The 52,755-nt window shown below is 41.3% G+C and overlaps 4 protein-coding genes across 4 annotated transcripts; 3 read left to right on the forward strand and 1 right to left on the reverse strand.

Moving 5' to 3' along the window:
- Positions 1–13,799: 13,799 nt before the first annotated feature.
- On the forward strand, positions 13,800–20,965 carry LOC121838752 (piggyBac transposable element-derived protein 4-like). Its single transcript, XM_042312937.1, has 5 exons — positions 13,800–14,269; positions 14,983–15,080; positions 15,326–15,482; positions 17,884–17,992; positions 19,206–20,965. The coding sequence occupies exons 1-5, from the start codon at positions 14,074–14,076 to the stop codon at positions 20,944–20,946; spliced, it is 2,301 nt and encodes a 766-aa protein (XP_042168871.1). The 5' UTR covers positions 13,800–14,073; the 3' UTR covers positions 20,947–20,965.
- Positions 20,966–23,446: 2,481 nt separating this feature from the next.
- LOC121843325 (zinc finger protein 180-like) lies at positions 23,447–24,421 on the forward strand (the record flags this gene model as incomplete). Its single annotated transcript, XM_042312934.1, has 1 exon — positions 23,447–24,421. A coding segment is annotated over one exon (945 nt), but the record flags the coding sequence as incomplete, so codon positions are not given.
- Positions 24,422–29,882: 5,461 nt separating this feature from the next.
- On the forward strand, positions 29,883–32,662 carry LOC121843326 (zinc finger protein 3-like). Its single transcript, XM_042312938.1, has 2 exons — positions 29,883–30,539; positions 31,917–32,662. The coding sequence occupies exons 1-2, from the start codon at positions 30,089–30,091 to the stop codon at positions 32,516–32,518; spliced, it is 1,053 nt and encodes a 350-aa protein (XP_042168872.1). The 5' UTR covers positions 29,883–30,088; the 3' UTR covers positions 32,519–32,662.
- Positions 32,663–40,417: 7,755 nt separating this feature from the next.
- On the reverse strand, positions 40,418–44,727 carry LOC112239914 (zinc finger protein 239-like). Its single transcript, XM_042312935.1, has 2 exons — positions 44,713–44,727; positions 40,418–41,534 (listed from the first exon to the last, which is right to left on the reverse strand). Exons 1-2 carry the CDS (start codon positions 44,725–44,727, stop codon positions 40,542–40,544), a joined length of 1,008 nt encoding a protein of 335 aa, XP_042168869.1. The 3' UTR covers positions 40,418–40,541.
- Positions 44,728–52,755: the final 8,028 nt, after the last annotated feature.

Below are 52,755 nucleotides of genomic sequence, written 5' to 3' on the forward strand. Positions count from 1 at the left end.
CACACACTTTCTAGTAGGCTTAAATTAAAGACAAGGAAAATAGGAATGGCAATATCGTCCGCTATTATCCTCAATTTTCCATCCACGTTGTCAGACACCAGTGACTTGTCATTGTTGATTTTATTTGCGCAAAATTTCATTGAAGATGCTCCACAGCTTTTTACAATCATTCTTCATGTCATTTATCTTTGTTTCATTGTGTACTTTATTCTTTTTATTCAGTTTAGTCACATGATTTCTCAATTTGCAATAGGTTTGCCAATCAGTTATACAGCCAGACCTATATGCCATCTCTTTTGCCTCCCTCTTCATCATACCATTTTTTAAATTCCTCATCAATTCACGTGGATTTAACAGTTTTTACAGTCATTTTCTTAATGGGTGCATGCTTATTAGTAACTGGGATAAGCAGTTTCAAATGTGTCACGGGCAATTTCTGGTTGCTCATCATTACACACCATGGACCAACAAATATTATTTACATCAATAACATAGGAATCACTACAAAAAAATGTATGACCTCTTATACACAATATTAGTCCCAGCCTTTGGAACGGTGGTTTTCCTAGACATGGCTACTATATTGTGATCACTACATCTGATGGATCTGGATACTGCTTTAAAACCCATTTCTGCAGCATTAGTAAAGATATGATCAAACCATGTTGATGATTTCATTCCTCTACTGTTTGTCACTACCCTGGTAGGTTGATTGATAACCTGAACAAGTTTGCCAGCACTGGTTACAGTTTGAAGCTTTCGTTTGAGTGGGCAGCCTGATCACAGCTTTTCTTCAGTACCAGTTAATTAATTACCAAAGTCTTGAGTTTAGTTTGCCTGTTCTACAGTCTTTTAAAGATAGGGGCGTTAACTGGGACAAGCAATGTGACATCCATAATGTTTTAAGGAAAAGTTTTTGTAAAAAAAGCACCTTACAATGGATCATCTTGAAACTTTTCTTTCATCAAGGTTTTATATGGTCTATTGGTTTCTCTCTTTTCATTGGCAGAATCCTTTTTTCAGTGTTATGATATTCATAACAAATCCATATCCACCAGTCTATATTCCTGTCAATTTTAACAGAATCCACTGGTTGTCCTGGTAACAGATACCAGTTCCAAATATTATTTGTTCAAACTAAACTACTTACTTTGATGTGTCAAATCTGATCCTTTCTTCTCTTCTCCTCCTTCACATGATTTCCACTCAGCCCTTTGTTTTCCTGCAGTCCACCAGCAGCACAGACAACCTCTTCATACCCAGCAGTATGGTGCTACCGGAGAGGCACGCCACGGGGACTCCGGGAGGGAGGAAGGGCTAGCGTTGTCCTGGTAGTTTTTACAGTCATAGATGGGACACAGACACATATCATTATGGGATGCAGTGTCAATGTGTCAAAAGTGCAGTGTCAGAAATCCAGCCCCTGATAGAGCAAGCTGTATGCTAGACCAACAAGCTGGTTATCGACATCACCGCACGAAGAGGCATAAAACACTACAAAAACAGACTGACCCCTTATACACTACCAAGGCTAACTTTCTAGCCCCTGCTATTTTGCTAGACATGGCTGCTAACTGTGAAACTGCATCGGGCCCTGGATCTGCTAACTGCTGCAGCCATTGTAACCGATATGCTTCAAACCAGGTCTGCTAATTTCAGCCCTTCTAACTGTTTGCTTGCTAACCAGGTCTGCTAACTGCTAGCTTGTCTGCCCGGTTGCTAACTGCTAGCCCATTTGACAGGTTTGCCAATCAGTTTACAGCCAGACCTATTTTCCATCTCTTTTGCCTGAAACTGAATTGGTCCACTCACACAGACAGCACTTTCCTCCGTAGTTAATTAATTAACAGTCTTGAGTTTAGTTTGCCTGTTCTACAGTCTTGTAAACCTCAGGAGGCTGAAGGGACAGGCAATGTCACCATAATGTTTTAAGGAAAACTTTTTGTAAAACAAGCACCTTACATCAGATCATCTTGCAACTTCTCTCTAAAGCTAAGGCTTTTCCAGAGGTTTTATGAGGTCTGCATTGGTTTCTCTCTAAACTACCTTTCATCCAGGTTTTACCACCCGATGTTATTGGAAGGCTCTAAAGATTTTCAATGGACATCAACCACCTGAGCCAGTGCCTGTTCACCCCGCTATCATCCAGTCTATATTCATGTCAACTAACAGAACTCTGCTGGTTGTCCTGGTAGACTGATACCAGTGGGCTATCTCAAGGCCATCATTTGTTAAACAGCCACCACTAACATTGAGTGGCTGCTGCCAACACACTGACACTGACACTGACTCAACTCCAGCCACTTTAATAATGGGAATTGATGTAAATATATCACTAGCCACTTTGATCCTTTCTCTTCTACCTCTCACAGTTCCACTCAGCCCCGTTGTTTTCCTGCAGTCCACCAGCAGCACAGACAACCTCTTCATACCCAGCAGTATGGTGCTACCGGGAGAGGCACGCCACGTGGACTCCGGGAGGGAGGAAGGGCTAGCGTTGTTTAACCATAAAGAGGATAACTTACACATATCATTATGGATGCTGATGTCACTGTTGTCATAAAGTGCCTTACAGAAATCCCCACACTGTGATAGAGCAAGTTTTGTATTGTTGGACCAGACCAAGCTGGTCTATTACTCATTGTCACGAACTAGAAGCACAAGCTAACTTTCTAGCCCCTGCTATCTGCTTGCTAACATCTGCTAAACCAGGACCTGCTCTGCTAAAATTTGATTTGATTTCTAACTGCTTGCTTGCTAACCCGGTCTGCTAACTGCTAGCCCTTTCTAACTGCTTGCTTGCTAACCCGGTCTGCTAACTGCTAGCTTGCCTGCCCAGCCTGCTAACTGCTAGCCCTTGCTAACTGCTAGATTGCCCTGGTCTACTAGCTGCTAGCTTGTTTAGCACTGGCCTACTAACTGTTAGCTTGTTAGCCTGCTAACTGTCTGAATCGCCGTGTCCCCAGCCAGCCCAACCACTTAATGGACCCATATGTTCACTAGGCTACACATGCCTCTCTCTAATATCAATATGCCTTGTCCATTACTGTCCTGGTTAGTGATTACTGTCTTATTTCACTGTAGAGCCTCTAGCCCTGCTCAATATGCCTTAACCAACCATGTTGTTCCAACCTCCTACATATGCGATGACATCACCTGGTTTAAACATCTCTAGAGACTATATCTCTCATCATTACTCAATGCCTAGGTTTACCTCCAATGTACTCACATTCTACCTTACCTTTGTCTGTACACTATGCCTTGAATCTATGCTATCGTGCCCAGAAACCTGCTCCTTTTAGTCTCTGTTCTGTACATGCTAGACGGCCAGTTCCTATAGTCTTTAGCCTTATCCTACTTCTCCTCTGTTCCTCTGGTGATGAAGAGGTTAATCCAGGCCCTGCAGTGCCTAGCTCCACTCCCACCCCCAGGTGCTCTCATTTGTTGACTTCTGTAAACGTAAAAGCCTTGGTTTCATGCATGTTAACATTAGAAGCAGACTCCTAAGTTTGTTTTACTCACTGCTTTAGCACACTCTGCCAACCCAGATGTCTTAGCCGTGTCTGAATCCTGGCTTAGGAAAACCACCCAAAACCCTGAAATCTCCATTGCTAACTATAACATTTTCCGCCAAGATAGAACTGCCAAAGGGGGCGGTGTTGCAATCTACTGCAAAGATAGAAAGTAATACAGAACTCTGCAGGCTAAGTCTGTACCCAAACGATTTGAGCTTCTACTTCTAGAAATGCATCCAGAAACAAGTCTCACTTTTGCCGCTTGCTATAGACCTTCCTCTGCCCCCACAGGAGACCATCCGCCACCTCACCAGGAGCATGCCCAGGCGTTGTAGGGAGGTCATACAGGCACGTGGAGGCCACACACACTACTGAGCCTCATTTTGACTTGTTTTAAGGACATTACATCAAAGTTGGATCAGCCTGTAGTGTGGTTTTCCACTTTAATTTTGAGTGTGACTCCAAATCCAGACCTCCATGGGTTGATACATTTGATTTCCATTGATAAATTGTGTGTGATTTTGTTGTCAGCACATTCAACTATGTAAAGAAAAAAGTATTTAATAAGAATATTTAATTCATTCAGGTCTAGGATGTGTTATTTTAGTGTTCCCTTTATTGTTTGAGCACTTTATTGTTTATTGTTTGAGCAGTGTTTGCTCCCCATCTATCTTCAGATAGATGCCGCCTGCTATAGACCTCCCTCTGCCCCCAGCTGTGCACTGATTGCCCCCCATCCATCTTCTGAGCTCGTGCTACTAGGTGACCTAAACTGGGACATGCTTATCCATCCTCAGCCATCCTAGGTGACCTAAACTGGGACATGCTTAACACCTCAGCCATCCTAATCTCACACAAATCATCAATGAACCTACCAGGTACAACCCCAAATCAGTAAACACAGGCACCCTCATAGATGTCATCCTAACTAATTCGACCTCCAAATACAACTCTGCTGTTTTCAATCAAGATCTCAGCGATCACTGCCTCATTGCCTGCATCCGTCATGGGTCTGCGACCAAACGACCACCGCTCATCACTGTCAAATGCTACCTGAAACACTTCTGCGAGCAGGCCTTTCTAATAGACCTGGCCGGGTATCCTGGAAGGATATTGACCTCATCTCATCAGTAGATAATGCCTGGCTATTCTTTAAAAGTGCCTTCCTCACCATCTTAGCATGCCCCTCTCAAAAAATGTTGAACTAGGAATAGATATAGTCCTTGGTTCACACCAGACCTGTCTGCCCTTGACCAGCACAAAAACATCCTGTGGCGTTCTGCATTAGCATCGAATAGCCCCCGTGAATGCCCCCATCGATGCTCAACAAACTGGATGCAGTCGATCACAGTGCCATCCGTTTTGTCACCAAAGCCCCATACACCCCACCATTGCGACCTGTACACTCTCGTCGCCAAATCCACTGGCTACAGGTTATCTACAAGTCTCTGCTAGGTAAAGCCCCGTCTTATCTCAGCTCACTGGTTACCATAGCAGCACCCACTCGTAGCACGCGCTCCAGTATATCTCACTGGTCACCCCCAAAGCCAATTCCTCATTTGGCCGCCTTTCCTTCCAGTTCTCTGCTGCCCTTGACTGGAACAAATTGCAAAAATTTCTGAAGCTGGAGACTAACATCTCCCCCACTAGCTTTAAGCACCAGCTGTCAGAGCAGTTTACAGATCACTGCACCTGTACTTAGCCTATCTGTAAACAGCCCATCTATCTACCTACCTCAGCCCCATACTGGTATTTATTTATTTACCTTGCTCCTTTGCACCCCAGTATCTCTACCTGCACATTCATCTTCTGCCGATCTACCATTCCAGTGTTTAATTGCTATATTGTAATTACTTCGCCACCATGGCCTATTTATTTCCTTAACTTACCTCATTTGCACTCACTGTATATAGACTTTTTGTTCTACTGAATTATTGACTGTATGTTTTGTTTATTCCATGTGTAACTCTGTGTTACATTGCTTTGCTTTATCTTGGCCAGGTTGCAGTTGCAAATGAGAACTTGTTCTCAACTGGCCTACCTGGTTAAATAAAGGTGTTCTCAACTAGCCTACCTGGTTAAATAAAGGTGTTCTCAACTAGCCTACCTGGTTAAATAAAGGTGTTCTCAACTAGCCTACCTGGTTAAATAAAAGGTGAAATAAAAATAAATACATTTTAAAAAGCTGTACCAAAGGGCTAGCGTTGTCCTGGTAACCATAAAGAGGGGACACAGACACATATCATTATGGATGCTGATGTCACTGTTGTCAAGAAGTGCTTTACAGAAACCCAGCCCAGACCACAATAGAGCAAGCTGTATGCTAGACCAGACCAAGCTGTATGCTAGACCAGACCAAGCTGTATGCTAGACCAGACCAAGCTGTATGCTAGACCAGACCAAGCTGTATGCTAGACCAGACCAAGCTGTATGCTAGACCAGACCAAGCTGTATGCTAGATCAGACCAAGCTGTACCATCTGGTGATCTGATCTGGAGAGACTCTTCTCTGCCTCGTCAGCATCAGGATGTTGTTGAGGCTCCCCAGAGGATCCACAATAGTCATGTCTCTCTCCTGTGTGAACGAGAACATCAAACAGATGGTGAACTTATGACCATCTACTGCAATCACAGAATCTTACAATGAGGCATGAATATGTATAAAAAAAAGTGCCTGTAAGTGATTTTGTTGTCAGCACATTCAACTATGTAAAGAAAAAAGTATTTAATAAGAATATTTCATTCATTCAGATCTAGGATATTTGTTATTTTAGTGTTCCCTTAATTTTTTTGAGCACTGTCTAAGAAAAGGGCCTATAATGGCAACTTTCATCGTGATTTCCTAAAATATTGTTTGTGTTGCAAATGTAAAAAGGGTCTTTCCACAAAAAGGGTGCCTTTTGCATCCCGTTGACAATTTAAGTAGAAATTATGCACCAATGTTGAATTTGAAAAGCCTGTTAGATGAAGTGCACTTTAATGTGGACTACATGGATATTTCAATAAATCTAATAGAAAAGTCACAAAAATATATGTACCAATGACGGATAGCATCGGTAACAATGTATTGAGTACTGAACAACATATTAAATTGTATAACTTCAGTAGAATGCCCCTTTCAAACCCCACATTAGTTCAAGAAATGCATATTTCATGCCCGTTTTTAAGTCAGTGTTCACTGGCCTTACTCGAATCTTCAGCCTCGTCCTTTTTCACTCCCAAAACGTCTTCCTCCTCCACTTTAATTGAGATAGCCTCCTCTTCCTCTTTTACTCCAAAAGGTTCTTCCTCTTCTTTCAAAATTACGGCATCTTCCTCCTTTTTGATTCTGAAAGCTTCTACCTCCTCCTCTTCCACAACCTCGTTCCCATATCCCTCTTTCACTGTAATATCATCCTCTTCTTCTTTCAATGCGATAGCCTCCTCTTCCTCCCTTTTCATCCTGAAAGCTTCTTCCTCTCCTTTCACCAGAGCTTCTTTCTCCGTCGAGTTTAGTGAGCTCATGTTCCGGGCGATTAGCCTAGTGCAGTATAAATGTACCACATTAGCTCATTTAACAAGCAATCTACGTTTCAATGAACTAGTAGATATGTACACAGAATTGTGTTTAAAACACTAAGAGTAATATACACAAGATTTGTCTTAAACGCTTCAATATTTCGGTTTAAAGTTCGCTAGCAAACCACCACGTTGGTTGAATCAGAAGCCTTTGTCGCTGTTGAAGAAGCCTCCAGTTCCGTCCACTAGATTGTACGTCACGCAAGAAGCATCACCTGAAATACTCATATCGCCATCTGCTGACTGGAGTGGGAAACGCAGTTTGGAATAAATAAATAAAAAACACATAATAACACCTCACATAATGGTGCCCAAAATCAAGGAAAACTTCTCACCCAGTTGCATACATAACATGGACAGATACGGCTCTACCTGTGTAGAGCACATGCCCCTTTGCCCTTCCAGTCTCTAAAGTGCCCTGGTATAATTTGTATTCATTTTTTGTCATAGTTATTCTGAACCATCTGCCTGAAATTGTCGTTAAATTTGCCCATGTGATTTGTATTTTCCTTTTTTGAAGATTAAACAGCCAGGAAATGCCCCTGTCTGAGTGCAGTCTACCACTATGTGTAGCTGTTAGCGATGATGCTAATGACAACCATCTTCTGGTTGATGGAAAAGCCAGATTAAACAGCCAGGAAATGCCCCTGTCTGAGTGCAGTCTACCACTATGTGTAGCTTTTAGCGATGATGCTAATGACAACCATCTTCTGGTTGATGGAAAAGCTTTCCCACAAACCGTGTCAATTAAATGTTAGCTACAAAGTAGTCTATGCCTACCTGGCAGAATGATATCATGATTATTAGCATCAATCCAGTTGTGATTTGTTCAGCAGACTCTGCAATCACATGTGTGCTACAGAGACACCACTTACCAAGCAAGGCTCTTGCTGTTGCCACTTGAATTAAAGGGCATCTACACACAAAAATGAACATGTCTTAGACTTTTCTCAGACTTCAAAAGTGTTCTCCTGATGTGGTTTAAGTGTTGTTGTGGACTTAGAACATCCAATGTTGTTGTTATTGTATTAACAGTGTGATTTAGAGAGCGAAAACCAGACAAACAGGGACAAGTCAGAAACCTAAATGGAGAAAATGGAATTAGGTTAAAAAAAATAGATAGAGATGTTATAGAGCCCTAAATATTCTATACATTTTCTCTCATTACTGGATTGTCTAGGGATAGTGTAGAGTAACAGCTGTATCCTGAAGTGGCCTTTAACCTTTTTGAAATCGGACACGATTAACAAGAAGTTAAGCTTTAATTTGGTGTATTGCAATTGTGAATGTATGAAAGTTAAATAATCCCAAAAATATATTTGAATTTCATGCTCTGCCATTTCAGCGGATGTTGTCTTGGGCTTCCTAGCCTTAAGAAGTTTTAAGGAGAATTTTATCTTTAAACGCTTCAACGTTTCAGTTTAATGTTCGCTAGCAAACCACCGCGTTGGTTGAATCAGAAGCGTTTTGTCGCTGTTGAAGAAGCCTCCTGTCCCGTCCACGAGATTATACGTCACGCAAGAAGCATCACCTGAAAGACTCACATCGCCATCTGCTGACTGGAGTGGGTAACGCAGACTGGAGAAAAATCTCCATTACAATGTTTATTCTGGCAAGGAATGTCATAACTAGTCATTTATAAACAACCAGATGTTATTTTTTCTCTTACTTCTTACAGCCAATACTTTCCTCCAGGTTTGGCCTGCTCATGAGGTAGGATTAGGTGACAGATTGACAATGGTGTCATATTCCGAGCTAAATTGACCAAGGCTCATCAGTAAGAACACATAATAACACCTCACATAATGCTGCCCAAAAATAATGAAAACGTCTCTCACCCAGTGGCATATGGGCTATTTAGGTGAGTGTTGCTGTTGCCACATGAAGCAGTGCCGCTTTGTTTAAGGACAGATAGGAGGTGGACAGACAGGGCTCTACCTTTGTAGAGCACATGCCCCTTTGCTCTTACAGTCTCTGAAGTGCCCTTTTGGGTGGTGGTATAATCTGTATTCATTTTTGGTCATAGTTATTCTACACCCACTGCCTGCAAGTCATTGTTAAATTCACCTCCCTGAATATCTTACAGGTCGACCCTCTCTCACTCTCTCATCATGTCACAAGCTGTCAGGCTCCCAGAGGCAGGGCAATAAAAGGCCCCAGCTCACTCAACTGCCCCTCCACTCTCCAACAGCCATCAACCTAGAACATCCTGAAGACAGAACATCTAAAAGATAATCTGGGAATCCTGTCTTCCTCATGGAGCTTTTCAAAAGTGAGGTGAATATTCAATGTGATGTTTGTACAGTGCATTCGGAAAGTATTCAGACCCCTTGACTTTTTCCACATTTTGTTAAGTTACAGCCTTATTTTAAAATGGATTTTTTTTTAAATGACATATTCCGAACTGGTTCTCTATCAGCAATCTACACAATACCCCAATATGAGAAAGCAAAAACAGGTTTTTAGAAAATGTAGCTAATTTATTAAAAGATAAAAAACAGAAATACCTTATTACATAACAGTAATTATTCAGACCCCTTGCTATGAGACTGTCAGAGCAAAAACCAAGCCATGAGGTCGAAGGAATTGTCCGTAGAACTTCGAGACAGGATTACGTTGAGGCACAAATCTTGGGAAGGGTACCAAAACACTTCTGCAGCATTAAAGGACCCCAAGAACACACTGTGGTGAAGAAGGTGCAACAGAGCCTCTTCAACACCAGGAGGCACAAGAAATTTGGCTTGCTGTCACGAATTCCGCCGAAGATGGTGCCTCTTCCTGTTCGGGCGGCGCTCGGCGGTCGTCGTCGTCTACTAGCTGCCATCGATTCCCTTTTTTTTGTTTCTGTTAGTTTGGTCTGATTGGTTACACCTGTTTTGAGTTTAGTTTTGTTTGTGGGCTATTTAAGGGCACTAGGCCCGCCGGCTATTGTGCGGGCTTGTTTCTCTGTTCGTTTTGTGGTTATTTTCTGTATTTCTCCAGACTGTTTGTGTCCTGATTTTTGGGCCGGTCATTGTATGCGCCTGGTGTTTTGACCTACATTTCTCCGGAATAAACAGTGTTCTTCTGGCACAGCCAGAAGAGGACTGGCCACCCCACATATGCTCTCTCTAATTCTCTCTTTCTTTCTCTCTCACGGAGGACCTGAGCCCTAGGACCATAACCCAGGACTACCTGACATGATGACTCCTTACTGTCCCCAGTCCACCTGACCGTGCTGCTGCTCCAGTTTCAACTGTTCTGCCTTATTATTATTTCGACCATGCTGGTCACTTATGAACATTTGAACATCTTGGCCATGTTCTGTTATAATCTCCACCCGGCACAGCCAGAAGAGGCCACCCCACATAGCCTGGTTCCTCTCTAGGTTTCTTCCTAGGTTTTGGCCTTTTTAGGGAGTTTTTCCTAGCCACCGTGCCTCTACATCTGCATTGCTTGCTGTTTGGGGTTTTAGGCTGGGTTTCTGTACAGCACTTTGAGATATCAGCTGATGTACGAAGGGCTATATAAATAAATTTGATTTGATTTTGATTTGTTCCTTTACCCTTTGCTCTCTGCGCCTGACTCCGCACCCACTACTCCTAGAAGTCGTAACACTTGTCACCTAAAACCCTCACACAGTTTTACAATACAAGCCATAGAAAGTTGGTTGTTTCAGTTTAATCCACCAGAAAGGACAGAACAAATAATACTAACAAAATTCTGGTTAAACTCAAATATACTAATTGGTTAAAAAAATAAAACAATAATTGAATACATAAAAAAGGTTTCATCTTTGTAAATTACATCATAAATAGGACTGGTGGAGTTGTCACACATGCAGCTAACAAAAATATATGGAAATGTCTGCACTACCCAAAATTACAACCAACTAACTGCAGCATTACCACAAAAAAAATTGAATTTGAATTATTATACAAAATTATTGCAACCAATACAATGTTATATATATGGGGGATACGATGAACCTCTCTGCAGATTTAGCTGCGAAGAGACAGAATCATTAGATCATTTGTTTTAGTTCTGTCCACATGTAGCTTGTTTTTGGTCGCATGTCAAGGAATGGCAACATTTACCTGGAGCTAACTCTGCAGACAGCACTACTGGGGGATTTGAAAAGTCATAGTCAAATGATCAATAATATAATAATACTTTTAGCAAACATGTTTATTTTTTATTTACTATCTGCAGCAACTATGAGAATATAAAGGTCAAGAACCTTTGTGAAACATCACAGTTAAAAATATATGGACTGGGTTTATAAGGACTGGATAGAGAGGTTTAGGGTAACTGAAGGATAGGACTGGATGGTCTTCAGAGATAGATGGGAGAGGTTTAGGGTAACTGAAGGATAGGACTGGATGGTCTTCAGAGATAGATGGGAGAGGTTTAGGGTAACTGAAGGATAGGACTGGATGGTCTTCAGAGATAGATGGGAGAGGTTTAGGGTAACTGAAGGATAGGACTGGATGGTCTTCAGAGATAGATGGGAGAGGTTTAGGGTAACTGAAGGATAGGACTGGATGGTCTTCAGAGATAGATGGGAGAGAGGTTTAGGGTAACTGAAGGATAGGACTGGATGGTCTTCAGAGATAGATGGGAGAGGTTTAGGGTAACTGAAGGATAGGACTGGATGGTCTTCAGAGATAGATGGGAGAGGTTTAGGGGGAGGACTGGATGGTCTTTAGATGGGAGAGGTTTAGGGTAACTGAAGGATAGGACTGGATGGTCTTCAGAGATAGATGGGAGAGGTTTAGGGTAACTGAAGGATAGGACTGGATGGTCTTCAGAGATAGATGGGAGAGGTTTAGGGTAACTGAAGGATAGGACTGGATGGTCTTCAGAGAGATGGGAGAGGTTTAGGGTAACTGAAGGATAGGACTGGATGGTCTTCAGAGATAGATGGGAGAGGTTTAGGGTAACTGAAGGATAGGACTGGATGGTCTTCAGAGATAGATGGGAGAGGTTTAGGGTAACTGAAGGATAGGACTGGATGGTCTTCAGAGATAGATGGGAGAGGTTTAGGGTAACTGAAGGATAGGACTGGATGGTCTTCAGAGATAGATGGGAGAGGTTTAGGGTAACTGAAGGATAGGACTGGATGGTCTTCAGAGATAGATGGGAGAGGTTTAGGGTATCTGAAGGATAGGACTGGATGGTCTTCAGAGATAGATGGGAGAGGTTTAGGGTAACTGAAGGATAGGACTGGATGGTCTTCAGAGATAGATGGGAGAGGTTTAGGGTAACTGAAGGATAGGACTGGATGGTCTTCAGAGATAGATGGGAGAGGTTTAGGGTAACTGAAGGATAGGACTGGATGGTCTTCAGAGATAGATGGGAGAGGTTTAGGGTAACTGAAGGATAGGACTGGATGGTCTTCAGAGATAGATGGGAGAGGTTTAGGGTAACTGAAGGATAGGACTGGATGGTCTTCAGAGATAGATGGGAGAGGTTTAGGGTAACTGAAGGATAGGATTAAAAACAAACTAAATATAACTATTGTATAATACATTGTGTCTGTAAAATGTACATAGTATGTATGAGCTGGACGTAGAAGCCTAATAGTTGCTGTGCATTAGTTTCCTCCAATCAGGGAAGGGGTGGTAGGGTTAGTGGAAAACAAAGGAAAATATATGTTTATACATACAGTGCCTTTGGAAAGTATTCAGGTTTTTAGAAATTATTACAAATGTATATATTTAAACAGAAATAACTTATTTACATAAGTATTCAGACCCTTTGCTATGAGAATCGAAATTGAGCTCAGGTGCATCTTGTTTCCATGAATCATCCTTGAGATGAGGTGGAAGGAATTGTCCGTAGAGGTCCGACACAGATATGGGGAAGGGAGACAAAAAAATAATAATTCTGCCGCATTGAAGTTCCCAAAGAACACAGTGGCCTCCATCGTTCTTAAAAGGAGAGGTTTGGAACCACCAAGGCTCTTCCTAGAGCGGGCCGCCTGGCCAATCTGAGCAATCAGGGGAGAAGGGCCTTGGTCTGGGAGGTTACCTCTCTGAAGTTCCCAAAGAACACAGTGGCTACCATCGTTCTTAAAAGGAAAAGTTTGGAACCACCAAGGCTCTTCCTAGAGCGGGCCGCCTGGCCAAACTGAGCAATCAGGGGAGAAGGGCCTTGGTCTGGGAGGTTACCTCTCTGAAGTTCCCAAAGAACACAGTGGCCTCCATCGTTCTTAAAAGGAGAGGTTTGGAACCACCAAGGCTCTTCCTAGAGCGGGCCGCCTGGCCAATCTGAGCAATCAGGGGAGAAGGGCCTTGGTCTGGGAGGTTACCGAGAACCCGATGGTCACTCTGACAGAGATCTAGTGTTCCTCTGTGGAGATGGGAGACACCAACGCTCACCTAAATAGCCCATATGCCACTGGGTGAGAGAAGTTTTCATTGTATTTGGGCAGAATTATATTAAGTTTTATGTGTTGTTCGTGATGAGCCTTGGTCAATTTAGCTCGGAGTATGACACCCTATTCTATCTGTCACCTGATCCTGCCTAATAGGCAGACCAATCCTGGAGGAAAGTATTGGCTGTAAGAAGTAAGAACATAACATCTGGTTATTTTTAAATGACTTCTTATGACATTGCTTGCCAGACTGAACATTGTAATTCATATTTTCCAGTCTGCGTTACCCACTCCAGTCAGCAGATGGCGATATGAATTTTTCAGGTGATGCTTCTTGCGTGACGTATTATCTAGTGGACGGGCGGGAGACTTCTTCAACAGCGACAAAAGGTTCCTGGTTTACCCACGCGGTGCTTTGCTAGCAAACCTAAAAATTGAAGCTCTTTAGACCAATCTTGTGTATATTACTCTTAGTGTTTTGAACGTAATTCTGTTTACCTATCTACTGGTTCATTTAAACGTAAATTGCTTAAATGAGCAAATGTGTTACATTGATACTGCACTAGGCTAATCTCCCGGAGCATAAACTCACTAATCTCGACGGAGAAAGAAACTGGTGAAAGGAGGCAAAGAAGCTTGAAGAATGAAAGAAGAGGATGATATTACAGTGAAACAAGAGGATGATATTACAGTGAAAGAGGAATATGGGAACGAGGTTGTCAAAGTGGAAAAAGGGGTTGGAGCTTTCAGAATCAAAAAGGAGGAAGAACCTTTTGGAGTAAAAGAGGAGGATATCTCAATAAAAGAGGAAGACGAGACCGAACATCCGATTACCACCAGTGAGTATTGTCTTATAAACAGGGGCACTATGCAGTTGTTGAAATAATGTATTTAAAAAAACAAATTGGCATTATACTGAAGTTCTGCACTTTAGTATGTTGTTCAGTACTGTAGGAACTGTTTAAGGGGCAATCTGCCATTGGTACATATATTTTTGGAACTTCAAAATGTGATTTTATTGAATTTTCCATGTGGTCTATATTAAAGTGCACTTAATCTATTATAACAGGCTTTTAAAATATAATATACAGTGCATAATGTATACTTAAAATGTCGAAGGGACGCAAAAGGCATCCATTTTGTGGAACGGCCCTTTAACATTTGCATCACAGTGGTGGGGGGAAAAGTACGCAATTGTCATACTTGAGTAAAAGTAAAGATACCTCAATAGAAAATTACTCAAGTAAAAGTGAATCACCCAGTAAAATACTACTTGAGTAAAAGTCTAAAATGTACTTAAATATAAATCATTTCAAATTCCTTATATTAAGCAAAGCAGATGGTGCCATTTTCTTGTTTTTATTTTTTAATTTTATTTACGGATAGCCAGGGACACACTCCAACCCTCTGACAATCTACAATTGAAACGTGTGTTTGTTGAGTCCGACAGATCGGAGGGAGTAATGAGTTACCAGGGATGTTCTCTTGATTTAGTGTGTGAATTGGACCATTTTCCTGTCCTGCTAAGCATTTGATGTTCTTGTTCACACAGGAGAGAGACATGACAATCGTGGATCCTCTGGGGAGCCTCAACAACCTCATGAAGCTGAAGAGGCAGAGAAGAGTCTCTCCACATCAGAACACCAGATGGTACAGCTTGTTCTGGTCTAGCATACAGCTTGGTCTGGTCTAGCATACAGCTTGGTCTGGTCTAGCATACAGCTTGGTCTGGTCTAGCATACAGCTTGGTCTGGTCTAGCATACAGCTTGGTCTGGTCTAGCATACGGCTTGGTCTATTGTGGTCTGGGCTGGGTTTCTGTAAAGCACTTTATGTCAACAGTGACATCAGCATCCATAATGATATGTGTCTGTGTCCCCTCTTTATGGTTACCAGGACAACGGTAGCCCATCCTCCCTCCCGGAGTCCCAGTGTCGTGCCTCTCCCGGGATGAAGAGGTTGTCTCTGCTGCTGGTGGACTGCAAGAAAACAACGGGGCTGAGTGGAACTGTGAGAGGAGGAGAGAAGAACGGATCAGATTTGACACATAAAAGTAAGTAGTTTAGTTTGAACAAATACAATAGATCTGCCCACTGGTATCTGTTACCAGGACAACCAGCAGAGTTCTGTTAGTTGACAGGAAGGTGGACTGGTATCTGTTACCAGGACAACCAGCAGAGTTCTGTTAGTTGACAGGAAGGTGGACTGGTATCTGTTACCAGGACAACCAGCAGAGTTCTGTTAGTTGACAGGAAGGTGGACTGGTATCTGTTACCAGGACAACCAGCAGAGTTCTGTTAGTTGACAGGAAGGTGGACTGGTATCTGTTACCAGGACAACCAGCAGAGTTCTGTTAGTTGATATGAAGATGGACTGGTATCTTTTACCAGTAGGGCTGTCCCCGACTAATAAAAATCTTGTTTGACTTAGTCACCTGTTCTTTTGACCAATCGATTGGTACATATTTTAAACGTGTATTTCTATATATACAGTACTGTTGAAAAGTTTGGGGTCACTTAGAAATGTCCTTGTTTGTGAAAGAAAAGCACATTTGTTGTCCATTAAAATAACATCAAATTGATCAGCAATACAGTGTAGACATTGTTAATGTTGTAAATGACTATTGTAGCTGGAAACTCCAGTTTTTTTAATGGAATATCTAAATATGTGTACAGAAACCCATTTTCAGCAACCAGTGGGAGGCCCCGGTGCACAACTGAGCAAGAGTACAAGTACATTAGTGTCTCGTTTGAGAAAGACGCCTCACAACTGGCAGCTTCATTAAATAGTACCCACAAAACACCAGCCTCAACGTCAACAGTGAAAAGGCGACTCCGGGATGCCGGCCTTCTAGGCAGAGTTGCAAAGAAAAAGCCATATCTCAGACTGGCCAATAAAAATAAAATATTAAAATAGGCAAAAGAACACAGACACTGGACAGAGGAACTCTGTCTAGAAGGCCAGCACCCCGGAGTCGCCTCTTCACTGTTGATGTTGAGACTGGTGTGTTGCGGGTACAGTTGAGGACTTGTGAAGCGTCTGTTTCTCAAACTAAACACTCTAATGTACTTGTCCTCTTGCTCAGTTGTGCACCGGGGCCTCCCACTCCTCTTTCTATTCTGGTTAGAGTCAGTTTGTGCCGTTCTGTGAAAGGAGTAGTACGCAGCTATGTACGAGAACTTCAGTTTCTTGGCAATTTCTCACATGGAATAGCTTTCATTTCTCAGAACCAGAATAGACTGACAAGTTTCAGAATAAATGTATTTGTTTCTGGCCATTTTGAGCCTGTAATCAAACCCACAAATGCTGATGCTCCAGATACTCAACTAGTCTAAAGAAGGCCAGTTTTATTGCTTCTTTAATCAAAACAGTTGTCAGCTGTGCTAACATAATTGCAGAATAGTTTTATAATGATCAATTAGCCTTTTAAAATGATACACTTGGATTAACTAACACAACGTGCCATTGGAACACAGGAGTGATGGTTACTGATAATGGGCCTCTGTAGATAATAATGGGCCTCTGTAGATAATAATGGGCCTCTGTAGATAATAATGGGCCTCTGTAGATAATAATGGGCCTCTGTAGATAATAATGGACCTATATGTAGATAATAATGGGCCTATATGTAGATAATAATGGGCCTATATGTAGATAATAATGGGCCTATATGTAGATAATAATGGGCCTCTATGCAGATAATCCACAAATAATCAGCCGTTTCCAGCTACAATAGTCATTTACAACATGATCAATGTCTACACTGTATTTATGATCAATTTGATGTTATTTTAATTGACAAAAGGACATTTCTAAGTGACCCTGAACTTTAGACGGGTAGTGTACATCCCAACACGGTCCATGTTGGAAACAGCATTCTGCATGAATTCCCGACTCTTTCAACTTTGCAGCAAAAACAATTTTATGAAATCTAATTGGCTAAACAGCATACTCGGACACTCGTTTCATCATTCTACATTATGTATTGGCTATACAACACCTGGTGGTGTCCAATGACCACCTATCGTTTTGAAACCTAGCTAGACAGCCAATGAGCTGGGCTTTCCAGCAGTGTGTGAACACCGTTTGTAGGACAAACAGCCATCATGCTAGAGCTGTGGACAACAGAGTTCATTCTCTGGTGAAAGGAAACCAGATGCACGGTAGTTTACGTTTCACAGCCATCATGCTAGAGCTGTGGACAACAGAGTTCATTCTCTGGTGAAAGGAAACCAGATGCACAGTAGTTTACGTTTCACAGCCATCATGCTAGAGCTGTGGACAACAGAGTTCATTCTCTGGTGAAAGGAAACCAGATGCACAGTAGTTTACGTTTCACAGCTGTTCGTTCTCTTCTACAAACTTCTCAAATCTGAAATAGTTAAACATGGCTACTAAGAGTGGAAAAGCTAAATCAAAGTCCAAGTATAAACATGTTGATGATATTATTGCAGAAATTGAGAATGACACAGAAGGAATGGATGAGGACTCTGTGAGTGATCTGAGTTTTGATTCCAGCGAGGATGAAATGTTTTTGGAAGAAGAAGATCCACTTTCCGATCAGTAAGTAAAACATGTTTTTGCTTCTCATGCTAATGCAGTTGTTTAAATGGTTGCATATTCATTTGAGATTTTTTTTATTGATTTATATACAGTGGGGAGAACAAGTATTTGATACACTGCCGATTTTGCAGGTTTTCCTACTTACAAAGCATGTAGAGGTCTGTAATTTTTATCATAGGTACACTTCAACTGTGAGAGACGGAATCTAAAACAAAAATCCAGAAAATCACGTATGATTTTTAAGTAATTAATTTGCATTTTATTGCATGATATTAGTATTTGATCACCAACCAAAAAAAGATGAGAGGCCTGTAATTTTCATCATAGGTACACTACAACTATGACAGACAAAATGAGAAAATAAATCCAGAAAATCACATTGTAGGATTTTTTAATGATTTAATTTGCAAATGATGGTGGAAAATAAGTTTTTGCCTCATCTTTTTAAGCGGGAGAACTTGCACAATTAGTGGCCGACTAAATACTTTTTTGCCCCACTGTATATACACTGCTCAAAAAAATAAAGGGAACGCTTAAACAACACAATGTAACTCCAAGTCAATCACACTTCTGTGAAATCCAACTGTCCACTTAGGAAGCAACACTGACAAATTTCACATGCTGTTGTGCAAATGGAATAGACAACAGGTGGAAATTATAGGCATTTAGCAAGACACCCCCAATAAAGGAGTGGTTCTGCAGGTGGCGACCACAGACCACTTCTCAGTTCCTATGCTTCCTGGCTGATGTTTTGGTCACTTTTGAATGCTGGCGGTGTTGGCTAGTCATTGTGAGTGAGGGTCTGTTTGTATGTATGAGAACGACCCATAGCCTATGTTTGTGTATATGTGTATGTATATATAATATAAGTGTATGTATATGTATAAGTGTGTGTGTGTATATAAATTAATTGTATATATAAATAAATTAATTAATTAATATTAATTAATTATATGGTGTAGAATGTAGGCAAACACAGCCAGCATGCTTCCTCCAATCAGTCTACATTAGAGGGAGCATGGTCTACCAGCTGCTGCTCCACCCCACCCCCACATGAAATAGCCTATTTGAGGCCCACAACAATGTGAAATGGAACAGCACTTTATGTTCCCTGTACTCATATATATATATATATATAATGTGTGTGTTTATTATACCTGTTGATGCAGGGCTCATATGTGAAACTATTCTAACTGAACATTTTCTTTCACAGTGGCACTGACCCCGACTGGGAGCCCCCAGTGCCAACTTGTCCATCCCCCTCTGAAGCTGGTTCATCCAGCTGTACCCCTGCTGTCTCTGGCTCCACACCTCCCGGGCCGTCTAGAGGACCGACAAAGAAGAGGAAGAGGGGAAGTGTGCCATCCACTAACAGAGGGACAGAATGGCGTTGGCACACCGTCCTAGAAGACGATGTGGAGCCACCCCAACCAACTTTTAGGCCGAAAAGGAAGCCAGGACCTCAGCTAAACATGACTGCTACGTACAGCCCCCTTCAGCTTTTTCAGCTGTTCTTCACCCAATCTGTTGTGGAGTCGCTCGTGTCTAACACAAATAAGAATGGGAAGAAGAGGAAGCAAGCAGGCAAAACGGCAGCATGGAAGCCCATATCCACGGCAGAATTTTTCTGCTACCTTTCTCTGGTCATCTACATGGGGCTGGTGAGGCTGAAAAGCCTGAAGGACTACTGGAAAACGTCATCTCTCTACCAACTGCCTTTCCCCTCGACTGTTATGTCCTGCAAAAGGTTTCTGGATCTCTCCCAGGCGCTTCACATCAGTGACCCAAAGGTTGATGAAAAGAATGAGAAGAAGAGAGGCACAGCGAGGTTTGATAAACTGTGCAAAATCAAACCTCTCTACCACAGCATTGTTTGGGCCTGCAAGACGTACTTTCAGCCAGCCCAGAACGTGTCAATCAATGAGAGGATGGTGGCCTCAAAGGACAGCATTGGCCTCCAACAGTACATGAGAAACAAACCAACCAAGTGTGGTCTCAAGCTGTTTGTGTTGGCTGACTCTGCGTGTGCCTACACGTGCAATTTCTTTGTCTACGAGGGGAAGAACAGTTTTGCGACCGGTAAGGAACTCAGCTATGCCTCTGTAATGGTGTTGTTGGATTTTCAACTGCTGGGGAAGGGCTACAAACTGTTTGTGGATAACTTCTACACAAGCCCTGCCCTGTTTGCAGACCTTAGGAAGTGGGGAGTGTGGGCTTGTGGCACCATTCGTACCACCAGGGTGGGCTTCCCGAAGACGAAGGTGGACGACATGCCTAAGCGGGCTGAGCGGGGGACCATGCGATGGATCCGTGAAGATGGCCTGCTGTTTGTGAAGTGGATGGACGCCAGAGAGGTGGTGATGTGCTCCACTATCCACAAGTCCTTCAGTGAGGATTATGTTGTCAGGCGTGTGAAGGACGCTACTGGGGCATGGGCCACCAAAAGTGTCCCCATTCCTGCAGCCATCAAGGACTACAACCAGAGCAGAGGAGGTGTGGACCTGTCAGACGCTCTTATAGGATACTACAATGTTCTCCATAAGACAAAGAAATGGTACAAGACATTGTTTTACCATTTCATTGACATTGCTGTGGTGAATTCCTTCATCCTCCAGAAGGAAATGGCCAAGAGCTGTGGACAGCCCCCCATCTCACAGCAAGTCTTCAGGGAGCTGCTCATCAAGGAGCTTGCTGGCTACAGCAAGTCCACTGCATCACATTCTGCCACCTCTGCCGCCTCTACTCCTGCCTCCAGTGGTGTTCATATACCACAGTTCATTACTGCAGGCGTGACTGTACCTCAGAGGCAAAGGGACGGAGCGTGGAGGCGTCGTTGTGTTCTTTGTCACATGAAGTCCCCCATCATCTGCACCAGTTGTTCAGTTTGCCTCTGCATTGTAGCAGAAAGAGACTGCTATGGGACATGGCACAGGCAGCAAAATATTCTGTTCTAATATTTAAAAAATATGTTAGAATAGATTTTTGATAAGTTGTATATAGTTATTTGCACTGTTGTATATAGTTATAGGTCATTTCACCAATTCGGCCACTTGGGTACATTTGGACAACTTGTGTGGGACACCTGGGTGACTTCATGCTAAATGTCATGTAGCTCACCCATTCCTGAAGTTATCAGTCTGAAACTTTGCACACCCACAGTTGCCCTCTTGTGTTATCCATCTAAATTATCTCCAGCATCCTATCTGACTGTGTGGCTCTTCTAGTACATGTGAAAGATGATGCTACAACAATAAAAACAGAAAGCGTAGGCTCTTTCTCTTTTCTTCCACCAGATCTACTGTGTTATATTCTCCTACATTCAATTAACATTTCCACGAACTTCAGAATGTTTCCATTCAAATGATACCAAGAATATGCATATCCTTGCCTCTGGGGCTGAGCTACAGGCAGTTAGATTTGGGTATGTCTTCTGCCTCTGGGGCTGAGCTACAGGCAGTTAGATTTGGGTATGTCTTCTGCCTCTGGGGCTCAGCTACAGGCAGTTAGATTAGGGTATGTCTTCTGCCTCTGGGGCTGAGCTACAGGCAGTTAGATGAGGGTATGTCTTCTGCCTCTGGGGCTCAGCTACAGGCAGTTAGATGAGGGTATGTCTTCTGCCTCTGGGGCTGAGCTACAGGCAGTTAGAAGGGTATGATACCAAGAATATGCATATCCTTGCCTCTGGGGCTGAGCTACAGGCAGTTAGATTTGGGTATGTCTTCTGCCTCTGGGGCTGAGCTACAGGCAGTTAGATTTGGGTATGTCTTCTGCCTCTGGGGCTGAGCTACATTCAAATATAATTTTTGTGGTTGTCATAGGCAACTGTTTTTGTTTTGATGATTACTTGAAACAGTCGCTACGGTAATATCTTGTATATTTGGTTGTGATATTTGCAAAATACTTTATTCTTGATGCTGATTAACACCAGTAAGTACTTTCTGAAAACATAAACTCAGTTGTTGAACTGATGTGTGGTTGTTAAAAGGGAACTCTACAGTTGTTGAACTGATGTGTGGTTGTTAAAGGGGAACTCTGCAGTTGTTGAACTGATGTGTGGTTGTTAAAAGGGAACTCTGCAGTTGTTGAACTGATGTGTGGTTGTTAAAAGGGAACTCTGCAGTTGTTGAACTGATGTGTGGTTGTTAAAGGGAACTCTGCAGTTGTTGAACTGATGTGTGGTTGTTAAAAGGGAACTCTGCAGTTGTTGAACTGATGTGTGGTTGTTAAAGGGGAACTCTGCAGTTATTTTTCAAATGATTTTTATTAGCTTGAATGCTAACACTCATTGATAGGCTGGTTGCAAAGCCAAAGAGCATTTTTACTGGTTGCAGTATTTTTTTAAAGGTATAAATCACATGTTATTGGTCACATACACATGGTTAGCAGATGTTAATACGAGTGTAGCGAAATGCTTGTGCTTCTAGTTCCGACAAAGCGGTTGATTTGTGACAATGACACAAACATATTTTGCAGGACATTATAACGAGCCTTACGATTATAATCCCAAAGTTAAATGCTCTCATAAGCAACCTGGAAATGGAGGCTAATTTTGCAGCCTACGATCTTGAGCTGATAATGTGTAGTAACATTCAGAATACATTAAAACTCAAATCTTCACTCACCATTTCTGCTCCTGGCAGATATACTACATCCATAACTAGTGGTTTCCTCATTAGCAGATATACTACATCCATAACTAGTGGTTTCCTCATTACCAGATATACTACATCCATAACTAGTGGTTTCCTCATTAGCAGATATACTACATCCATAACTAGTGGTTTCCTCATTACCAGATATACTACATCCATAACTAGTGGTTTCCTCATTAGCAGATATACTACATCCATAACTAGTGGTTTCCTCATTACCAGATATACTACATCCATAACTAGTGGTTTCCTCATTAGCAGATATACTACATCCATAACTAGTGGTTTCTTCATTACCAGATATACTACATCCATAACTAGTGGTTTCCTCATTAGCATGTGCAGCCAATGTGATTTATAGGATATTTATTTTCATCAGGATATTTTCAACCTGTGTTCAACTTTTTTTGGTGAATTTTACCCCAATTTCGTTGTATCCAATTGTTAGTAGCTACTATCTTGTCTCATCGCTACAACTCCCATACGGGCTCCGGAGAGACGAAGGTTGAAAGTCATGCGTCCTCCGATACACAACCCAACCAATCCGCACTGCTTCTTAACACAGCGCACATCCAACCCGGAAGCCAGCCGCACCAATGTGTCGGGGGAAACACCTGGCAACCTTGGTTAGCGTGCACTGCCCCCGGCCCGCCACGGGAGTCGCTGGTGCGCGATGAGACAAGGATATCCCTACCGGCCAAACCCTCCCTAACCCGGACGACGCTAGGCCAATTGTGCATCGCCCCATGGACCTCCCGGTCACGGCCAGCTGCGACAAATATGGCTATTTTTGATCACTTGACTGTCCACAGGGAAGAAACCTCACCGCTGCTCTGACTGTGGGAAGAGATTCCCCTCTTCAGCTGGCCTTAAAAGACATCTGAGAATCCACACGGGAGAGAAACCTAATAGTTGTGATCAATGTGGGAAGAGTTTTAGTGTTACAAGCAGCCTGAAAGCACACCAGAAAACACACACAGGAGAGAAACCTTACAGCTGTTATCAGTGTGGGAAAAGTTTTACTTCATCTAGCCACCTGACCATACACCAGAGAACACACACAGGAGAGAAGCCTTATAGCTGTGATCACTGTGGGAAGAGTTTTGTTACATCTAACTGTCTGACCATACACCAGAGAATACACACGGGTGAGAAACCTTACCACTGCTCTCACTGTGGAAAGAGTTTTGTTATCTCAGGAAATTTAACATCACACCAGAGAACACACACAGGAGAGAAGCCTTATAGCTGTAATCAATGTGGGAAGAATTTTTCTCACTCAGGCAACCTGATAGCACACCTGAGAATACACACTGGAGAGAAACCTCATTGCTGCTCTGACTGTGGGCAGAGATTCGTCTTTTTAGCAGATCTTAAAATACATCAGAGAATCCATACAGGAGAAAAACCTTACCACTGCTCTGACTGTGGAAAGAGTTTTGTTTCATCAAAACATTTAAAATCACACCAGAGAACACACACAGGAGAGAAGCCTTATAGCTGTGATCAATGTGGGAAGAGTTTAAGTGTTACAAGCAGCCTGAAAACACATCAGAGAACACACACAGGGGAGAAACCTTATAGTTGTGATCAATGTGGGAAGAGTTTTGTTACATCTAACAGTCTGACTATGCACCAGCGGACACACACAGGAGAGAAACCTCATAGCTGTAGTCAATGTGATATGAGATATGATAAAAGATCTCTGATTAAACACCAGAAAATACATGAAGGAGTTGTTTCATGATAAATGAAATAATGACACAATGTAGAATGTTTTAACTGAGTGTTTAATGATGTCACAATGTAGAAATAACATGTATTTTAATGATGTCACAATGTTGTTTCATTGATATATGAAATAATGTCACAATGTAGAATGTTTTAACATTGTAGTAGGAGTATTTTAATGATGTCACAATGTAGAATGTTTTAACATTGTAGTAGGAGTGTTCTAATGATGTCACAATGTAGAATGTTTTAACATTGTAGTAGGAGTATTTTAATGATGTCACAATGTAGAATGCTTTAACATTGTAGTAGGAGTATTTTAACGATGTTCTGTTGATTTAAGTGTCGTTTGGATATGAGCCTCATCAGGGGAAAAATCCAGGCTCTGTATTGAAAGAGTATTATTTAACCAAAAAAGTGTTGCATTACACTTACCTCGTTGGCAACCCACTTGAATTAAAATGCATCACTTCAAAATGTAGCTAGCTGTTTTCTACAAATTGTCCTCTAACCAGTGATGTACACATTATTCCCAGATTCTTTGTGGTGTTTGAGCTGTTAGTTTAATTTTGGAGACATATAATTGAAACGCATCCCTCCAAAATGTAGCTGACTGTCTTCTGCAGGTTGTCCTCTAACCAGTGAGGCAAAAGGTATCTCCCATTTTCAGGTGTTTTGTTTAGTTGTGTTAGTTTCAACAGCACGTACAACCTGATTTCCCCCCTAATCGATATCAGTGATTTATTACTACTTGTCAAAACAACAGTGTTTTTGGTGCTTGTGCAGTTTATAAGGTGCTTGTTTAAAAAATATACAAGTAATATGATTATTGTGGCAGATGTTTGTGCACATTTTATGTTTATGTTTTCAATATATCTCAAACTGTTTCTGCATATTGGTGATTGATATGGACACGTTAAAACTGTTTTGACATTGGGGCTATCCCATCTAGCAAAATGACTTTGAAAACAAGACTATCCCATCTAGCAAAATGACTTTGAAAACAAGACTATGCCGACATCCAATCTACCTTCGGTTTTGGGATAGTATAATAAATTGGTCTACAATACATTTTATAAACAAATCTACATCACTCCAGTATTTCTTTACTACATCCAAGTGCTAATTGTCTTTTTTCCACTACTGAAGAAGCATGACTCAAATCACCTCATATTTCAAACATTCAGCCTGACAACAGATACATGTTTTATTATTCCTCACCAGTCAGTTCATTATTGTAAAGCGAAGGAGTGTTTTATTATTCCTCACCAGTCAGTTCATTATTGTAAAGCGAAGTACATTCTGTTTTGATATTTCAGCATATTTACAATTCATGTAAAATGTTGTAATCATAAATATTTATGCTACCAACTGAAAAAATGTTGGTACAATTATGTTGTTTACAAACGATGTTGTAAAACAAGCTTATATTTTTTCTATTGGATATTACACCCAGTCCTTACTCTTTTAATCACTGCGTTGCATCCGTGTCTGAAATGTGCTTCATAAATAATGCTCGGTTTGAACATATCGTACAACAAATGAACCCACTGACCGACCAATCAACAGACTCAAAACCAATGAACCCACTGACCGACCAATCAACAGACTCAAAACCAATGAACCCACTGACCGACCAATCAACAGACTCAAAACCAATGAACCCACTGACCGACCAATCAACAGACTCAAAACCAATGAACCCACTGACCGACCAATCAACAGACTCAAAACCAATGAACCCACTGACCGACCAATCAACAGACTCAAAACCAATAAACCCAATGACCGACCAATCAACAGACTCAAAACCTCTTATGTTTGTTGTGGTGTAAATGTTTATGTTTTTTATGCTTTTATATATATTATTATCCACACCGCCTCACCATTAAGTTCTCCAATACATATTGGAGATAATTTGGTTTTACATTTGTACATTTGGTTTTGATAATAATGTCAATGTAATGTAACATGTAACATAGTAATCACAATTGTTTATGCAACCAACTGACTATTTCTTGGTACAATATATTTTGGACTGGATATCTATCGTATCCTAATCTTACTCAAATGAAATCAAATGTATTTATAAAGCCCTTCTTACATCAGCTGATAACTAAAAGTGCTGTACAGAAACCCAGCCTTAAACCCCAAACAGCAAGCAATGCAGGTGTAGAAGCACGGTGGCGAGGAAAAACTCCCTAGAAAGGTCAGAACCTAGGAAGAAACCTAGAGAGGAACCAGGCTATGAGGGGTGGCCAGTCCTCTTCTGGCTGTGCCGGGTGGATTTTTATAACAGAACATGGCCAAGATGTTCAAATGTTCATAAATTTCAACCTGACAGGTCTTACTATTTTATTCAATGCCATTTTCTTAGAATGCTCATTAGTCTTTCAGGTTTTATTATGTTTGTGTTTTTTATTAGTCTTTTCCCGTGAAGTCATTACATTCATGTCTGAAATGTGCTGTATAAATAAAACATGATTTGATTGAAACATATTAACCAATTCAGTGCCGGGGTAGTGCGGGCGGCAGCAAAACTCAGCAAAAAAAAGAAACGTCCTCTCACTGTCAACTGCGTTTATTTTCAGCAAACTTAGCATGTGTAAATGTTTGTATGAACATAACAAGATTCAACAACTGAACAAGTTCCACAGAAATGTGACTAACAGAAATGCAATAATGTGTCCCTGAAAAAGGGGGTCAAAATCAAAAGTCACAGTCAGTATCTGGTGTGGCCACCAGCTGCATTAAGTACTGCAGTGCATCTCCTCTTCATGGAGTGCACCATATTTGCCAGTTCTTGCTGTGACATGTTACCCCACTCGTCCACCAAGGCACCTGCAAGTTCCCTGACATTTCTGGGGGGGAATGGCCCTAGCCCTCACCCTCCAACAGGTCCCAGACGTGCTCAATGGGATTGAGAACCGGGCTCTTCGCTGGCCATGGCAGAACACTGACATTCCTGTCTTGCAGGAAATCACACACAGAACGAGCAGTATGGCTGGGGGCATTGTCATGCTGGAGGGTCATGTCAGGATGAGCCTGCAGGAAGGGTACCACATGAGGGAGGAGGATGTCAGTCCTGTCTGGTCCAGTGACGGTGGGTTTGTGCCCATAGGCGACGTAGTTGCGGGTGATGTATGGTGAGGACCTGCCTTACAACAGGCCTGCAGGCCCTCTGTCTAGCCTCTCTCAGCCTGTTGCGGACATTCTGAGCACTGTTAGAGGGATGGTGCGTTCCTGGTGTAACTCAGGCAGTTGTTGTTGCCATCCTGTACTTGGAATGTATCCTGCCGAGAGGAAGGACACCATATTGGAGTGATCCAATAGCTCACATAACCATGGTTACATAAGTAACCATCGTTGCTAGTTTACAGAAATGGCAGAAGACATAGCAAACGACCCAGCAGCAGTAATGGAGTAATGGAGTCCGGGCCAAGAGGAGAACCTCAGATTTTCCTACATCACAGTAGAGAGAACAAAGGGAGTTAAAGTGATTCAAACGACCTGACCCAGCAGCAGTAATAGACTCCGGGCCAAGAGGAGAGCGTGAACCTCTGTTCTCTCTACTGTGTGTAGGGAAATCTAAGGGAGTTAACAGTGATTCAAAACCGACCCATAATTAGCCTTTATTCTGCTGAGACGGTAAGACATAACTTACCGTCTCATGAACCATGAACCATATTTTCGTAATCCGACCAGTTGAACATATGCGTTGGTACTTAATGAATATTAAGTCATCTGAGACATTCTCATCAATGATAAGGTGACAACTTGTACAGTGGAAAGTCTACACATTATAGTATCAGATTACATGGAATTGTTGTGCAATTTAAATGTTTGAATATGAAATTATTTGTGAGGGGATGAAATGTGATTTTAGCTTCTAAAATGTGAGAATTGGGTTTTCATGAGTGAATTAGGCCCGACTCAGTGTCCCGCCCATGTGAAGAGACATTGGTTATAAACTATGAGACACGCCCTCCTCTCCCTTCCTATATAAAGCCTTGACAACAATATAACCTCCTGTTCCGGGTACATTACGATGACGATCCGATGTCCAGAAGGGTTCAGATAAGAACTACAGAACGAAGCCAACCTCAGCGTGAGCTTTGGTTGCGAATGGTATGAACTTTGAACTTATTCGCTACAGAAGTGATACCTCCTAGCCGTTGAGTTAGCAACAGCAGCTGCAAACGCGGGCTAGGAAAGAACAGACAGAATAACCTGTCTACCACACAACGACGTTACTACAACGTATCCAATTTACCACCAGAGACATTCTTCCGAGGACAGGAAGATCTCTGTTGGCCAACACGAACAGCATCTACGACCAACCTGCCGAAGGGCAGCTCTGAGAAAATATTTATTGCATTTTCCTTTTCCAAATGGGCGGTAATTTAGAATGCATAAGATTCTGTATTTACGATAGAGTAGCTGCCTACGGCCTGATAGAGACATCGCTTCTCCCTTTGTTCTTCAGTCTTCTCGCTCTTTCACTCAAACCCAGCCCCCTTTTCTTTGTGTAACCAGCTGTCATATCTGTTCCGTCCGCTAGGGACATTTTCCTTTATGACATAATTTGTAATCAAGGTATGATTCATTCTGTGTATATGTAATTCTGTGTGATTAGTTAGGTATTTGGTAAATAAATAATTAAACCCAATTTTGTATTGCTGATTCAACTTGTTCGCCAGGGTTCGTGAAGATAACCAAGAATTTACAACTTTCAGATGAGACTGAAATAAGGTGACGATTAATATTGACTGCTATTGATGTAAAATATTACTAGGTCTTTAAGAGTTCATTCGGAGGATAACTGCTCTATAAGTATTATTTCGTGGTGGCCCGACTTTCTAGCTAATGACATTTACATGATTAGCTCAATCAGGTGATATTAATTACAGAGAAAGGATTTTATAGAATATCGTGTCATATCACTTAATCCGGCATAGCCAAAGACACGACACTTAGTTAGATAATATCTGACTAGGTATAAAGTGAAATGTTCCTTTAGTTGTAAATATGTATGCAAGTGCTATATTTTTGATGACTTGTTCTGATTGTGTTACAGCCGTGCATAGTTCATATTAGCTAACTAGCTAGCTAGCTTGTTAACTAACTGCAACATTGGACTGTTTTATTTGAATGTACATTGTCGCTTCACTAGCTAATCGTAACTATCTAATTGATGTGTATACAATTACTTGACCTTGTGTTATATTTCTGTTTGTGCTCTGAAAACCACACTGATTCTGACTAACTACTTCAGTTCCAGTGTACTGCCACAGAATAGGCGAAAAGCTCAGTTCAGATATAATTTTTCACCCCACCCATTGTATAAGACTGGTTGTGTTGTTGATACGGTATATTATTTCATGGTCGAGAAACATTCCCCCCAAAACATTTTACTCAACTGCTTTACCCACTCCAGACAGCAGATGGCGATATGTGTCTTTCAGGCCATGCTGCTACTGTGACGTATAATCTAGTGGACGGAACGCTTCTTCATCAACTGCAGCCACCTCGGTAGCTCGCTAGACAACAAAGTCTGAACATTCAAGTTCTTTGGGACAATTTCGTTGTTTATATGCCGCTATGTTTTAAAAACACTTCTACGCGTAAAAAGAACACACTCAGTTACCCCATTTAATGTCATATTGACGTTGTTATTCAGCTAATGCTAACTAGCTAGCTAACATCCCCGACCATGAGTTTACTAAGCTCCCCCCCTGCTAAAGAGGAGGTCTGTTGGATGGAGAAAGGAACTCTCTTAAAAGAGGAGGAAGAGGAGGCTGTACCAGTGAAAGAAAAAGAGGAAGAAGCTTACAGAGTGAAAGAAGAAGAGGATGATGTTACTGTGAAAGAAGAGGAGGATGGAGTTTTGGGGGTTGAAGAGGGGGAGATGACTGTCGCAGTGAAAGAAGAGGAAGACTGTTTTGGCGTGACGGAGATGACTGTCGCAGTGAAAGAAGAGGAAGACTGTTTTGGTGTGACGGAGATGACTGTCGCAGTGAAAGAAGAGGAAGACTGTTTTGGCGTGACGGAGATGACTGTCGCAGTGAAAGAAGAGGAAGACTGTTTTGGCGTGACGGAGATGACGGTCACATTGGAAGAAGAGGAAGATAAGGCTGGAGATCTGATGAACACTGGCACAGACAGTAAGTACCATGTTAAACAGCGGTGTTTTTTGTTGTTGTAGCGCTCCTGTCAATATTTAGTGAGGACGCGCAACCATAGAATTACAATGCTGAACCAACCAACCAAAACTATGAATCAATTTTAGCAGCACCCAATCACATCAGACCTTATACCTTCCATTCCGTCCAGCCCTGGACTAAACTAGCTAGTCATTCCACATGACGTAAAGCTTCCACTCAACATTCCATAGCAGTCTGAGATGGGGCTACACATTTTTTTGTGTGTAATAAGTCAAGGGTTGTGAATACTTTCTGAAGGCATTGTATGTAGTTTGTAGTTTCAGCGGGTCATTATCAACTGGGCAGACAATGGTTGTAAATTATTTAGCATAGGCCCTTAGTGGAGCAGCGGTCTAAGGCATTGCAGTGCTTGAGGCATCACTAGAGCCCGGGTTCGATCTCAGGCTGTGTCACCGGGGGACCCATGACGACGGCGCACAATTGGCCCAGCGTCGTCCGGGTTAGGGGAGAGTTTGGCCAGCCAGGATTTTCTTGTCCCATGGTGCTCTAGCGACTCCTTATGATTGAGCTAATCATGTAAATGTAGTGGCTCTGGATAAGAGTGTCTGCTAAATGATTCACAACTGTAGTGGCTCTGGATAAGAGTGTCTGCTAAATGATTCACTACTGTAGTGGCTCTGGATAAGAGTGTCTGCTAAATGATTCACTACTGTAGTGGCTCTGGATAAGAGTGTCTGCTAAATGATTCACTACTGTAGTGGCTCTGGATAAGAGTGTCTGCTGGATAAGAGTGTCTGCTAAATGATTCACTACTGTAGTGGCTCTGGATTCAAGAGTGTAAGAGTGTCTAAATGATTCACTACTGTAGTGGCTCTGGATAAGAGTGTCTGCTAAATGATTCACTACTGTAGTGGCTCTGGATAAGAGTGTCTGCTAAATGATTCACTACTGTAGTGGCTCTGGATAAGAGTGTCTGCTAAATGATTCACTACTGTAGTGGCTCTGGATAAGAGTGTCTGCTAAATGATTCACTACTGTAGTGGCTCTGGATAAGAGTGTCTGCTAAATGATTCACTACTGTAGTGGCTCTGGATAAGAGTGTCTGCTAAATGATTCACTACTGTAGTGGCTCTGGATAAGAGTGTCTGCTAAATCACTCAAATGTAAATGTAAAATTGAGTGGATGTCCTTTGGGTGGTGGACCATTCTTGATATTGGAAATTGTTTAGCATGACAAACCCAGCACCGTTGCAGTTCTGGCCTCAGGTTATTGAGGGGCCCAGTCTAAATTAAACCTCATAGGAAGACAGTTTTATAATGTGGCGATTTCTTTAAGGTCTTTGTTTAGTATTTAACTAAATGCTCTGTCTTTGGCAGGAGAGAGACCAGACTCTTACTCTGACAGCGGGAAGAGTCCTTCAGGGGAACCAGACCCAGAGACGTCCAAACCAGCAAGACCACACCACTGCTCCCACTGTGGAAAGAGTTTTACTAAGTCACGGAACCTAAAAGAGCATGAGAGGACACACACAGGAGAAAATGCTTTTCATTGCTCCCAGTGTGAAAAGAGTTTTAAAGAGTTAGAGAACCTGAAAATACACAAGAGAACGCACTCTGAAGAGAAGCCTTACCACTGCTCCCAATGTGGAATGACATTTAGGTGGTTACAAGGCCTGAAAAGGCATGAGAGAATACACACAGGAGAAAAGCCCTACCGCTGTTCCCACTGTGGAAATAGTTTTAGGTGGTTAGAAGGCCTGAAAAGGCATGAGAGAATACACACAGGAGAAAATCCCTACCAATGCTCCCACTGTGGAAGGAGTTTTACTCAGTTAGCGAGCCTGAAATCACATCAGAGGATACATACACAGGAGGAGAAGACATACCACTGCTCTAATTGTGGAAAGACATTTTCCCGGGCAGAGGACCTGAAATCACATGAGAGAATAGAGAGGCTGTGTTCTGACTTATGTTTTTGACCTGAGAATTTGTGTTTTTGTTCATGCCAAATGAAATCATGTTGTTTAAATGAAATCACTCTAAAAAAAATAGGCCTGTTTTTTCATCTCGAGACATGATCATGTCTAAAATCAGATTAAATATTTGTAGATGTGTATTTTGTTTTCTTTGAGCTTTGATTAATTTGATACAGTATAAACCCTCTGTTGTTCATTATATTATTTTGATATTGCTAAAATATAAATGATATAAGTAGTTACATAGCCTTGCACATGGCATATCTTGTCCAAAATGGCTCATAGTAACAGGAACCTATTTCCTGTTTCTGTAGTCATCAAATCAAATGTATTTATATAGCCCTTCGTACATCAGCTGATATCTCAAAGTGCTGTACAGAAACCCAGCCTAAAACCCCAAACAGCAAGCAATGCAGGTGTAGAAGCACGGTGGCTAGGAAAAACTCCCTAGAAAGGCCAAAACCTAGGAAGAAACCTAGAGAGGAACCAGGCTATGTGGGGTGGCCAGTCCTCTTCTGGCTGTGCCGGGTGGAGATTATAACAGAACATGGCCAAGATGTTCAAATGTTCATAAATGACCAGCATGGTCGAATAATAATAAGGCAGAACAGTTGAAACTGGAACAGCAGCACGGCCAGGTGGACTGGGGACAGCAAGGAGTCATCATGTCAGGTAGTCCTGAGGCATGGTCCTAGGGCTCAGGTCCTCCGAGAGAGAGAAAGAAAGAGAATTAGAGAGAGGATACTTAAATTCACACAGGACACCTAATAGGACAGGAGAAGTACAACCCAAGGGGGGGCGCCAACCCAGACAGGAAGATCACATCAGTGATTCAACCCACTCAAGTGATGTAGTGTGAGAAGAAGCCTATTTCCTGTTCCTGTAGTGTGAGGAAACTTGATGTACAAGTACTTCCCCTGGACAGGACTCTAGTCTATACAGTACCACAGTATAGTAACAGGACTCTAGTCTATACAGTACCACAGTATAGTAACAGGACTCTAGTCTATACAGTACCACAGTATAGTATACACATCTCACAGGACTCACAGTACTGAGATGTAGTCTATACAGTACCGCATCTCCTGTTTCTGTTGTGTGAGGCAGCTTGATGTACATTACCAGTCAAAAGTTTAAGAACACCTACTCATTCAAGGGTTTTTCTTTATTTTTACTATTTTCTACATTCTAGAATAATAGTGAAGACATCAAAACTATGAAATAACACATATGGAATCATGTAGTAACCAAAAACGTGCTGAACAAATCAAAAAACGTTATATTTTGGATTCTTCAAAGTAGACGCCCATTGCATTGCCCTCATGCGGCAATGTTTGCAAACACAGCAAGGTGTTTTAAACATCTACATAAAGAGGGCTTTGCGTTTGCGTCACAAATCACCTAGCAACCGCACCAGGCGCCATGTTGGAACACCAGTCAGTCTGTTAGAAGTCCTCCAATCATGACTGGCTGCGTTTCGACTATCACCGGAAAACTTCGGGAAGACTGGAAGGACCCCAGAGAACGTAGGCAGTGGGAGAACCTATTCAAGTAAGTAAATATAATATGGAAAATGTTAGCTTGCATACAAAATTCCTATAGCTAATTCAAATGAGCTGCTGGCGTATTGTTCTCTAGTGTTCTAGTGTTCTGACAAACGGAGGGGAAAACAAACAAATGGACAACTAGTCAAAAAGCTCAAACCAAGTTTATTTACCCACCGAGGAACATAGAATTACACTCTTCTTCCAGCTGGACCTTTAGCCTCCTTGCACCTCTGGACAGCTCTGTTGCTAGTCAGGAACTTAAGTGGTGACTGTTCCTTCTCACTTCGTCTGACCTCGGCCCACATTCCTCACCCTAATCCACGGCTATACAACCGTATCAGTGACTGAAACAATGACCGTTGTCCTTCTCCTCTCCATAGGATACATGAGATTTGACAGGACTGAAATGACTGCAAAACTTAATGAAGAACTTGTTGATGAATAGGTATATGAGAAACGAGACCAAGTTGCGACTCTGGACAAAGCGGATACGGTATAGTATAGGCCGTTTATTCAAGAGTAATGATATCTGGCAATTCGTGCGGCACGGCCCCGTTTCGTCAAGTTCTTATGCGAACTATTGGAAAAAGAGAGCGGACACATATCGGACAGTTCATTTTATACATTGAAATGACGTAGGTAGATTCTGGTAGTCCTGGCTTCTGGTAGGTTGCTTGTAGATGATAGACAGTCTCCTCCAGCCTGGTGTCAGTATCCCATTGGTTCTCGACAGAGTTCTTTGTCTTTGGAGCCCATCCAGAAGGGGAGGGGCTGCGTGTGTGTAGGTGTGTGCGTTCCTGTCTTGGCAAGTCTGTGTGTCTTTGCAGTGAGTGTGTGTGTGAGAGATATCCTGTATGGCCCTACCATGTTTTACTGTGAAAATACGTTGCTATGTGTTGTCTCAGTTATAGCAATGTAATAGCAGTAAGCTGGTCATTTGCATAGGAAATAGCACTTCATTACAAACTGCAGTTATTTTCAGAATGGGTGGCAAGGAATAAGTTAGTACTAAATTTTTCAAAAACTAAAATCGTATTTGGGACAAATCATTCACTAAACCCTAAACCTCAACTAAATATTGTAATGAATAATGTACAACAGTAGCTGTGGAAGTCTGTCCATAACAAATTAATGCTCTGACTTCTCAACAGCACTATAAACAAGGCAGGTCCTACAGGCCCTAGTTTCTACCTTCTTAAACAACACTATCAACAAGGCAGGTCCTACAGGCCCTAGTTTCTACCTTCTTAACAACACTATCAACAAGGCAGGTCCTACAGGCCCTAGTTTCTACCTTCTTAAACAACACTATAAACAAGGTAGGTCCTACAGGCCCTAGTTTCTACCTTCTTAACAACACTATCAACAAGGCAGGTCCTACAGGGCCTAGTTTCTACCTTCTTAACAACACTATCAACAAGGCATGTCCTACAGGCCCTAGTTTTGTCGCACCTTGACTCCTGTTCAGTCTTGTGGTCAGGTGCCACAAAAAAGGACTTTTGAAAATTGCAATTGGCTCAGAACAGAGCAGCACGGCTGGCCTTTGGATGAACACAGAGAGCTGATATTAATACTATACATGTCAATCTCTCCTGGCTCAAAGTGGAGGAGAGATCAACTTCATCACTACTTGTATTTATGAGAGGTATTGACAAGTTTAAAGCACAGAGCTGTCTGTTTGAACTACTGGCACACAGCTCAGACACCCACCCATACCCCACAAGACATGCCACAAGAGGTCTCTTCACAGTTCCCAAGTCCCGAACAGACTATGGGAGGCGCACAGTACTACATAGAGCCATGACTACATGGAACTACAGTATATTTCACATCAGGTAAGTCATGTAAGCAGTAAAATAATATTTTTTTTAAACTGATGAAAATACACCATATTTAACAGTGGGGACTGTGAAAAGAGACACATGCATACACAATAACATACACACTATATACACAAACACATGGATTTTGTGTTGTAGTGTAGTAGCCAGAGGGCACACACTTAGTGTGTTGTGAAATCTGTAATGAATGTATTGTTTAAAAAAAAAAAATGGTATAACTGCCTTAATTTTTGCTGGACCCCAAGATAAGAGTCGTTTCTACCTTGGCAGAACTAATGGCGATCCTTAATAAATACACATGGACGTGGCATTGTAAATATGTGGCGGTGGAGTGGTGGCCTGAGGGAACAACGCTGAATGTGTTGCGTCATGAAATGGAACTGTCTTATGTTGCTGGAACCCAGGAAGTGTTGCCTTGGTAACAGCTAATAGGGTTCCGTAATAAATACAAGATGCTGATATAAGAAGGATTTTTATCAAATTCATTTTGACATTGACTGTGTGTGTGTGTGTATATGCTAATTTATCTTAGCTTAAGGACAATACCAGGTGCAAACTGCCAGCCGTCATATACAGCATGGTGTTCATGTCGTGGGTGTAGGAGTGAACCTATACAGTAAGTAAATACCTTTGGGAAATGTTAAACGCTGTATTGTGAGCTAGCTATCTGCAGCAGGCCACAGTGTGTAGGCTAATGAGCTGCTTGTTAGCTAGCTATCTGCAGCAGGCCACAGTGTGTAGGCTAATGAGCTGCTTGTTAGCTAGCTATCTGCAGCAGGCCACAGTGTGTAGACTAATGAGCTGCTTGTTAGCTAGCTATCTGCAGCAGGCCACAGTGTGTAGCTAATGAGCTGCTTGTTAGCTAGCTATCTGCAGCAGGCCACAGTGTGTAGCTGCTAATGAGCTGCTTGTTAGCTAGCTATCTGCAGCAGGCCACTAGTGTGTAGGCTAATGAGCTGCTTGTTAGCTAGCTATCTGCAGCAGGCCACTGCTTGTTGCTATCTGCAGCAGGCCACAGGCTAATGAGCTGCTTGTTAGCTAGCTATCTGCAGCAGGCCACAGTGTGTAGGCTAATGAGCTGCTTGTTAGCTAGCTATCTGCAGCAGGCCACAGTGTGTAGGCTAATGAGCTGCTTGTTAGCTAGCTATCTGCAGCAGGCCACAGTGTGTAGGCTAATGAGCTGCTTGTTAGCTAGCTATCTAGTCAACTATACATACTATAGCTAAGTGAAATATCATCAACTAGTTAACTTCATATTAGCTTCTTATTTTGATGTAGGCCTATTTATCATTGTAAATTAAAAACTCATTCTCCAAATAACAGCAATGGAAGCAGGGTGAAAGGATGTTCTGCTCCAGCTGTCAGCAAAGGGAGTATTGGTACTAGTTAGACAGGGTAAAGGGAGTATTGGTACTAGTTAGACAGGGTAAACTGAGTATTGGTACTAGTTAGACAGGGTAAAGGGAGTATTGGTACTAGTTAGACAGGGCAAAGGGAGTATTGGTACTAGTTAGACAGGGTAAAGGGAGTATTGGTACTAAACTAAAGGGAGTATTGGTACTAGTTAGACAGGGTAAAGGGAGTATTGGTACTCGTTAGATAGGGCAAAGGGAGTATTGGTACTAGTTAGACAGGGTAAAGGGAGTATTGGTACTAGTTAGACAGGGCAAAGGGAGTATTGGTACTAGTTAGACAGGGTAAAGGGAGTATTGGTACTAGTTAGACAGGGTAAAGGGAGTATTGGTACTAGTTAGACAGGGTAAAGGAGTATTGGTACTAGTTAGATAGGGCAAACTAGTTAGACAGGGTAAAGGGAGTATTGGTACTAGTTAGACAGGGTAAAGGGAGTATTGGTACTAGTTAGACAGGGTAAAGGGAGTATTGGTACTAGTTAGGGTAAAAGGGTAAAGAGAGTATTGGTACTAGTTAGACAGGGTAAAGGGAGTATTGGTACTAGTTAGACAGGGTAAAGGGAGTATTGGTACTAGTTAGACAGGGTAAAGGGAGTATTGGTACTAGTTAGACAGGGTAAACTGAGTATTGGTACTAGTTAGACAGGGTAACGGGAGTATTGGTACTAGTTAGACAGGGTAAACTGAGTATTGGTACTAGTTAGACAGGGTAAAGGGAGTATTGGTACTAGTTAGACAGGGTAAAGGGAGTATTGGTACTAGTTAGACAGGGTAAACTGAGTATTGGTACTAGTTAGACAGGGTAAAGGGAGTATTGGTACTAGTTAGACAGGGTAAAGGGAGTATTGGTACTAGTTAGACAGGGTAAACTGAGTATTGGTACTAGTTAGACAGGGTAACGGGAGTATTGGTACTAGTTAGACAGGGTAAACTGAGTATTGGTACTAGTTAGACAGGGTAAAGGGAGTATTGGTACTAGTTAGACAGGGTAAAGGGAGTATTGGTACTAGTTAGACAGGGTAAACTGAGTATTGGTACTAGTTAGACAGGGTAAAGGGAGTATTGGTACTAGTTAGACAGGGTAAAGGGAGTATTGGTACTAGTTAGACAGGGTAAAGGGAGTATTGGTACTAGTTAGACAGGGTAAAGGGAGTATTGGTACTAGTTAGACAGGGTAAACTGAGTATTGGTACTAGTTAGACAGGGTAACGGGAGTATTGGTACTAGTTAGACAGGGTAAACTGAGTATTGGTACTAGTTAGACAGGGTAAAGGGAGTATTGGTACTAGTTAGACAGGGTAAAGGGAGTATTGGTACTAGTTAGACAGGGTAAACTGAGTATTGGTACTAGTTAGAAAGGGTAAAGAGAGTATTGGTACTAGTTAGTGTTATATAAATATTCATACACATAACTCATATATTATACAGCGCTAAGCTAAACCGCCTGACTCAAGTCATCTTACGTACCCTTGCTAAAGCAGGAACTAGCTCACACAGCCAGCAATAAAACTACCCCCCTAAAACCATCCCCTCAGCTTGGTTGTCTCCCGACCCCAGGAAACAAAGACATTCCATCGCATGAACACATACACCCAGCCATAAAAACTGCCCCTCTACCTCACGAACCCCTGACACAAACATCTCCTAGTATAAACACATCTCCCCCCTCTACTGGTCGGGGGCTCAGAGAACAAGACTCTGTTCTGTACCAATGGGGCTCATGCTCTGGATTAGAGCAGGTCCGCCACCAACTTTTTGGGACCAATCAGAAGACAAAAATGACAAGACTCTACCTACTTTATTCTATGTATAAAAATGAATGTAACCTTTGTATAAGGTCTCTTTTTCACCTGACTCCTTGCCGAGTTATATGAACTAGATCCGTGCACGTAAAACTGCGGGACAAGATATCTTTGACTCATTAAAACTGTCTATTGTTACAACTGAAATCCACTCTGTCCAGCGTCCATGATTTGGTCCCAACTCTCCAATATATCAAACACCAATCATAACATTAGACAGGGTAAAGAGAGTATTGGTACTAGTTAGACAGGGTAAAGAGAGTATTGGTACTAGTTAGACAGGGTAAAGAGAGTATTGGTACTAGTTAGACAGGGTAAAGAGAGTATTAGTACTAGTTAGATAGGGTAAAGGGAGTATTGGTACTAGTTAGACAGGGTAAAGGGAGTATTGGTACTAGTTAGACAGGGCAAAGGGAGTATTGGTACTAGTTAGACAGGGTAAAGGGAGTATTGGTACTAGTTAGACAGGGCAAAGGGAGTATTGGTACTAGTTAGACAGGGTAAAGGGAGTATTGGTACTAGTTAGACAGGGTAAAGGGAGTATTGGTACTAGTTAGACAGGGTAAAGGGAGTATTGGTACTAGTTAGACAGGGTAAAGGGAATATTGGTACTAGTTAGACAGGGTAAAGGGAATATTGGTACTAGTTAGACAGGGCAAAGGGAGTATTGGTACTAGTTGGACAGGGCAAAGGGAGTATTGGTACTAGTTAGACATAGTTAGACAGGGTAAAGGGAGTATTGGTACTAGTTAGACAGGGTAAAGGGAGTATTGGTACTAAATAAATTAAGACCAAAAAGCATTTATTTTTTATTTTTTTATTATTATTTTATTACAAAGAAGAAAATAAATGACAAAGATTAGATTATACGTCATGCTAGAAACGTCGCCATCTGTTGTCTGGAGTGGGTAACGCAGTTGAGGAAAACATTTGATTTTCAGACAAAGTTTCTTTCAAAAGTTTAATATTATATTGAGACTTACAAAGAGAAGCTTTGGTTCATCAATGAACTTTTGATGAGTGAGAATTTTTATATAAACTTCACATCTGTATTCTATGCAAATTCTGATTCATTCAGTCAACAGATAATATCAAAATAAACAACTCTATACTGCTTCTACATAGTGGAATAACATTGATGGGAACATTTATATTTTTCATGTCAACAACTTATCAATGTTGTTATAAAAACGCCATCACATTTTCATCGTCCTTTATCTTGACGACTAGTAAACATATTAACTCAATGAAACAAAACGACTCAATTAAAGAGGTTTCAAAGTTCAAAATACAAATTGTGTTTAATCTGATTTTAGATCAGGTCTCCAGATAAACATTTTTTTTTTTAAAGTTGGCATATTTTTAATGATTTCATATAAACAATATGATTTCATTTGGCATGGAACAAAAACACTAATTCTCAGTCAAAAACTTAAGTCAGAACACAGCCTCTCTATTCTCTCATGTGATTTCAGGTCCTCTGACTGGGAAAATGTCTTTCCACACTGAGAGCAGTGGTATGTCTTCTCCTCCTGTGTATGTATTCTTTCATGCTTATTCAGATGTCTTAACCGGTTAAATGTCTTTCCACACAGGGAGCAGTAGTACGTCTTATCCCCTCCTGTGTGTGTCCTGTCATGCCTATTCAGGGCCCCTAACTTGGTAAAAGTCTTTCCGCACAGGGAGCATTGGTAGGGCTTTTCTTGTGTGTGTTTTGTCTCATGCTCTTTTAGGTTCCCTAAGCGGGTAAAATTCTTTCCACAAAGGGAGCATTGGAAAGGTTTTCCCCCTGTGTGTATCTTCTCATGCTCCTTCAGGGCCCCTAACTTGGTAAAACTCTTTCCGCACAGGGAGCATTGGAAAGGCTTTTCCCCTGTGTGTATCTTCTCATGCTCCTTCAGCCTCCCTAACTGGGTAAAACGCTTTCCACACTGGGAACATTGGAAAGGTTTTTCCCCTGTGTGTGAACTCTCATGGGTTTTCAGGCTCCCTAACCAGGCGAAAGTCAATCCACACTGGGAACAGTGGAACGGTTTCTCTCCAGAGTGTATTCTCTTATGCTCCCTTAGGCTCCCTAACCAGGTAAATCTCTTTCCACACTGGGAACATTGGAAAGGCTTTTCTCCTGTGTGCTTTCTCTCGTGCTGTTTTAGGTACCCTAACCAACTAAAACTCTTTCCACAGTGGGAGCAGTGATGTCGTCTCGCTGGTTTGGGCGTCTCTGGGTCTGGTTCCCCTGAAGGACTCTTCCTGCTGTCAGAGTGGGAGTCTGGTCTCTCTGAAGGACTCTTCCTGCTGTCAGAGTGGGAGTCTGGTCTCTCTCCTGCCAAAGACAGACAGATTATTTTAGTTAAACAGAGAGACCTGAATGAAATCTCCAAATGATAAAACGGTCTTCCTATGAGGTTTAATCCAGACTAGATCCCTCAATAAAATAGTGTCTGTAGTGCTTTGTCGGCCAATAAAACACTTTTCAACTGGACCATTGTGAAGCAGTATTAGACCTAATGGATAAATAGACTAGTCAGTATAGGATACATGTATTAGACTAGTCAGTATAGGATACATGTAATAGACTAGTCAGTATAGGATACATGTATTAGACCTAATGGATAAATAGACTAGTCAGTATAGAATACATGTAATAGACCTAATAGATAAATAGACTAGTCAGTATAGGATACATGTAATAGACTAGTCAGTATAGGATACATGTATTAGACCTAATGGATAAATAGACTGGTATAGGATAAATAGACTAGTCAGTATAGGTCATGTATTAGACCTATGGGATACAGTATAGGATACATGTATTAGACCTAATGGATAAATAGACTAGTCAGTATAGGATACATGTATTAGACCTAATGGATAAATAGACTAGTCAGTATAGGATACATGTATTAGACCTAATAGATAAATAGACTAGTCAGTATAGGAACTAGTCAGTATAGGATACATGTAATAGACTAGTCAGTATAGGATACATGTATTAGACCTAATGGATAAATAGACTAGTCAGTATAGGATACATGTAATAGACTAGTCAGTATAGGATACATGTAATAGAATCAGTATAGGATACATGTAATAGACTAGTCAGTATAGGATACATGTAATAGACTAGTCAGTATAGGATACATGTAATAGACTAGTAATAGGATACATGTAATAGACTAGTCAGTATAGGATACATGTATTAGACTAGTCAGTATAGGATACATGGATTAGACTAGTCAGTATAGAATACATGTATTAGACCTAATAGATAAATAGACTAGTCAGTATAGGATACATGTATTAGACCTAATGGATAAATAGACTAGTCAGTATAGGATACATGTATTAGACCTAATAGATAAATAGACTAGTCAGTATAGGATACATGGATTAGACTAGTCAGTATAGGATACATGTAATAGACCTAATGGATAAATAGACTAGTCAGTATAGGATACATGTATTAGACCTAATGGATAAATAGACTAGTCAGTATAGGATACATGTATTAGACCTAATAGATAAATAGACTAGTAGTATAGGATACATGTAATAGACTAGTCAGTATAGGATACATGTATTAGACCTAATAGATAAATAGACTGTCAGTATAGACATGTAATAGACTAGTCAGTATATACATGTATTAGACCTAATGGATAATAGACTGTAGTATAGGATACATGTAATAGACTAGTCAGTATAGGATACATGTATTAGACCTAATAGATAAATAGACTAGTCAGTATATACATGTATTAGACCTAATGGATAAATAGACTAGTGTATAGGATACATGTAATAGACTAGTCAGTATAGGATACATGTATTAGACCTAATGGATAACTAGACTAGTCAGTATAGGATACAGTAATAGACTAGTCAGTATAGGATACATGTATTAGACCTAATGGATAAATAGACTAGTCAGTATAGGATACATGTAATAGACTAGTCAGTATAGGATACATGTAATAGACTAGTCAGTATAGGATACATGTATTAGACCTAATGGGTAAATAGACTAGTGTATAGGATACATGTAATAGACTAGTCAGTATAGGATACATGTATTAGACCTAATGGATAAATAGACTAGTCAGTATAGGATACATGTAATAGACTAGTCCATGTATTAGACCTAATGGGTAAATAGATAGTCAGTATAGGATACATGTAATGACTAGTCCAGTTAGACTAGTCAGTATAGGATACATGTATTCCACTAGTCAGTATAGGACTGTAGACCTAATGGATAAATGACTAGTCAGTATAGGATCCAGTCAGTATAGGATACATGTTAGACTAGTCAGTATAGGATACATGTATTAGTTATAGGATACATGTATTAGACCTAATGGGTAAATGACTAGTCAGTTAGGATACATGTAATAGACTAGTCAGTATAGGATACATGTAATAGATAGTCAGTATAGGATACATGTATTAGACCTAATGGATAAATAGACTGTATAGGATACATGTATTAGACCTAATGGATAAATAGACTAGTCAGTATAGGATACATGTAATAGACTAAGTATAGGATACAGTAATAGACTAGTCAGTATAGGATACATGTAAGAGACTACAGTATAGACTACATACTTAATGAGTATATTCTAAATACTATTAGTTAATTGTAGTCCTAAGGTTTTGAGTATATACTACATACTATTAGTTAATTGTAGTATACTGTAACTACATACTATTAGTTAATTGTAGTATACTGTAACTACACAATGAGTATATACTACATACTATTAGTTAATTGTAGTATACTGTAACTACATACTATTAGTTAATTGTAGTATACTGTAACTACATAATGAGTATATACTACATACTATTAGTTAATTGTAGTAGACTGTAACTACATAGTTAATGAGTATACTACATACTATTAGTTAATTGTAGTAGACTGTAACTACATACTTAATGAGTATATACTACTAACTATTAGTTCATTGTAGTAGACTGTAATTACATACTTAATGAGTATATACTACATACTATTAGTTAATTGTAGTAGACTGTAACTACATAGTTAATAGTATATACTACATACTATTAGTTAATTGTAGTAGACTGTAACTACATACTTAATGAGTATATACTACTAACTATTAGTTCATTGTAGTAGACTGTAATTACATACTTAATGAGTATATACTACATACTATTAGTTATTTGTAGTAGACTAACTACATACTTAATGAGTATATACTATACAATTAGTTATTTGTAGTAGATAACTACATACTATTAGTTATTGTTAGACTAACTACATACTATTAGTTATTTGTAGTATACTGTAACTACATACTTAATGAGTATATACTACATACTATTAATTATTTGTAGTATACTGTAACTACATACTTAATGAGTATATACTACATACTATTAGTTATTTGTAGTATACTGTAACTACATACTTAATGAGTATATACTACATACTATTAGTTAATTGTAGTATACTGTAACTACATACTATTAGTTAATTGTAGTAGACTGTAACTACATACTTGAGTATATACTATTAGTTCATTTTAGGATACTCTAAACGAACTGTTTCCTTTCAGATGAGCATACTAGAGCTTTTCCCATCTATCGGAAGTTGATGCTGTTGCTATGCAACCTCTTGCTAGCTAGTTAGCATAACACAACTAGTTAGACATTTTACGACTTCAATTATGCTTCTTTGCCAACATTTACTGACAGCAGGCCATATTCAATGGGTGTTGAGCATTCGAGCTGTATCACCACCTGGTACGGCAGCTGCACCGCCCACAACCGCAGGGGCCCACAACCACCGCCCATAACCGCAGAGCACCACCCCCAACCGCAGGGCACCGCCCACAACCGCAGGGCTCCACCCACAACCGCAGGGCACCGCCCCAACCGCAGGGCTCCACCCACAGGCACCGCCCACAACCGCAGGGCTCCACCCACAACCGCAGGGCTCCACCCACAACCGCGGGGCTCCGCCCACAACCGCAGGGCTCCTAATAGTTAGTAGTATATACTCATTAAGTATGTAGTTACAGTCTACTACAATTAACTAATAGTATGTAGTTACAGTCTACTACAATTAACTAATAGTATGTAGTTAGTCTACTACAATTAACTAATAGTATGTCGTATAGACTCATTATGTATGTCGTTACAGTCTACTACAATTAACTAATAGTATGTAGTTACAGTCTACTACAATTAACTAATAGTATGTAGTTAGTCTACTACAATTAACTAATAGTATGTCGTATAGACTCATTATGTATGTCGTTACCGTCTACTACAATTAACTAATAGTATGTAGTATATACTCATTATGTATGTCGTTACAGTATGTTAACATGGGTATTCAAACACAGCTATTGTATAATATTCTGCAATTGATTTGTAATGCCATTATATTAAAGGCGAAACATACCTACATTTATGAATTGTTTGAAACCAAGCTACGGTGTCTGAATACTGTATCCTATACTGACTAGTCTATTTATCTATTAGGTCTAATACATGTATCCTATACTGACTAGTCTATTTATCCATTAGGTCTAATATATGTATCCTATACTGACTAGTCTAGTTATCTATTAGGTCTAATACATGTATCCTATACTGACTAGTCTAATACAGGTATCCTATACTGACTAGTCTATTACATGTATCCTATACTGACTAGTCTCTTACATGTATCCTATACTGACTAGTCTATTACATGTATCCTATACTGACTAGTCTATTTATCCATTAGGTCTAATATATGTATCCTATACTGACTAGTCTAATACAGGTATCCTATACTGACTAGTCTAGTTATCTATTAGGTCTAATACATGTATCCTATACTGACTAGTCTAATACAGGTATCCTATACTGACTAGTCTATTACATGTATCCTATACTGACTAGTCTCTTACATGTATCCTATACTGACTAGTCTAATACATGTATCCTATACTGACTAGTCTAATACATGTATCCTATAAAAAATAACTTATTTAGCCAAATATGTAAAAAGAAATAACCTACGTAAAGACAACAAATAAAAACATTGCAGCCTGCAGTTAGAAAATATCCTGATAAAAATAAATCTCCTATAAATCACATTGGCTACACATGGCCTGTCTGCTAGGAACTGGAAACATTGGCTACACATGGCCTGTCTGCTAGGAACTGGAAACATTGGCTACACATGGCCTGTCTGCTAGGAACTGGAAACATTGGCTACACATGGCCTGTCTGCTAGGAACTGGAGACATTGGATTAACTTGGTCTGGCCCAGAAGCTGGTGCTAGTGAACTCACAACATTGTATTAAATATTCTGGTCCGTCAGAGTTTCCTGCTCCAGTGAGCTCTGGACAGACAGACACAGCTGAAGGTCATGGGATAATTAGTAATCAGGTAGGGCTTCTTTTTTTTTTTTTTAAAGACTTTTCCATTGAATCAGAGGATGAAAAAAGTAATAAAATAAATAAATCACACAGTGGTTCTCTAAAGGGAGAGAGCAGAAAATATGTTTAAAATCTGCTACGTTGAGGAACTATTGTCATTCTCAATGGATGTAAAAACACACTTTGTTTACTTGCTGTTTGAGGAGAAGAGAATTTTACTTTTTGAAGCTCCACAGTTTATTAGTGGTGGTGAGTTAAAACAATTAGAAATTCTATCAGATCCCCAAAATGGGCACATTTATATCCCTACATTTGAGGGCTAGGTAGTCTATAGGCCTGTTTCTATCAGGTGAGTGTCCTTACTCAAGATTGACAGGAGAGCTCCAAACTAAATTAATAAAATTGACAAAACTCATAAACGGAATGAAAATAAACCAACGTTTGCTTCTCACAAGTGTAGCATAGGTTATAAGCTCTGCAAACAACGTGTCCACTCTGACAACGACACAGGTAATAATATATTGAACGCATTAACAGAAATGACTGGAACCAAACAAACATTGCAGATAATAAATTATGATAATTAACGGTAAATGTAGAACTGGTGATATATGTATTGGGAATTGATAGGTAAATATCCTATAGGTGATATATGTATTGGGGAATTGATAGGTAAATATCCTATAGGTGATATATGTATCGGGGAATTGATAGGTAAATATCCTATAGGTGATATGTATCGGGGAATTGATAGGTAAATATCCTATAGGTGATATATGTATTGGGGAATTGATAGGTAAATATCCTATAGGTGAGAATTGATATGTAAATGTCTTATAGGTGATATAAGTATTGGGGAATTGATAGGGAAATGTCTTATTAGGTGATACCGGTTGACCACCCCCGCGACCTCTGAAATGGATTAGTCCACTCAGACAGGCGTCTAGTGTGACACATTTGTTATCATATATTTGCCACTGCTCAACTAACAAAAATATATTGGTTGACCAACAGCCTATCGACCAAAACAACGGACCAGGGGACTAAATGGGATCAGCCCTAAAAACAACGGACCAGGGGACTAAATGGGATCAGCCCTAAAAACAACGGACCAGGGGACTAAATGGGATCAGCCCTAAAAACAACGGACCAGGGGACTAAATGGGATCAGCCCTAAAAACAACGGACCAGGGGACTAAATGGGATCAGCCCTAAAAACAACAGACCAGGGGACTAAATGGGATCAGCCCTAAAAACAACAGACCAGGGGACTAAATGGGATCAGCCCTAAAAACAACAGACCAGGGGACTAAATGGGATCAGCCCTAAAAACAACAGACCAGGGGACTAAATGGGATCAGCCCTAAAAACAACAGACCAGGGGACTAAATGGGATCAGCCCTAAAAACAACAGACCAGGGGACTAAATGGGATCAGCCCTAAAAACAACAGACGAGGGGACTAAATGGGATCAGCCCTAAAAACAACAGACGAGGGGACTAAATGGGATCAGCCCTAAAAACAACAGACGAGGGGACTAAATGGGATCAGCCCTAAAAACAACAGACGAGGGACTAAATGGGATCAGCCCTAAAAACAACAGACGAGGGGACTAAATGGGATCAGCCCTAAAAACAACAGACAACAGACGAGGGGACTAAATGGGATCAGCCCTAAAAACAACAGACGAGGGGACTAAATGGGATCAGCCCTAAAAACAACAGACGAGGGGACTAAATGGGATCAGCCCTAAAAACAACAGACGAGGGGACTAAATGGGATCAGCCCTAAAAACAACAGACCAGGGGACTAAATGGGATCAGCCCTAAAAACAACAGACCAGGGGACTAAATGGGATCAGCCCTAAAAACAACAGACCAGGGGACTAAATGGGATCAGCCCTAAAAACAACGGACCAGGGACTAAATGGGATCAGCCCTAAAAACAACGGACCAGGGGACTAAATGGGATCAGCCCTAAAAACAACAGACCAGGGGACTAAATGGGATCAGCCCTAAAAACAACAGACCAGGGGACTAAATGGGATCAGCCCTAAAAACAACAGACCCAGGGGACTAAATGGGATCAGCCCTAAAAACAACAGACCAGGGGACTAAATGGGATCAGCCCTAAAAACAACGGACCAGGGGACTAAATGGGATCAGCCCTAAAAACAACGGACCAGGGGACTAAATGGGATCAGCCCTAAAAACAACGGACCAGGGGACTAAATGGGATCAGCCCTAAAAACAACAGACCAGGGGACTAAATGGGATCAGCCCTAAAAACAACAGACCAGGGGACTAAATGGGATCAGCCCTAAAAACAACGGACCAGGGGACTAAATGGGATCAGCCCTAAAAACAACGGACCAGGGGACTAAATGGGATCAGCCCTAAAAACAACAGACCAGGGGACTAAATGGGATCAGCCCTAAAAACAACAGACCAGGGGACTAAATGGGATCAGCCCTAAAAACAACAGACGAGGGGACTAAATGGGATCAGCCCTAAAAACAACAGACGAGGGGACTAAATGGGATCAGCCCTAAAAACAACAGACCAGGGACTAAATGGGATCAGCCCTAAAAACAACAGACCAGGGGACTAAATGGGATCAGCCCTAAAAACAACAGACCAGGGGACTAAATGGGATCAGCCCTAAAAACAACAGACCAGGGGACTAAATGGGATCAGCCCTAAAAACAACGGACCAGGGGACTAAATGGGATCAGCCCTAAAAACAACAGACCAGGGGACTAAATGGGATCAGCCCTAAAAACAACAGACCAGGGACTAAATGGGATCAGCCCTAAAAACAACAGACCCAGGGGACTAAATGGGATCAGCCCTAAAAACAACAGACCAGGGGACTAAATGGGATCAGCCCTAAAAACAACGGACCAGGGGACTAAATGGGATCAGCCCTAAAAACAACGGACCAGGGGACTAAATGGGATCAGCCCTAAAAACAACGGACCAGGGGACTAAATGGGATCAGCCCTAAAAACAACAGACCAGGGGACTAAATGGGATCAGCCCTAAAAACAACAGACCAGGGGACTAAACGGGATCAGCCCTAAAAACAACGGACCAGGGGACTAAATGGGATCAGCCCTAAAAACAACGGACCAGGGGACTAAATGGGATCAGCCCTAAAAACAACAGACCAGGGGACTAAATGGGATCAGCCCTAAAAACAACAGACCAGGGGACTAAATGGGATCAGCCCTAAAAACAACGGACCAGGGGACTAAATGGGATCAGCCCTAAAAACAACGGACCAGGGGACTAAATGGGATCAGCCCTAAAAACAAATACACGTAATAAATACCAAATGTAAATAAATAAATGCAGATCAAACAGTTTACATAACATACAATATTACAAGCAATTTAAGAACAAACACATTCCTCAACAATGAGGTGGAACACTGACTATGAGGAAACTGTCAGGACTACAGACACAGAGAGAGGATGGTAGAACACTGACTATGAGGAAACTGTCCAGACAGTCAGGACTACAGACACAGAGAGAGGATGGTAGAACACTGACTATGAGGAAACTGTCCAGACAGTCAGGACTACAGACACAGAGAGAGGATGGTAGAACACTGACTGAGGAAACTGTCCAGACAGTCAGGACTACAGACACAGAGAGAGGATGGTAGAACACTGACTATGAGGAAACTGTCCAGACAGTCAGGACTACAGACAGAGAGAGGATGGTAGAACACTGACTATGAGGAAACTGTCCAGACAGTCAGGACTACAGACACAGAGAGAGGATGGTAGAACACTGACTATGAGGAAACTGAACTGGTAGAACACAGCCACACTATTCCAGACCGTCAGGACTACAGACACAGAGAGAGGATGGTAGAACACAGCCACACTATTCCAGACCGTCAGGACTACAGACACAGAGAGAGGATGGTAGAACACAGCCACACTATTCCAGACCGTCAGGACTACAGACACAGAGAGAGGATGGTAGAACACAGCCACACTATTCCAGACCGTCAGGACTACAGACACAGAGAGAGGATGGTAGAACACAGCCACACTATTCCAGACCGTCAGGACTACAGACACAGAGAGAGGATGGTAGAACACAGCCACACTATTCCAGACCGTCAGGACTACAGACACAGAGAGAGGATGGTAGAACACAGCCACACTATTCCAGACCGTCAGGACTACAGACACAGAGAGAGGATGGTAGAACACAGCCACACTATTCCAGACCGTCAGGACTACAGACACAGAGAGAGGATGGTAGAACACAGCCACACTATTCCAGACCGTCAGGACTACAGACACAGAGAGAGGATGGTAGAACACAGCCACACTATTCCAGACCGTCAGGACTACAGACACAGAGAGAGGATGGTAGAACACAGCCACACTATTCCAGACCGTCAGGACTACAGACACAGAGAGAGGATGGTAGAACACTGCCACACTATTCCAGACCGTCAGGACTACAGACACAGAGAGAGGATGGTAGAACACAGCCACACTATTCCAGACCGTCAGGACTACAGACACAGAGAGAGGATGGTAGAACACAGCCACACTATTCCAGACCGTCAGGACTACAGACACAGAGAGAGGATGGTAGAACACAGCCACACTATTCCAGACCGTCAGGACTACAGACACAGAGAGAGGATGGTAGAACACTGCCACACTATTCCAGACCGTCAGGACTACAGACACAGAGAGAGGATGGTAGAACACAGCCACACTATTCCAGACCGTCAGGACTACAGACACAGAGAGAGGATGGTAGAACACTGCCACACTATTCCAGACCGTCAGGACTAAAGAGTTATAGCCAACCAGCCACACTATTCCAGACCGATCTGCAGGTTTTAAGTTTATATGATGTTTCCAGCTTAAACGATGGGAAGATAGTTCCTTCTCACTAAATAGACAACAGTGAGTAGCTGTCACGAGTCCGACCGAGGGTGGCTTCCCTTCCCGGTCGGGTGGCGCTCGGCGGTCGTCGTCACCGGCCTATTAGCTGCCACTGATTGTCTTTCCTCCCCCTCCTTGTATGTTTATTGGTAGCACCTGTTTGTGAATGATTAGTTGGGCTTTATTAGACAGCCGGCCGGCCCGCCTGTTTGTTGTGCGGGATTAATTATTGTGACCTTCGGTTCTGTAGTAGAGGAACGTGTTTGTTCCTGGTCGTATATTTCAGTTGTACATTTTTCGTCCCCGTGTTTGGGGCTGTTATTGTTGTGAGCACCCTGTGGTGCGTTGGTGCATTAAAGAGCACAGCATTGCACTCTCTGTCTCCTGCGTCTGACTCCACACCCACGACACCCGGAGCATTACAGTAGCGTTCCTAATTATTATAATAACTAGATGGTCATTTTCCATTACGAAAAATTGTGTCTTTCAGGTCTTTTGAAAGTGTGTTTTTTTTTTTTTTTCCGCAGTGGAAAATGTATATAGTTACACTGTAGTTATATACTATATACATTTTTAAAGAATTTAAAGTCAGAATAGCCTGAACATGTGAAAGATGGTTTGGTGTCTCTAGCTTGAAAGGTATCATGAGTTACATGTATTGTTGGTGGGTATAAAAAAAAGGCAGGATAATGTGGACTCTGAATCATTCAGTGGGTTTCAGATTTTTTTTTAAATGCACAATTTACTTTTGTAAAACATTTAGTGTAAATAAAGTTTGATTTTAGTTGAATAATAATGTAATGATTAGAAAAGCTTTAGGTTATTTGGGGAGAAAAATAGTGATGAGTATTTTTATGGTCGTTGAAGAACCATGTAGAATAGGTTCCTATGGAGACCTACTGATAAACTATTTAGGCTAACGGCGATCACTGAAAAGTACTGTACATTTTTCCTGAAGACAATGTGTTGTTTTCTAGCTTGTTTTAATGTATGTATGGCTGCGATATACATTATAGTAGCGGTAGTGACTGGTTATAGTAGCGGTAGTGACTGGTTATAGTAGCGGTAGTGACTGGTTATAGTAGCGGTAGTGACTGGTTATAGTAGCGGTAGTGACTGGTTATAGTAGCGGTAGTGACTGGTTATAGTAGTGGTAGTGACTGGTTATAGTAATGGTAGTGACTGGTTATTGTAATGGTAGTGTCTGGTTATAGTAGTGGTAGTGTCTGGTTATAGTAGTGGTAGTGTCTGGTTATAGTAGTGGTAGTGTCTGGTTATAGTAGTGGTAGTGTCTGGTTAGTGTCTGGTTATAG

The sequence above is a fragment of the Oncorhynchus tshawytscha genome, unplaced genomic scaffold (assembly GCF_018296145.1).
Source record: "Oncorhynchus tshawytscha isolate Ot180627B unplaced genomic scaffold, Otsh_v2.0 Un_contig_13837_pilon_pilon, whole genome shotgun sequence".
In the NCBI taxonomy this organism is placed as follows: domain Eukaryota; kingdom Metazoa; phylum Chordata; class Actinopteri; order Salmoniformes; family Salmonidae; genus Oncorhynchus; species Oncorhynchus tshawytscha.

Excerpts from the sequence above, each read along its gene's own strand:
- LOC121838752 (XM_042312937.1), top strand. The coding sequence starts at position 14,074 with ATGAAAGAAGAGGATGATATTACAGTGAAACAAGAGGATGATATTACA. Across the intron at positions 14,270-14,982 it reads CGAACATCCGATTACCACCA|GAGAGAGACATGACAATCGT; the intron begins GTGAGTATTGTC and ends TTGTTCACACAG. Across the intron at positions 15,081-15,325 it reads CCACATCAGAACACCAGATG|GACAACGGTAGCCCATCCTC; the intron begins GTACAGCTTGTT and ends TATGGTTACCAG.
- LOC121843326 (XM_042312938.1), top strand. The coding sequence starts at position 30,089 with ATGAGTTTACTAAGCTCCCCCCCTGCTAAAGAGGAGGTCTGTTGGATG. Across the intron at positions 30,540-31,916 it reads GATGAACACTGGCACAGACA|GAGAGAGACCAGACTCTTAC; the intron begins GTAAGTACCATG and ends TGTCTTTGGCAG.